Raw genomic sequence first — 72,089 nt, forward strand, 5'->3', positions numbered from 1 at the left:
CTGCACATTTGAGTAAGAATCTCATAGACTTTCTAGGTCCCCTTTGTCAGGGACAGGCCTTCACGAGTCAGTGGGGCTCTGGATCACGGGCAGGGGGCGGGGGGGTGGGAGGTCAGCTAGCAGTGTCCTTGAGTAGGCGGGGCTTGCTATTGGAGACTCTGTTTGTGCAAAGATGCTGCCCATGGTCTTAGGCCAGGGGTGCCACTGGCTGGGCTCTGCATTCAATCAGGGCCACTTGGGAGGCATCCAAACTGAGCGGTTGCTGCTGTGCCTGGCAGTCAGTCAGGGCATTAGCTGGGCTCTGCAGTAGCCTCTGGTTGGGCAAGGTTGCTGATTGCTCCCTGGCAGGTCGTGCCCCTGGGCAGGGCTACTGGCTTGGCTCTGCAATTGCCTGTGGTCAGTGGGAGTCTCAGGTCATGATCCCCGACCAGAGAATGCCAATGGGGCTTCCACAGGGACTCTGTGTCCAGGCAGGGCCAGAGGCAGGGCTCTGAGGTCAACAAGGACTCAGGCTATGCTCTGAGGTCAGCAGGGCTGCAGGCTGGTCTCCACAACAAGGCAGACTCCTGGCTGCTGAGAAGGGTCATTGGCCGGGTTCTCTTGACTGGCAGGGCCTGCAGCTCTATCCTGAGTGGGGCTAGTGACCGGGCTCTGTGGTCAGATGGGGTTGCTCTTTTGGTCAGTGGGGCTACAGGCTATGCCCCACAATTGAACAGGGTCCTGGCCATGCTCTCTGCCTGGGCAAGGCTATAGGGTGTGTTCAGCACTTGGGCAAGGCCCAGGCTGGGTGCTGGGGCTGGGGGAGCTGGGGCCGGGCTCTGGGGTTGCCTAGGGTTACTGTCCAGGCTGCTCTATCATTGTGGGGTCAGAGGCTGGACTTCACAACTGGCAGAACTGCTGGCCTGTGCCGGGCCCCCAAGGGCTCTGGGACAGGCCCTGCAGCTCATCCTGGTGGTGTCTTCTCTAAACATAGTTGCTGGTTTGCTTCTGGTGAGGAAACAGGTTGGGAAGCACCGACGTCACCATCTTGATGGCATCGCTTTCTGAACAAAGCATCTTGATACTGGAGTTCATAAAGGGCATCTTTTGTGCTGAAACCAGTAAATAAGTTACAATTTAAGGGTCCATTGGCTCCAATACACAGAGTTGTTGTAAACAGATTTAACTACATGTGCTTTTGCGGCAACATATCAGAATGATGCTCAGACACTGAAACCCTCCAGGAAAGAAGGGAGGAGACCCAGGAAGATCAGCAGAACTGACCAGGGAAAAGGTCTGTGAAGACATGGATGAGCAAACACAATGTTTATGAGGGAGACAAAAAATAGACAGATACTTCCCTACTGCAAGCCAAACACTTGAGGGTGAATGTTGCAGCATGCACCTCCTCGACTCTCTTCATGTCTTTTGTGTAGGTTTCCTCTTCCTTTCCTTGTTTCTCCTTAGCTCCGCATAAACCTCAGGAAATAGTCTCTGAAGGGCTTATTCCTATGAAAAGACAAGGTTAAATTAGATTCTTCATGTTCTCAAATCAGTCGGTCTGTTTAATATATTGCTAATCCAGAAAAATGATTCAGCCTTCAACAAATTTTTCATGGGTTCCTCATTTCCCTTCTCCCAACCTAACTTGTCTTTCATGGTGAATGCAATCTTGCTTTCAGCAATTTCAAAGTACCTTCACCTTATCCACATGATTTTAGGGATCAGAGAAGAGGCCAGATTAAATATTAACCTTCAGCTCTGTTGTGCATGCTGACACTCAGGCAAATTCGACTTTTCTGGGTTGATGTTTGGCAGGGGGTCCTAGTTCTTATAGCTGTAGGCTAGAAATTGTGGAATTTATGCAGAGGTAAGGTCTGCTTTCCTTGAAATTAAATGATAAAATGAACACTGGGAACTTGGCAAGGTATTCTTTTTTATTAACTAAGTGAGGAAAACCTCCTCTATTATAAGCTTGGAAGCTTTAAGCCTCTCCTCCTCCTCCTCTTCCTCCTCCTCCTCCTCCTCCTCCTCCTCCTCCTCCTCCTTCTCCTTCTTTCTCCTTCCTCCTTCTTCCTCCTTCTTCTTCTCCTTCTTCTTCTACCTTTCTGTCTGTCTGTCTTTTATTTTATTGTTAGTAGTGCAATGATAGGGAGCAGGTGTTCCTCACTGTAGCATCTAACGTTTTCTGGCATCCCTGTGGGTTGTCGCATAGCTGTAGGACATTTTCCTCTGTGATCCATGGGTTGTGGAGTCAGTGGGTCGACTACATTCAATACTTGGGGATTATTGTGGGCTGTAGAAGAGCATTATGGCCAGTGGGTACAATATAGCAATGCCAACTTAGATTCCACTGACAGGTAGAATTGCATATTATATTTAACCAATGTGTAAGTACAGTTAAGATCATAGAAGTTAAAGTATTTTTTAATTCTTCCACTCTAATTCACATATACTCCCCTTTTAAAAAATAATATTTGATTCTTCCTAGCTGGATCTGAAATAACATATTTTTTTAAATAAAACTCAAAGTTCATATTAAAATGTTATTCCATTTATCCTGAGCTACACAATAGAGGACTGGTGCACAAAATTCCAGCACTGGGTGGGGGTCCCTAAGCCCGGCCTGTACCCTCTCACAGTCCAGGAGCCCTAGGGGGGGAGGGGACTATAGGCCTAAGCTGTCAGTCGAACATCCTTACTGCTGCCTTGGAGGCGGGAGAGGCTCCTGCCACTGCTGCTGTGCCAGCTGTGAGCCCAGCTTCTGGCTGAGCAGTGCTCCCCTGTGGGAGCTCATTAACCACCAGGGGGCAGGTCCTGCATTGAGCATCTGCCCCCTGGTGGTCAGTGTGCATCATAGTGACCAGTCATTTCTCTGTTCAGTTGATTTGCATATTAGCTTCTTATTATTATATATATATATATATATATATATATATATATATACACACACACACACACACACACACACACACACACACACATACACAAACACTAGAGGCCGGGTGCACAAAAATTTCTGCACTCAGGGGGAACGGGGGGTCCCTCAGCCCGGCCTGTGCCCTCTCGCAGTCTGGGACCCCTCGGGAGATAACGACCTGCTGGCTTAGGCCTGCTCCTGGGTGGCAGAGGGCAGGCCCAATCCCTAGGTGCAGCCCCTGGTTGGGCTTAGAGCAGGGCCAATTGGGGAGTTGGGGCACCACCCCCTGTCATGCACAGAGCAGGGCGGATCGGGAGGTTGTGATGCCACCCTCAGTCACGCTCATGGTAGGGCCAATTGGGGGGTTGGGGCACCGCTCCCTGTCACACTCAAGGCAGGGTAGATGGGGAGGTTGCAGCACCACCCCCTGTCACGCACAGAGCAGGGCCCATCAGGGGGTTGGGGTGCCGCCCTCTATCACCCACAGAGCAGGGCCAATCAGGGGGTTGGGGCTCTGTACCCTGTCACGCACAGAGCAGGGCCAATGGGGAGGTTATGGCTCTACCCCATCACACACAGAGCAGGGCCCATGGGGGGGGGGTGGTTGGGGCTCCGCACCTTGTCACACATAGAGCAGGGCCGATCAGGGGGTTGGGGCGCCACACCCTGTCACACACAGAGCCACGGGGTGATCAGGGGTTTGGGGAGCTCCCCCCATCAGGCACAGAGCAGGGCTGATCAGGGGGTTGGGGCGCCTTCCCCTGTCACGAACAGAGCAGGGCGGATAGGGAGGTTGTGGCCCCGCCCCGTCACACACAGAGCTGCAGGGCGATCAGGGGGTTTGGGCGCTGCCCCCTGTCACACTGATCCCGGTGCCGGGAGGCCTCTCAGCTCTGCTGATCCCAGTGCTGGGAGGCCTTGTGGCTCCGCTGATCCCGGTGCTGGAGGTGTTATGCCCAGATTTCAAGATCCCCAATAGACCACACCAGGGAGCCAGCCGTGTCCGATGCAAAAGCAAAGAGTCTTTATTTGAACTAGTTCGGCTCCCTGACCACACTCACCGATGCAACGGCAAGCCAAGTGACAGAGAGAGGCTAGCCCGGTGGGAAGAGGAATTTTATAGGGGGTTGGAGTAAGGAGAAGAGAGGGGACTGTGGGCCCTGCCGATTGGCCAGGCGCAAGTCGGTGTCTCGTTACACAGGATGTGGTCATATCTATGGCGACTTCCCTTGATTGTCATTGGTTAGTTTAAAGAAGTCCTGGGTGTGGGTAGCAGAGGCTTGGGCTTCTGGGAAGAAGCCTTGCCGAGCACATGGCCAAGGTAAGATGGAGGGCATAGCCCTTACCCTGGGGCAAGATGGAGGGCGTAGCCCTTACCTTTTCAGGAGGCATATTACCCTTTTACTATATAGGATAGAGGTCTGGTGCACGGGTGGGGGCCGGCTGGTTTGCCCTGAAGGGTGTCCTGGATCAGGGTGGGGGTTCCCACTGGGGTGCCTGGCCAGCCTGGGTGAGGGGATGATGGCTGTTTGCAGCTGGTCACACACCCTTCAGGGTGGGGGTCCCCACTGGGGTGCCTGGCCAGTCTGGGTGAGGGGCTCAGGGCTGTTTTCAGGCTGGCGGGTGACTAAAGCTCCCAACTGCTCCTTTTGTTCTTTTTTTTTATTTTTTATTCTGGGCCAGCTTTAGCTCTGGCTCCAGCTCTGAGGTCTCTGCTGCTGAAAGCAGGTATCTGGTTTGTTTGGGTTCTATAATCGAAACACTGTATCAACTCCAGCTCTGAGATCCCAGCGGGCTGAAAGTAGGTTTCTGGGGTTTTGTTTAGTTTCTATATTTGTAACAATGTTTCAAACTGCAAGCTCAGAGGCCGGCAAGGCAGGCGGGGAACGTTGGTTTCCTCCGTCACCGAAGCAAGCAAGCCTCATGTTAGCTTCAAGCTGCCTGGCTGCTGGCCGCCATCTTGGGTGGAAGTTAATTTGCATATCTCACTGATTAGCCAATGGGAAGGGTAGCAGATGTACGCTAATTACCATGTTTCGCTTTTATTAGATAGGATAATATATATTGATTTCATGGAGAGGAAGGGAGAGGGAGAGATAGAAACATCAATAACGAGAGACAATCATTGATCAGCTGCCTCCTGCACTCCCCCTACTGGGGATGGAGCCTGCAACCAAGGCTTGTGCCCTGACCAGGAATAGAACTGAGAGCTCCTGGTCCATAGGTCAATGTTTACCCACTGAGCCACACCAGCCCGGCACTGAGCTACAAATCATATTATCTTTATTTTAATCACTGGCAGAGTTGGGGAAGAGAACTTTGGCACCATTTCTTGTTTCCACATATCACTAAGCTTTCTGGGTAGGTTTTTATTTCACTTAATTTGTTTCCTTTTTAATTATATATATTTTTAAAATATCTACCTATCTTTTTCATAGAAGAGCAATGAGTTGATAAAAACTATTGAGCTTAATAAATTGGTGGAGTGACAATTTTAAACTTGTATTAGGACCATATAATTCTTTGTGCTGGCACTTTTTTTTTTCATATTGCAAGAGGCATTATTATGTTTCTAATTTCCTAGGACTTGGGCACTGTCACAGTATTCATCAGGCTTTCAAAAGTTTTCTGATGGCTCAATTCAAGTGTTTAATCACCCTAAAATTTGTTAGAATTAAACAAAAGCAATTTTATAATGTTTCACTAGATATATTCCAATTTTATAATAACAGATTCTTAGTTCAGGTTTTGGCTGCTTTTAGGATCAGAGAATTAAAAGACCTGCTGCTAAAAATCAAAGTTAATGAAATGTTTAGCATTTAAAGACTTTTTATACTACTTCCTAGTTGAAGCTTCTTTCCCTATAAAGGACACTATTCTTCTGAAATGTTTTTGTGCTTCTTAGTTAAAGAGTTTCCATTTCCATAGACGCTTCCTGCTGGAGCCTGGTCGTCTACTGCAGATGGTGGTATGATAAGCACAGTCCCTAACTCCTTATGGTGCTCCTGTGTCCTTTCGTGCCTTCCTTTCCACCTTCCCTTTTCTTCATGACCCTGAATTCCTGTCTCATCTGGTGGATCTGCTGGCTTCCCTGCTGGTGAGGCTCAGCTGAGGGCAGGGAAGGGTGCAGCTCCCCGTGATTGATAAGAGGTGCAGAGCTCTGTGGAGCCGTCGCAATAAGCAAATCTCCGTTTCAGCAGAAGAGGTTCTCCAGGCCTTGATCCTGACCAGAGCATTTGCCTCACTCAATGGGTAGCAGGAAGGATGATTTTACTATTGACAAGGTCACGGGTCAAGCGGGGGTCATGCCTACTGTGGCCCGATCCTGCCAAGTCGGAAGGGACCACTGGGTGCTGAGGTTGTGGCACTCAGTAAGATGTATGTTGCCAATAAGTATAGCTATTGCCAGAGTGGCACTGATATTGTGTTTTGTTAGGACTCTTATTGTTAAGAATTGCATTTTCCAATTGATGGAAGTACTTTAGGTACATTATCTACAATACTCTTTTTTAATTATAACAGTGAATATGGAAATTAGACCAGAACATAAAATTAAAAATATTTGAATAATTACAGCGCAATCAAGTCAAAATTAAGGGTGTCTTTTTTGATGTAGGATTATGTGAAACACAGCACACGAACATACATGCTTTGAAAGTTGAAAGTATATCAATTTTGACAACACTACTGCATAAATTATCAAGTAGTTTGAGTTTTTCTTTGTTTGTTGTTTCTAGAGAACTTTTATGAGTTTATTTGAGCCAAACTGACAACACATGCCAGAAAGCAAAATCTCAAATAAATGTCCCTCAGTGATTTTTTCCTCTCCATAAATCTTCAAGTAAAAGTAGTAATTGCAAGGATGAGTTTAGAACTAAATCAGGATGAGTGAACCAATATTGCAAGTAACGTCTTAATGTTTGCTCTTTGAAAGCAAAATTGTGTGGTCTGTGTTTGAAATAGTGCCAACGTAAGAGTGAAATGTGATTCTTTATTTTTAAAGGTGTACTGTCTGACTGATAGAACTGCCTGGAGGAAAATGTAATGAATTAAGTCAATAACTGAGCATGTAAAGTATATTTATTTGTTTGGAGGGGTTTGTAGAAGGTAGTTTTACACATGAGAAATATTTTTATGCCATGTTAGTGTTGGAATGTAATAACAGTGAATTTAGAAGCACATGGCTTGGTCAGTAATATAGATGATGAGATAAATGAAATAGGAGGAGTAGGCTATGCATATTCTACTTTCTTGAGACCACAAACATGAGTGGACCAAGGATGCCATTGGAGTAAGACCAAGTGGGAGAGAGTCTGGATTACCGATGAGCCCACAGGCACACATCCACTTTTGAGGTCAAGTCACCCATCTTCATTATTGGGGTAACCAGTGTTCCAATGATGCCCTCCCCTCCACACTTTAATCCCAATCCTGTGTAATATGACATGACACATGTCATAGAGAACCCTGCAGATGTACATAAGGTATGGGACCGTCAAATAAGGCCATTACCCTGGATTTTCCAGGTAAACCCAATAAAAGCACACGAGCACTTTAAAACAAAATGGGAGGCTGAAGAGTCAGATGTGGTAGAAGAGGAAGACACAGTGGTTGCTCTGGAAGACGATGTCAGAGAGATTCAAGCCTCAGGAAGTTGGATACGCTGTTTCTGGCTCTGAGGTGACCATGGCAGAGATTGGGAACGTCTTGAGCTAAGAGAATGAGGAAGTGGGACATTAGTTCTACAGCAGCAGTAGCTAGATTCTGCCATCAACATGAATGAACTTGAAAGGATTCTTCCCAAAGGCTCTGAGAAGAGCCCAGCTTGCCAGCATCTCGATTTGGGCCCTGTGCAACCTTGAACAAAGCAACTAGTTGAGCCATTTGGACGTCTTACCCAGATAACTGTGAGATAAGAAGCTTGTGTTGTTTTAAGCAGCTACATTTGTGGTTGTTTGCTAGTGACAGGGCAGCATTGGAAACAAATACAGAGACACAGCAACATGCTCAAATTTTAAACATATTATTGATTTTTTACAGAGAGGAAGGGAGAGGGATAGAGAGTTAGAAACATCCATGAGAGAGAAACATCGACACACCTCCTATTGAGGATGTGCCCGCAACCAAGATACATGCCTTTATCGGAATCGAACCTGGGACCTTGCAGTCCGCAGGCCGACGCTCTATCCACTGAGCCAAACTGGTTAGGGCAAAATGCACAAACTTTAAATGCACAGCTTGCTGATCTTTGCTCCTTCTATAGCCCCATGTAACCTTAAGATCAAGACATAGAATATGTTTGGACCCTTGGAAAGCCCCAGTATGCCCGTCCTTCCTTCTTGCCTATTCTGGCAGTCATCCCTCTTCTGACTCCCACAGATTGCTTTTTCCTGGTTTTGAACTTCGTCTAAAGGAAATCATGTATGTGCCTCATCTAAAGGAATTTCACCTAAAGGAATTTCATCATGAACTTCATCTGAAGGAATTCTTAAGGTTCTCCATGCGGTTGTACATAGCACTGCCACAGCCTCTCGGATGCCCCTCTTACTCGAGCCTGATGTGTCCTTGCATAGAGACATGCTAATCACTGAGTGATTCTGCTTGTGCCTTGAGGTGTCTTTTTCTTTCTTTAAGAACACCCTCCCCCTTGCCTGAAGGTGCCACTCCAGAGGAGACTGGAATATAGACTTAAATGATGATTGTTTATCAAAGATTTGAAGGAGCCTCAAATGGGACTGGGATCAGCAGGGGTTAATGGACTGGGAACAAAGAGATTTAGATCCCTGCCGGTGCCCAGATTTCCACTGTGGGCCTTCCATCACTTCCTACCCCCCCCACTCTCACCCCTGACATGAACCAATACTGAGGTCAGGGCCCTCTGATGATGGATTTGAGGGACCGCTAAGGCGCCCCTCTTCTCAGGCTGGCGCCTTCTTGATGAATAAACCTTTCCTCACTCCAAGCTCTGACTTTCTGATTATTGGCCTTTTGAATTGTAGGGCGCATGGCATGGACTTCAACAGGTAAGAGCAATAGTTGCTTTTTTAAATTGCTACACAGTGATAGACAGTGATGCAGCTTTTAAAAATTGCCATTCATTGTATTAATACATCATAGTTTAGTGGTCCATTCTACTGTTGATGGGTATATGGACTTTTCTGTTTTTTGACCATTATGATACAGCTGTGATGGACATTTGTGTGCATATATTTTTGGTAGACATATGTGCTTATTTCTCTTTGGTTCATAATAAGAAGGGTGTGGAACTGCTGGATTGTATGACAGTTTTACCTGTAGTATGTATTGCCAAAAAGACTCTGCTATCTGTACCAATTTTGGACTCTCTCTTGGAACTAGCGGAAGAAAAGAGAGTCCATAAAACAGCTACCATACATATGGTTACCTAATTTATGATGAACAAATCACTGAAATTCAGTGGGGAAAAGAAGGCCTTTCAATAAATTATACTGAACCAATTTGGATATCTATATGGGGGAGCGGGAGGAATGAACATTTTTCTTTAGCTCACACTGTACACACATTATGGTTCAAGTTAGATGATAAAGCTAAAAGGATAAAATGTAACTCTTCTAGAAGAAAACATAGAAGAATATATTCATGACCTTGAGGTAGGTAAACATTTCTTAACCAGGATATAAAAAAGCTAATTCATTAAAGAAGTAGTTGATAAATCTACCTTCATCAATATTGAGAGAAAGAAAAGACAATCTTAGACTGAGAGAAGATATTTGTAATGCATGTATTCAATATAAGACATATCTAGAATGTGTAAATAAATCCTAGAAATCTATGTTTAAAGACAAGCAGTCCAATAAAAAGTGGGTAGAAGGCTTGAATGGGCATTTCACTCAAGTGGATAATATCCCAAAGGCCAGCACACTCATGAAAAGGTGCTGGACACCGTCCGTCACCAGAGAGATGAGATCGCACAGACAATACACCACACAGATGCCAGAATGGTCACAGTTACAAAGACTGACAACATTTTTATAAGGATGTGGAGCAGTTGCAACTCATACATCGGTGAAAGTTAAATTGGTACAACCAATTCAGAAAACTGTCCAACACTATATACCAAATCTAATCGCATTAATATTTTAGTAAGAAAAGCCTTACCAAAGGAAGGAAAATAGCTTCCCAGGAGGCGAGCTAACCTGTGATTTGGTGAACTTTCTTACAGGGAGACTCCTGGGGGAGGATTGGGAGGTGAATAAAAAGCACCTGAGAGGTGAGTGAAGGAGTGTATTGATGCTGTCTGTCTGAGAGAAACGTGGACACTACACAAGCTTGTTTTTCTACTAACAGGGCCCAAACCATTGTTCAATCAAACGCATGTGAAGCTCAGTGGCCTCATCTGCCTGCCCTTTGCTGTAGGGAAGGCCCAGAGCTGGGGGCCGGTGGTGAGTGCTTTGTGAGCTGGCTGGACTGTCAGCATCTGGCAGCCTTGCCCCCGTTATTCTTCTGCCCCCGCTGCCCCTGAAGGCTAGGAAAGAAGGGGTCTGCCTTCTCCTCAAGGTTGCTAATAAGCGATACTTTTCAATACAAAGGTGCAAAAGTTTTACCAGAGCAGTTTCACATTCCTCTGAAATTATCAGTGTATTTTAAATTACTATCCAATAAAAATCTTACTGCTTCTAGAGTTAATGTTTTTCTTGCAACACCAAGCTTTAGTTGTTTTAATTTTTAAGAAACTAAGGTTATTTGCATAACAGGACTACTCTCCTTTTTTGTGTGCCCTCTGATAAGTGGCAATTCTTTTCTTTCAGAATGGAGGCCCGATCTCCATTCTGTGTTCATACAAGGGAAGTTCTCTCTGATGACTAAGGGGCATGATGACAGCATTTTTATTTTTTATTTTATTTAATTAATTAAAGAATATTTTTATTGATTTCAGAGAAGAAGGGAGAAGAAGACATAGAATCCTTAATGATGAGAGAGAACCATTCGTCAGCTGCCCCCTGCACGCCCCACACTGGGGATGGAGCCTGCAACCTGATCATGTGCCCTGACCGGGAATCGAACCCTGACCTCCTGGGTTCATAGGTCCACGCTCAACCACTGAGCCACATCGGCTGGGCAAGGACAGCATTTTTAGCTGCTACCACGTTTTCTGCGCTTTGTCTTGCTGCTGTTGATAGATAGCACCCTTCCCTAATTCCTTCTAGTTCATCATCACTCTGTCTTGTTGTAGAAAACACTCTCTGGCATTTTAACATTGATGACCTTCGTTTTCTCCCATGTCCATTTCTTCTACTTACGGATGGATATAGACTCGCGTACTTTCTTGTGGTTCTTTATTGGCCAGAAGAAAGTAAATAACTTGATTGTGCTCAGAGCCTGTCTCACGCCTCATTGAGTCCTGGGGGTTGGCAGACGGCAGCACTGTCCCTGGCTCTGCAGAAGCATCTGATTTATTTTTATGAGCAAATTATAGTCTTTAAGACATGAGCACCAAGTCACGGGTGGTGCCATATGCAGCATAAAAATGAAAGATGTTTTCCTGTATGCCGTAAAATAACCCATGCATGTAATTCCTTTGAGGGGAAAAAATAATAGTTGCTTAGAACAAATTGATTTTTTAACCATGCTGTACAGTTGTCTTTCCAAAATCAATGATTTAGTTGCTTTGGTAAAAATTAAAGCATAAAAATGTCATCATTTACATCTCACTTAGAATAATGCAAAAGTTCAGATTTTCCTGGCCAAAAGTATAATCTCTTTATCTAATTTTCATAGGAGAGATTCTCCATTTGGAAGAATGCACCTATTCTTCTCTTCTAATACCAAATTTCTTGTGTTTAGAAATATGTATCTTTCAATAAATGATGTCACAATGATGAATTAGCACAAGCAAACATCCTTTGAAAGCAGAAGGGCTAGCTGGATGAAGTTAGCTTTTGTAAACCTGAGACTAATTATAGGATGCCATTTGGACTTATTCGACAATAACGATAACCTTTAATCTTACAACACTTTACCACTTACAGATTGCTTTTCTTAATAAGCCGGCAGGTAGTCTTTAGTTCTATTTTTTCAGGCAAGAATAACACATCAGAAGTTAATTCACATGGCAATTAAGTGGCAGAAACCAGGTCAAAATTCAGTCTTCCGCCGAAACCGGTTTGGCTCAGTGGATAGAGCGTCGGCCTGCGGACTGAAAGGTCCCAGGTTCGATTCCGGTCAAGGGCATGTACCTGGGTTGCGGGCACATCCCCAGTAGGAGGTGTGCAGGAGGCAGCTGATCGATGTTCCTCTCTCATCGATGTTTCTAACTCTCTATCTCTCTCCCTTCCTCTCTGTAAAAATCAATAAAATATATATTTAAAAAAAAAAAATTCAGTCTTCCTCTACTTCCTCTAGGATCCTAGAGACTACATCTTAATTCTAATTTTGATTTCAGTTATTTATAATTGCTTTTCCTAAAGGCTATGATGAAAATTGTTCCTTGATGGCTTAGCACGCTTAGAGCATCAGACCTAGAGCTACGCATTGAAGGCCTTGAGTTCTCAGGTGGGTTCTTTTGATTCAGGAGGCATGCTCCCTCCAACAGGTTTCCTACTTGTCAATCAGCACAGTATTCATCAGGGGCATACAGCATGCCAAGTGTGGTATTAGGCTCTGTGGCACCAGCAAGTAGGAAAAGCTGTTTCTCACTGAGGAATTTGGTAGCATCTGGTGACGATGTTACCTTTCCACTGGCACTTAAGAGTCTCACAGGGTGTCGGGCATCTCTACAGCCAAGATCTCTCACTCTTTCTTCTTTCCCTCCCTCCCCCCCGCCTCTCTCTCTCTCTCTTTCTTTCTTTCTTCCTTCCTTCCTTCCTTCCTTCCTTCCTTCCTTCCTTCCTTCCTTCCTTTCTTTCTTTCTTTCTTTCTTTCTTTCTTTCTTTCTTTCTTTCTTTCTTTTGTTCTTTCTTTCTTTCTTTCGTTCTTTCTTTCTTGTCTTTGTTTTCTTTTTCTTCCTTCCTTTCCTCCTCCCTCCTTCCTTTTCCCCTTCCCTTCCCTCCCCTCCCCTCCCCTGCCCTCCCCTCATTTCTTTATTTCTTTCTTCTTTACTTCTTTCCTCTTTTTCTTTTTCTTTTTTTGTTTACACGTGAGAACCCAAAGCTTGGAGAAGTTAGGTGACTTATGACGGGGCCCTAAGGGAGATTAACAGCAGAGCTGTGCCTCCTTCAGTGTGTCTGTTTTCCATAATAAAAGCCTGTGTTGTTTAAATGTCTCTTCATTAGTTTCCTGGCATTATTTCTACAAATAGGTTTTCAATATCTTGTTATCTTTCTTCTGCTAGCACTCCCATAATGCACATGTTGGTATGCTTGAAGTTGTCTCAGAGGCTCCTTACACTATCTTCATATTTTTGGATTCTTATTTCCTTTTGCTCTTCTGGTTGGGTGTTTTTTGCACAAATGGCTGCCAGTCAGCCCTGCAATCAGGAAAGTCCCAGCATAGGAATAATGACCTCTGCAAGCACCTCCATATGGGAGAAAGCTGCCTCCGATTTCCTGCCCTGATGCCAGACAATCCAGTTCCTCCCTGTATGTGTCCGTGTTCCCCAGAGCCTCGCCCTGATGCTGGAGCTCAGAGGAAGCAGGATCTTTTAAGTTCAGTTCATGGTGCCAGCCTTTTAAGAGGAACAGCTGGGTCTCCAGTAGCCTCTGTGTTACTGAGCCCCAATCTGCACTGGTTTTTACAGCCTGTCATTCTTACTGCCTGTAAGGACATCTTTTCCCAGCTCTGGGATCCTGGGCTTGGCTTCTGGTGTGGGGCTGGGACCCTTTGCTCTCCAGGTGGCCCCCGCAGAGATGATCTCCCTCCTGATTAAAAAAACGGCCCACGTGGGTGTTGGGCCAGCCTGTTCCTTGCTTCTGCACCTCCTACCAGTCTCAGTGTGCTTTCTTCTTTACTCCTCTAGTTGTAGGACTTCCATTCAGCCAGCTTTCCGGCAGCTCTGGATGATGGTTGTGATGTATTTTAGTTGTAATTTTAATGTGGTTGTGAGAGGTGGCGAGTCCAGGTGTTTACCTACTCCGCCATCTTCTATAAAACATTTTCTTACCAACCATGTTAACTTCCCCTGGATAATATTTTGAATAAATGACTAAAAGTACATTATTTTCCTTGTGCAAATTGGAATTTGCACTTTCTACCACAGGTATAAAACTAATGGAAAAAATTAGAAATGTTAACTTCAAGGATAGGACTCTGGGAGTAGAAGACTCCAGATGTAGGCTCTAAGGCAGTGGTTCTCAACCTGTGGGTCGCGACCCCTTTGGCGGTCGAACAACCCTTTCGCTGGGGTCGCCTAAGACCATCCTGCATATTAGATATTTACATTATGATTCATAACAGTAGCAACATTACAGTTATGCAGTAGCAACGAAAATAATTTTATAGTTGGGTCACAACATGAGGAACTATATTTAAAGGGCCAGAAGGTTGAGAACCACTGCTCTAAGGGAATGTGTTGCCCTAGAGCAGGGGTGGGCAACCTTTTTGTGAGTGCGTGCCAAAACCAGCAAAATCTCTGACTCAAAATTCTTCTGCGTGCCAACCCTAATTCTTTGAGAACATGTTACGCCTACTTGATATCTCTTAAGGTGTATGTATGTGAAGAACCTTGAAGAAATAATAAAATTCATTTGAGCGACAAAAACACAGTATATGGCCGAAACCGGTTTGGCTCAGTGGATAGAGCGTCAGCCTGCAGACTGAAAGGTTCCAGGTTCGATTCCGGTCAAGGGCATGTACCTGGGTTGCGGGCACATCCCCAGTGGGAGATGTGCAGGAGGCAGCTGATCGATGTTCCTCTCTCATCGATGTTTCTAGCTCTCTATCTCCCTTCCTCTCTATAAAAAATCAATAAAATATATTAAAAAAACACACAGTATATGATGATGAAAAATACATTTATTTTTAAAGTATACATGTACACTGATAGTCCGACAGAAAACTTTATGGCTCCGTTTGATATTATTAGTGGGACTCTTGCTGCCGAGAGAAACATAGAAATTTATTCCCCTTTCGTTAATACTGGTGGGCAAAGCGAGAGAGAAGGTTTCATTTTTATAGAGTGAAATTTTGAATAAGTAGGTGAGGCGGTTGTCTTGTCAACGAAAACCAGTTGTGTGTGAGGCTGAAACCAAAACACTGGTCGGATCTAGGAAGGCAGGGAGAGTTAAGGCAGAGGCATAGAAATTGCTCTTCCCCTCTCTCATCAATCTATGTCTATGGTCTTTAAGAAAACTTGTTGTGTAAAATTATTTATTTATCTAAGATGCACCTACACTGAATTTATCTGAAAAATAAAAAGTCGATATTAAGAAAAAAATTGTAAATGGAAGATTATAAGAGAGGGTTTCGCGTGCCAGCAAAAGTTATTGGCGTGCCATGTTTGGCATGTGTGCCAGGGGTTGCCCACCCCTGTCATAAAGAATTAAAAAGTAACAAAACTGGCCAAAAGTTGGTGTGCCTTTCATGGTCACCATGCACTGCCAATGCAAATATCATTAATAGAATCCTTCTCTGGAAAAAATGTCCTGTTCATCCAAGTCCTAAACCATTTCTGCCCTTACTATTGAACTTTAATATCATATATTCAAATGAACGTGCCTTCCTCCATACCCTTCAGTAAACATTGTATTACATGGCAGTTAATTTACAGAACTCTCAGTTATACTGTTGGTTCTGACACACCATTGACTGGGCTGAGTGCTTTGAAAGTTATTAATAGTTTGAAATTGTTCAAGTTGCTCAGACTTAGCTCTTAAAAAAACAAACCTTACCCTTTCCTCTTTTTCTTCTTACTTTCTTATTAAAATTTACTTGTAGAAATAATTCTGAGACTCATTTAAATTAAAGATAAAATGATTGATAAAATTTTGCAGTATGCTCCAGGATATTGGTGTTTTATCAAGTTTTACCAAAGACATGAATATGCTTTTTAGATTCCAGATGTCATTTAGCTGCATGAACAGGGTGGGTATTTATAGGAAGGAGTGGGCCTTCCTGAAGCAACCTGGCAATATAATGTATTTCATGCTACTACCTCTGAATTTACTTTTAAGAATTTTTATGATTATATAGATTTTTTTCTAGCCTTTGTGTGTATCAATAGAAATCATTTTACCTTTTGTTTTTAAAGGCCAGTCTGGTCTGAGGTTTAGTACTACTGACATTAGCAAATCTGAGTGCTTCCTTTTATTTTTTTTAAAATATATTTTATTGAATTTTTACATACATAGTTAGAAACATTGATGAGAGAGAAACAAGGATCAGCTGCCTCCTGCACACCCCCTGCTGGGGATGTGCCTGCAACCAAGGTACATGCCCTTGACCGGAATCGAACGTGTGACCCTTCAGTCCGCAGGCTGATGCTCTATCCACTGAGCCAAACCAGTTAGGGCCTGAGTGCTTCCTTTTAAAGAAAAATATTAAAATTCCACTTTATATTTAAATTTCACCTGTCAGCAGGTGTGAGCGGTGGCTGCTGGCCCCAATTGCCCCTCAGGGCTTCTCCACCTCCCACTGCTCCTGAGGGGTGATTGGGGCAGCAGCCGCCACTTGAACCCACTGATGGTGCCGGCCCCACTCGCACCCACTGCTGGCACCGGCCCCAATCGTTCCGTGCCGTCAGTGGGTGTGAGAGGGGCTGGTGCCATCAGCACATGGGAGCAGCAGGAGCGGGGCTGCCGGAAGATGGGACTGGGGACCGTGGCAGGAGGGGCTGGGTAGGGGCGTGGAGAATGGGCCAAGACCCACCCCTGTGCCCACTGCAGCCTCGCGGCCCACAGTTTCTTTCAAGGTGCATGAATTCATGCACTGGGCCCCTAGTCTATGAATAATAATCTAATTAAGGAGGAAAATTAGCCATTAATAAAGAGCAATGAAGTGATTAACTATTCAGTTTTGCTACTGAAGAAATAAATAATTTGTCCAACAGTTAAAGGAAAAATACACTTGGTCTCTGACAAATCGGGAGTACATTGGTATGCTAATCAGAAGATATCAACCAAAAATAAAATATCAAGCTTAGAGAAAAAATTCAAAGATAGCCATTATTAGACTATCTGGAGAGGTATGATTTAAAAATGAAACCCCTTTATTTATGGAGTGAAAGATAATGTAACTTTCCCTTCCAAGCAGCACATAAATTAATAGCACACATCTGCACCCTGTATTAAGACGAAGCTTTCTATTGGTGCAATGGCTTCTCCGGCTTCACTTTATCTCACTCCCATGTGCCGATCATTTACATGGAAAGCACTTTGAGAAACAATCGACAGAAAATGAACCTCTCAGCTGACTGTCTTGTCTCCTGTGAAAAATGTAATAACCCACACAGAGCCTCTTCTGTCTGCAAATCAGCCATCAGAGCTGGGAGGTCGTAAGCCAAGGGCAAGCAGGTTTATGTTTTTTAATATCAGCCTTCTAGCTTATCACTTTTGATTAACTGTGATATGTGCACATGGAAAGGAATCTGTGGGTATATTGAAATAGATAGCAACCCACACCCCATTATGGGTTGACTTTCCTGCAGAAAAGCAGGGGCTGACTTGCAGTGGATGCATTGGCAGCCTGGGTTGTATCGGAAGATCTCCAGTACCAAGAAACTCTTAGCACGGAGCCATCAATCCCTCACAGTCTTTGAAACATCAGCAGCTGTTATTAAACTTTTGTCCTGCCGTTGGACTGTTTAGGTCTCAGACACTAGAAAGGTGCTGGAAAGGAAGCCTACTTTCAGCTTCTTTTAAAAATCTCAAAACTGTCCTCCTTCCTCTCAAAAAAAAAAAAAAAAAAAAAAAGGCTTAACTACTATGAGAAAGTGCTAAAAGCAGACACACAGTAGCTGATCATCTGAATCTTAGAATGTAACTGTTAACACTAACCTAAAAATATGGAGATGATATGAGGGGTGTGTGTATGTGTGGGAGAAACAAGGGTAGAGACAGGCAGAGAGAAAGAGGGAGGGAGGTGCGGCAGGGTTGTGATGAGATGTTGGGATTGTACTCAAAATCCTGACAAATGCACCAATGCCCCCGCCCCCTCCTGCCCAGACGCACTACCATCTGGAGCGTCTTGATAGACTTTCACACTGTGCCTGCCATCTGATTTTGCTATCACTTATTCTTTCTACATCGGATCACTCCCTAAAACACTCTCTGTATTCTCTACTTAACTTCTGATTCCTCGTTTTCAAGTTATCACTTACCAGTTGTATTATTGGGGAAATTGGGGTATTCTCTTTCCCACTGGGTGCTGGGGGTGGGGTCCTTATGATATCTCATGGAGGATAATTTTCTGAGTCTTGCATGGGGTGATAAGTGACTGTTATTTGCATGCAATTACATTCTTGGGTTTCCAGAGTCCCATTTCCCTTAGTCCAGTCATAGAAGAATGTAGTTGTGGTTTCAGCAAAGCTAAATGCAAAGCCAGTGTCCAGAGGTTCCTTTCCATGTTGGAGCCGCGTCTAGCCCAGCTTCAGGCCAGCTGCAGCCCATTAGTCCACTGTGCGTGGGGTCTGCATAGCCGTGGGCCACGCGGGAGGAGGCCAGGAAGCAGGAGCAAGAGAGCCTGTAGGCCAGGAGCCCAGGGCAGCAGCCAAGAGGAACCGAGAGAGTCCAAGAGAGGGGCCTTCCTCATTCAGGGAATTCAGCACCAAATCTTCATGCCCTTGCAGTGGCCACACCCATTCTGGCCAATGACCCAGTGGGGTTCCTCAGCCTGTTCAGCAGGGATCGGGCTGAAACCAGCAATCTGACATTCCCTAAGGGGTCCCAGATTGAGAGAGGGCGCAGGCCAGGCCGAGGGACCCCACCAGTGCACAAATCTGTGCACTGGACCTCTAGTTTAATAGCCACGAACAACTTTCTAAATCACAAATGCTATACTATCCCTGTAGACATTTGCTTTTATTTTTTGCCAGATATTGTTTTATAAGTGCACACCAATGTATGACAATTGTCATATGCTGAGCACAAGGCAGCTGTGTTTTCAGAAAATGGTTTTCATTTCCTAATGGGAAATGTTTACTGCACTTCTCCCCAGAAGCCAATGGTAGGGTGGATGCAGCATAAAGACAATAAAGAATTGAGCTTCTCCCCTGAAACCTCCTTAAATGTCTGGACCAGTATGACTTCTTTAAAGTGAATCTAGAGGTGGTTCCCAGGCGTGAAGATCCGCTCGTGTCTGAAGGGTAAACATTCAGACTTCCCCTCCCTGAGGCTGTGGCAGAGCTGATCATATTGAGTAAGCTCAGCATGACCTTTAGTAAGTTCCATAGTATAATTTCATCCTTTGAAGAAACACTCTATTTTTTACATTTCCCTCTTAATTTTGTGTATGTTTGTCTTTTATGGGGTGAGGAATTTTTGAACCAATATTAACATTTTTGTCATTTAAATATGAGCTTCAGAGAAGCCCAGTAAGCTGTTCCCTTATGCTTGACCTTTCAGCAGCAGGTCAGTGGGCACTCTCACGGCCTTCACAGTGTCCTCACCTAGGAGCGTGGCATCTGGTCCAGGATGTGAATTGTTGGACTTTGTGCTCTCAGCAGATGTACGTGTTCATTATTTCATGGCTCAAAAGGAAGTCTGATTATGAGAAATCCCTGAATTCATACTCATGTTCTCTGTTATGTAAAGGTTTATATACTCTTTCCTTCCTTCTGGAAAGTTTTTTTAAATTAATATATATTTACTAGAGGCCCAGTGCATGGATTCATGAACATTGAAAGGAAATTAATTAGAAGAAATATTTTAGAGGCCGGAAGGGACCACAGGAGGGCTCTAGGGCATGTCTGGCCAGTCCTGATCAGCTGGACCCCAACAGCAAACTAACCTACCGGTCAGAGTGTATGCCCCCTGGTGGTCAGTGAATGTCATAGAAACTTGTCGAATGGTCGAATGAATGGTTGGACACTTAGCATATTAGGCTTTTATTATATATAATTGATTTCAGAGAGGAAGGGATGGGGAAAGAGATGAAACATCAATGATGAGAGAGAATCATGGATCAGCTGCCTCCTACACACGCCCCACACTGGGGATCAAGTCCACAACCCGGGCATGTGCCCTGACTGGGAATCGAACCGTGACCTCCTGGTTCATAGGTTGACACTCAATCACTGAGCCACACTGGCCAGGCACTGAGCTGCATCAGTTGGGCTGGAAAGTGATCCCATCACACTCCACAGAAGGAGCCGGTGATCTCTGTCCATCAATGTGGGAAAGGAGAGGTGAACGTCTATGCTTCCATCTATTTCTGGCCGAACTGATCGCATCCTAGTAAAGTTCAAGTCCTTTGCCACTGCTTTGCCTCTTAGATTTCTCTCACAGCTGTCTGGCCGCTCCCCTTTACTGTGTCCCCGGGGCCTCTGGCCCACTAGGACCCTGGTCAGGCGGAAGGCTGAGAGCACCGTGGAGGGGGATCCTGGCGCGGAGGGTGGGCACACCCTGAGGGTGGCGGTTATGGAGCCAATGCTATTCCTTCCTGAACCTTGGGCTGCTGATAGGGCTCTGGGGATAGTTCAACACAGTGAACTTCGGATTAAAAAATCCACCCTTTAGATGGATTCCAATTGGTCACTCCTTACTGAGTTATATAAGAACCAATCAAATATAAATGACCTTATTTTGGAGTGGCCTGGGTTTATCCATCACTTGCAATGCAAGCAGTGATAAAATACAGTAGCATACAGAGCAAATGAATCTTTGAAAAAAACAAAAACACTTAACCTGAATCTATGTCTAACATTAAAATCAAACAAAAAACTAGTGCTGAAACGCATTGTCAGTGGTTTGGAGTGGTGTCTCTTCCTCTGAGTAGGGGAGACACATTGGGAGATTTTGAAAGTAGCCATCCATAAATAAATAGCCATAATAAAGAGGTACACAACACAAAATCTTTTAAAAAATATTTTAAAAAACAGGAGCAAGTTGTTCTTAACAGCCTTGTGATAATTATATTTTAATCCATATCATTACTCTTTTTATTTTTGAAACATTCAAGTGGAGGATTAAAATAAACATTTAGGGGGAATACATAATTGGGCCATTTTGATGTCATTATGTTCTGACATTATCTGGGGGAGTAATTTAAAGTATTTCATTAGTTAAATGCCTTGATGAGATTACAAATAGCTAGAGAAGGTGAGACATTAGAGGGAAAAAAAAATCACTGCAAGATAATTGAGGCAGAATTAGCATGACAACACAAGTTACTTTCGCTTGGAAAAAAAGTGCTCCTATCAATAAAATATAGTTCTGATTTCATAACTAAATTTGTAACAACTAGAATTATATTTGTAATAACTAGAATCAGCCAAATCTTTCAGCATTACAGTCAAACAGGAAATAGGAATAATTGTCAAGAAATATTTGAGCCATAAAGCAGCCTTTATATGAGTTAATTATTCAGATGAAATAGAGAATATGTCCGTCTTAGTACCTCAGAATCAATGTCTTCAAAGTTCTGTATGAACCTGCACAGAGTAGGTGCTCAGAAAAATGTGTTGAATAGATAAATGAAAGTGTCATCCCAAACCACCTCCTGAATTTCTTATTATGATATTGCTCTTAAAGTCTCAGAGTCTTCATCACCTTCACTTTTTCATCCATTATTAATCCATTTATAGGTCTGCGAGCATTTCTTCTGAGGTATCCCTTAACTCCAATTCAGTCACTCAACAAGTATTGGGTGTCCCCCAAAATGTATACACACTTTAACGGCTGATAGCTCAGCTTTGAAAATGAAACGTATTTTAACAAACACCACCTTTATAATTACTCAGTGTGTGTATACATTTTTGGGGACACCCTGTGTTTATTGAGTGAGAGCAGTGTGGTTTGTGCTACATAGAACTTGGCGCTTGTAGGGGAAACCTGTGTCTCTCATCAGTTCTTGGCAGTAAACTTGACCTGCTGCTGCTCTCATCTGGGCGATTGCAATGCTGTCCCTCGCTTATCTCTTGGCATCCAGCGTCTTTCCATCCATCTTATTTAATTAATCTTCAATGCGTAACACTCATTACTTTCTGTGTAATATCCTGAATCTTTCCGTTGTCACCACAAACCTGACAATCCCTAGTCTGCTGCTCCGTAGCCTGGCCCAACCAGCCGTGTCCACTAACTTTCTTCTGGTGTCCGATCGGCAGACCAGCGAGGCTAACCCCAGTCTCCCCACATTTCTGCTTCCGTTCTGTGCGGAGCCAGCTCAGCCAAGGGTTCCTCAAGCCTGACTGAGGGGTGAAGGATGAGGAAATGAGAGACAAAGAGAATAAGCTGGGTCTGGGTGGATCTGCCTGTGCCTGGCTGAGGCCACAGAGAGAGACCCAGAGGCAAGCTGGGCCTTTATTTTATAGTCAGAGGTAAACAAGGTAGTGGTCACCCTAGCTGCACTGTTCTTGTGAGTTTCACTTGTTTTGGCAGCACTTCCTGCACCCCCCTCAGCCCATTAGCTGCCCAATTAAGATCTAGGGAGCGTCATAAGGTCAAGCCTAATTATGCAAAGAGGACTGTGCCCTCTAAGCTGGGACTTGTTTGTGGCTTTGCCCACAGGTCAGTCCGAGGCTTACCCTATAGCCGTGCCCTACACCGCACCACTTACTTTCCTCTTCCCTTGGAATGATCTTCTGTCCCACATCTAATTTTCAAAAATTCTACCCATCTTTCAAAGCCAATTCTGTGACTCTTTCTCGATTCCTTCAAACAGAACTATTTTCTCTCCTCTCTAAATTTCCATGGAAATGTCTCTGTTGTTGTGCTTGTCAGTTTTGACCCTATTGTAGTCTCGGTGTTTAACTTGCAGAGGACGTCTTGCATATTGCCCCATTCTTCACAGCCGCTAAAATACAATCTTGCACACAATAAACTGAATGGACTGATCTGCTAATTAATTGGCAATATTGCATATGTTGCATGGGGGGAGTGTAGCATCATCTAAATTAGTCTAATCATATCAACTATGAAATCTGAGCCATTTGAACTTGCACAAATGACATCAAATGTATTTCATAAAAATTATATTTAAACAAGGCAGAGATTCTTAGCAAGTGATAAAATTGTAGGCCAATCAATTCCTTTGTGCCGTAAGGTAATGTGTTTTACTTTTTAAGGCATAATAAAAATCAACTAAAGTAAATGTAATTTAATGTCACATCAGAGAATTGAGCTGGGATATTTTCTTCTGATCTGAAATTCCCTAGATATCATATAGCTGACTGTGAATACACCTCCAGACCGACAGAACCCACAGCGTTCGGCTAAAAGTACCTGCCGTTACTTCCGTAATTCAAAAGCTCCTCTAAGCCTGCCCAGCCCCCACTCCGGTTGCACTGATTTTACACCTCAAGCTATTAGCCACTGCCAGTGCTTTGCCAAAACACATCTGAGGGGATCACACTGAGGGGTGGGGAGTCATGATTTCCGGCTTGTCCGGAGTGTGTGTGACTTTAAGGAGACGGGTGTCCTGTGTGTGGCTGGAGAAAGATCTGGGACAAGGAGGGCGCAGCAGAAGGCAAGTGAACTGGAGCCGGCCTGTCCCTGGGAGCAGGCGCAGTGCACGCCATGGGGCACATCCGTATTGGAACTGCTCTCCCCTCACACGGGACCAATCCCGTCATTTGGTGGATTCTTCCCTGTGGAAACACATATGTGGTTTTTATAACAGGCATTTGCAACATGTGATTTCCTTTGCCTTTATGTAGTGAATAGCCTAACATGACTACTCCATAAAGTGAGGGGTACCACATTGTTTGATGAGATATATTTCTTCATTTCATAGGTTTAATAACAACTCATTTCATAGAAAGATCCCTTTGTTCCCTTAGAAACAATGCTGAAATGAATGTGTGTGTCATTGCCAAAATGCTTTCCTGGCCCTGAGGCTGAACAACTTGTTTCTGTGAATTTGCTTCCACATAGGGAGGAGGGGATGAGTAGGGCTCACTCCCCAGGAGTCCTGCGCCCAGGTGCACCGTGCCTGATGCCAAAGCCACATGGCCATCCCTCGAGCAGGCACATGTGTATAAAACCATCACATTGCCCTAATGCTTATTAATGTACTCACTGCTCTGTTTTCTTACCAAGGCAACCAAAGAGATTGAAATCTCAAAGAAGCAGGTCTTTGCACTCATTTTAAACACATTACACTGAGTTGGTTAAATGAATGGCTTTTAAAGGAAGACTTTTCATCTAGAAAAAGGAGTAGAAGAAGGTGCAGCACTGAAGGAATCCTGAAGAATGTGGACATGCTTGGAGCCCAAGTCAGGCTTCTGCAAGGCAGGGCTGTCCCTGAGCCCTGGCCTCTGAGCCACACCCGGTCCCCTGAGAGATGCTGCAGGTGTCCTGACAGCCTAGATGGAGAAGTCCAGACAGTTCTGAGTGCTGCTCCCACTTGCTCCTTACATGGGATTAGGCAGGGACTCAAGGGACATTTCAATCGCTGGTGTCCTAGAAATGTAGACAGATATAATTCCAAGGAAATTAAGTTAGAACGATCCAGGATGGGAAGAAAAACCCATCTGAGATCAATGGTAAAATATAAGGTGCATATTTTATTCTTGTTGGCCGGCTAAATGTACATGTTTACAAGCAAAACTTATGAATAACGTTGTTTTCCGTGCTCCTTTGTTCGAGTGTCTTGCCGAGCGCTATTTTGAGGAAGGCGTGAGGAGTGCATTGGTCAGTTAGTGAAGTCTATCACAGGCCAGGGGTGAGGAATAGGAGGGATTCCCATTTCATGACCTGGTAGAGGTCTTTTATATCTTCTTATTCTTTACTTTCATGCACTCGCCACATGAAGCTCTGAACAGCCACCAGACCAATGAACACCTTTGTTCAGTGTATAGCACAGCAGCAGGGAACTGGGATGAAGTAATGGAAGTCTCATCTTTATCGTTTATGCGGCCAAACGGGGTGGGGGGGGCCTGAGGAGAGTTGAGATGCATGTCTTTTTAAGTAATGTTCGATTCCAAGGCAGCATTAAAAAAAATTTCTACACAGAAAATAGTAAAACATTGGGTAATTTCTAATTTTAAACTCTTAACATCTATAATTATGAGTGAATTATATAGAACATGCAGAATACTCTTCTTGCTTCTCACCTGTCTTAAACTTGAATTTATGGTAAACACATGTTTCCATCAAGTTGGAGCTATCAAAAGGGATAGTGTAAATGGTGGAACAGAATTGGAGAGGAGATGAAAGTATCTTAATGTGCATGGATGAGCACATTAACTAAGATGGTAATTACGCCCTCAGTAATTTCAAATGTTGTCAAATTGCTTTTCTTCAGAGAGAAATGTGAAACATGAATTTATACAAGTTTTTTTATTATCAGGTCCAGAGATTCTATCAAATAAAATTGCTTTATTCTAGAGCAGTGGTCGGCAAACTCATTAGTCAACAGAGCTGAATATCAACAGTACAACGATTGAAATTTCTTTTGGGGACCAAATTTTTTAAACTTAAACTATATAGGTAGGTGCATTGTTATTAACTTAATTAGGGTACTCCTAAAATGGCCTTTGCTAAAAACGTCCTCAATCTGATTGAGGCACGTTCGCTAAGGTCAACCCCTTCCAACTCTCCCATCCACACTCATCTTGTATACTTGTTTCGTCTATCTCCTTTCGTTCACCCTCTCTATATGTCCAAACCATCTCAACATACCTTTCTAAATCCTTGACACTACATCTTCTTTCACTCCACAACATTACCTAAAATTAACTTAATAAACTTTACTTAAAGTTTTAAATCAACTGATTAATAAATGTCTATAATTCTAAAAAAGGTTGTTGTGGAACTCACTGTAAACTTTGACTAATAATTCAGACTCACAGAGATCCTAGCCTTCCATCTTAGCCCAATTAGAGCAAATACCAGCTCCTGGGGAAAAATCCCCTGCACTGTGAGGTTTATCAGTAGCAGTGTGTGATACGACGAGTCACACCTCTGAGAATTGGAATGCTTTCCTGTGGCTTGAAATTAAAGTCCAAGATGATTTTGTTCCATACAAGCTTTGCCTTATTAGGTGACATAGATTGTCATTAAAAGTATTAATTGAATAGCTATTCCTAGGGCCTGTACATAAATTACTGAATTTTTTCTCGATAACTGGTTAGTTGTACATTCTTTCATGATCTTTTTAGTGGTCCTGACATGAGGGATTATAGCATGTATCCTTCACTTGCTATGGTCTAATACCAATGGTTACTTTTACTACTTTCCTGATAAATGACTGGAACTTTATAATGGTACACTTATCCACTCCCTTCTTGTATGTTATTGTTGTTGTAATTGTAATTATACATGAGCTTTCAACTCAAGAATGCATCACTATTGTTGTTATCTTAATATTTATTTGTATTAATAGGATTATTTTCTTATTTATTTCTATTTCACTCTTCATTTCTTTAGCATTTTGGTGATAATTTCCTTTCTGCCTAAAATTATCATTTTAGAATCTCTTTTAGAGTACGTTATGGTCATATATGTTCTCTCAAATTTATTTACTTCAATAATGCCTTTATTTCATCTTCCTTTTTGGAGAATATTTTCACAAAGAATTAAAGATGGGCAATTATTTTCTCTCAGTACTTTAAAAAATTTCTTCTCATTGTCTTTAGCTTCTATTATGTATGTTGAGAAGTTTTCTTTCATCTTATCTGTGTTCCTTTGAATTGATGTTATCACTTGTTTAATGACTTTAGTTCTTGAAAGTCCTGACATTAGGTGATGAGCTATTAAATTTTTAAAAATTCTATTAATTCTAATAAGATGTTATAACAAAATCCTTTTCAACCTAAGATACCTAGATAATTTTAATTGAACAAAGAAAAAGACTTATAAAGTAATAAATCAAAAGTTGAAAGTAAATAAAAGCAATAAATGCAGTTTTACTCTACTCACTAAAAGAGAAAGAAAAGAGATAATAGGAGATAGTGGTTGGTGAAGGAGGGGTGTTAACAGAATAATTCTTTGAAAGATACATTTATTCTACACCATTTTTTCAACTATTTTGAGGCTCTTAGTTGACTGACATTCCAAGTACACTTAGAAATTTATAGCCATGATGATACCTTTAGTGGAAAATGAAGGCTAAACATAAACATAGCACATACAAACAACAGATTGAAGAATGATAGAAGATGTTGCTTTAGAAGAATTGTTGATGTGCCTTTATAAAAAGTATATTTTCTGAATCATCTAAATGTGTGCAATATTAATTTCTCCATGTTATTCTCTGATTAGAAACTGTTGTGTTGGGTAAGGTGGTAAGTTTGTCTATGCATGAAATCATTGAACTTTTTACCATAATATATTTAGCGTGAATGGTGTCCTTCACAAAGCTACGTTGAAAGTCTGGAACTTCAGAATATGACCTTATTTGGAAATATGGTAATTGCAGATGTAATTAATGACACTGAAGTCATCCTGCAGTAAAGTGGGCCCCTAATTCAATATGACTGTTATCCTCATAGGAAGAGGGAGAGACCCAGATAGAAGGTGGTCATGAGAGGAAGTGACCAGGATTGGAGTGTGGCATCTGTGGGCTCAGAAAGGTCAGGGCTACAGAAACACCAGGGGCTGGAGTAGCAGGAAGAGTTCTCCCCACAAGTTTCAGGGGAAGACGGTCCTGCTGATACTTGATTTCACATTTCTAGTCTCCACTGTTTCAATGCCTAGTTTGTGGTAATTTGAGGCAACATTCTTAGGAAACTAATAGTCTGTGCTTTTCAGGGGAAATGTTGCTATATCCAAATGTGTTTGTTTGTTTGTTTCCCCCTGAAGACTGGTGTAATTTTTCTAGAGCTATTTTGTTGAAATTTATTAACTGAAAAGTTATTACATGTTACATAAACTCTTAAAAGCAGTCAGATACATTATAGACTTTACCCTTGGTTTTTTCAGCTGTTTTACTATTATATGCCCAAGTGTGGTTTTATTTGGGTTTACCCTACTTGTAGTTAAATGGAGTTAAATGAATTACTTAAATAGGGATTGATGCCTGGTATTAGTGGACAATTCATGCTCATTATCTTTTAAAATACTCCCCCCTCCACCACCACCATTGTTCCTATCCTTTTCTTCTGGGCTCCAGCTGCACAGAGTGTGAGGTCTTTTCCTTATTTATCACATTTCTTTAAAATTCTTTCCTGGATTTTTCATTCATATTTCTCTCTGTTTTTGTTCACAAATTGCCCTGCCTTTCAGTTTATTAATCATGTTTTCTGCTATTTTTAATGTATTGTTATTTGAGTTCTTAAAATTAGATTTATTTTTTATTCCAGAATTTCCATTATTTTACAGATTAAAATTTTGTGGTGAAAGTCTCAATTTTAATATACTTTCTCCATCTTTTCCTCTCTTCCCATGAACCTAGTGATCATAGCTCCTTTAAAGCCCTTGTCTGCCAAAGCAATATTTGGTTCACTTGTGTATCTATTTTTATGGCCGGTTTTTCTCTTGGTTTTCCTTGTTGTGGTAGTATCTCTAGCCTTGCCTACTGGTTTTGATTCCATGTAGACACTGGTTATAAAAACTGTGGCTTATCCAGATGCCGATGTCTTCCTGCCAGCCTCGAGTTTGACATGCTTCCCCGGAGTTCACCTTTTCTCTGCCAAGCAGGCAGAATAGAGCTGACCACTCAATCTGGTTGGCTAGGGCTGAATTGCAGTTATTTGTTTAATTAGTTTTAAGGCTGAAGTCTACCTTTGCTTTTTCCTATGGGATAGTTCTCAAAGCTTTAAACTAACAGCCTGGTGTATTCCCTGGGAACATTCTCTGGAGACTCCTTAATGGTAATCTCATGTCCAAAGCTTTGATAAACTCTGGAGAACATTCTTCTTTGCAGAGGTTTCTGCCCCCTGCACGATGTGCCTTCACAACGTGGCGGATGTCTGGAGTGGATGTGGCCTTTGGAGACCTCTGATCCTCCAGGTTGGTCACTAACCCCAGAAACTCGGCCTGAACCACACCCAGATTCCAGCCTCGTCTCTGAGCATAGAGTCAGCAAGAAAAGCCGCTTCAGGTCATTAGCTCACCTACCTGAGGTTTTCCTCCTTTACAATTTTAACCTTCCTGTACAAGTCACTTACGAAGATCTCTGATGAGTATAAACATTGTCTTATTTGGCTTTTAATTTTTATTTTCTCTCTCTCTCTCTCTCTCTCTCTCTCTCTCTCTCTCTCTTTCTCTCTTTCTATCTCTTTTTTGGTGTGGCTACTTCAGTTTGCTACAAATTACTCTAGCCTAGCCTAATTTATTTAAGTTTTTAAACAGTCTTTCAAAGCAGCATTATATTTTGATATAAGTGAAACGAATCATATAAGAGATAGTTTTGCTCTTCACATGCATAGTAGACCTTTTATAAATCCTATATAATAAAAGCCTGATATGCTAAATGCCCAATCTTCCATTCAACCAATCAAAGTGTAATATGCTAATGATATGCTAAGGTTGCTCAACCACTTGCTATGATATGCACTGACCACCAGGAGGCAGACAGTTGACTGGTTGACCAGTCGCTATGATGTGCACTGACCACCAGGGGCAGACACTCTGACCAATAGGTTAGCTTGCTGCTGGGGTTGGGCTGATTCGGACTGAGCGACATGGGCCGGACATGCCCTGGAGCCTTCCCATGGTCCCTCCCCAGCTGGCCGACCTCCCATGTGCCTCCCCAGCCCAGATCATGCACTGGTGGGATCCCTCAGCCTGGCCTGCACCCTTTCGCAATCCAGGACCTCTCGGGGGATGTTGGACAGCCGGTTCCAGCCAGATCCCACAGGCCAGGCCGAGGGACCCCACTGGTGCATGAATTTGTACACCAGGCCTCTAGTGAGGTATAATTATGACTTGGTTATACTGGCCAGGCCAGGAAAGAATGGAATCTAGAGACCAATGAAAAAAAGTCTTCATAAAGTTACCAGAAGCATCCAAATAAAGGAATCCCAGATAGGAGAAAAATCTCAGCTTTTTGGTCAGGAAAATAATTCAGGGTTAGCCAAAGACATGGGGTAGAAATTAAAGTGGGCGAACCTGGCTGTAGATATGGGGAGGGGCAGTTACCGGGCTTAGATCCAGAACAGAATCTTATCTTCTAGGAGCTTGAAGAAGAGTGGAGAACCTAAGCTTTGGAGAATAGACGTCCTGGGAAATAAGGCAGAGACTCACACCCTTTGAAAAAGGCAAGGAGTTGGCCAGAGAAGAAAGGCCAAGTCTCATCGTTGGTCCAGACAGATAGCTGACTTGAACAGGTGACTCCCTGAAACACAGGCTTCTCCAGGTTCTGCTGACTGCGGACCTGGCTGGCTGCAGGCTGACATCCCCACGTGGAAGTCTCTTCTCTTTCCTGTCACTGCCTGACAACAGTTATGTTTCAAGTTTTTCCAAGGTTTAGGAGCTTTTATTGACCCACTTCTCGTCAACTTACCCTGATTAAATTGACTCCTCCTTTGTTTCGCCTTCGAATATACTTTTGTATAGACTCCTCCACACTTTTCCTTTTTGCTTGTGCAGGTCCTGGTGATGTATTGATGCTTAAAGAATAAGGAAAAGCGGGAGAGCTAGTTGGATCATCTTCATGACGAGAAGCAGAAAGCTAGGAGAGTTTGATGGATTAGTCTCCGTATCTGATTCAGGCTTGTCAATGAGGCACTTTATCAGCTGGTGAGAAGAGAAGATAAGAAAAGGCAAAGACTAGAAGCCTAGAAGTTTTGGTTTCATGTTGGCCACACCTGAAGTCACCTATCAGCTTTAGTTCTGATCCCTGAGATGCAAAATCAAATGCTTTAAGATAAGCTAATGTTCTGTTATGTAATTTTTCTATTAAAAAAAAAAAAGACTTATTAACCACATTTCAGGTTCTTGGTGTTAAACACGATGGTGTGCTGCTGGGCACAGCTAAAGACACTGAGCCTCTCTAGGCTGGAGGAGATCTGAGCAGACCCAGAGCTGCCTTAGGTATCCTGGCCCCCTCCTTCCGTAGTGGACTCTACAAGAGACAGGATTCGGGCTGTTGGGAAGAATGTACAGAACGAGAGATTCCAACTGACAGAGATAACAGATGAATTATTAAACATTAATTATGCAGAACCCCCTAGAGAGATATGAATTGCATCTTGTTGATGCTGAAGCAAATGAAAAGTATTTTCCCCCTCCCTTCTTCCAAAGACATCACCAGGACTTTCTTTTAAATAAGGTTTTTCTTGCTCTTAAGGAAAAATGAACAAGTCGAGGCTCTGAAAAGGCAACAGAGTCAATTGTGCAAGAGGGGAAGGGATGCAGGCTGTGTGCTCAGGGCTGACAGGGACATTGCTGGCTGCTCATCCACTTCAGCAGGTGGTGTGTTACCTGCTGAACGTGGTGGAGCTTCCCTGAATGCATCAGCTCTGAGCTGTCAGGGCCTCTGATGGTGGCTGGTGAGAGGCAAGGGAGAACCTGTTGCTATGTGTCTGGGTTTCAGGGAGAATCTGTCTGACCAGGGGAGCTGCCAGCCACCGTGAATCCTAGGCACCGGGACCCACTCACAGAGCCATCACACTGGGCAGGGGATGGGGAGGGACGAGGGCAGCCTGGAGGGGGGGGGGGCATGTTTGATTTTCACTTAAAAACAGGTGTGTGTGTGTGTGTGTGTGTGTGTGTGTGAGAGAGAGAGAGAGAGAGAGAGAGAGAGAGAGAGAGAGAGAGAGAGATCTATCTACAGGAGTTTGGGTGAGAGTATGTGTGTTTTTTTCATGGAACGACTAATCGTGACTTAACTGCCAATCTTGGTGGATTTGCTACGGTTTGGTTTTCCTTATTTCAGAAATACGGCATTATTTGTGTCCTCAATATTTTGAAACAGCTCATACTTATCTCATTTGAATTTCTAAGCAATGTTATCAGTCCAAACATGGACCTGGGTGCCTGGGAAATTGCTAAGTTTTTTTGTTGTTGTTTTTTGTTTTTTAATTTCTTTCTCTTTTTTTCTGTCAGACTAGCATCCAGGAACATTATAAAAAATCCTATATTGGTTGGGAGGTCAAAACATTTAAAAAATTTTAGAGTTGTATCTTAGTATTTGGGAAAGTGCCAGGTACATAACAGGAGTGGAACATATATATGATGAGTAAGTGGAGGAATGGATGGATGCATGAAAGTGACCCCTGGTGGGAATGTTAGATGAATAGATGGATGGACTAGAAGTTATTAGGATATAATGTACATGGATGCTGGATTAAGCAAGTTATACATTTCTAGGGAAGATGTAAAGAAATCAATGCTTAAACCTATTTATTTCACTTGCAATAACAGTTCTTATTGAAGCTGCAAAACTTCAGCTAAGGTGTCCACTTACTCAGAGCTCGTTGGGAGCTTGTGGCTCCTCTGGGTCCCTCGTCTCAGCACGGGGTGCTGCCAGCCGCCTTTTCGTTCATTCTGCACAGCAGCATTGTCCTTGGGGTCGATGGCTACAGGTGGGGTTTTCCTTGACAAGGCTGACCCTCTTCCAGAGCGTAAGGTGGAAACATTTCCTCGTTTGTTCTTTTTGTGTCCTTTAGAAAGTAAAACAAAAGCTCAAATGTACTGAAAAGATAATTTTTTTTTCAATCATTGTTCCTTCAGAGACAATATTCAGGGATGGTTGGTCATGCCATTAATGCATGTTCCTTGTCTGACTGAATATTTCCAGCTGTTCTGTCTATGGACAGGAGTGTGGTTCGTCTTTGCAGCGTACCTGCCGTGTTATTTCATTCAAATTGAGCAAAGTGAGTAGAAAAGATTCTGCTTTGGAAGTTCTGGCTGGAAGTAGGTAGCTTGTCCTTCCGTTGAACCAGATGGACCAAAGTTTAATGTCTTTAATGCCTCCTCTTCCCACTTTTCCAAGACTAAATGTCTGCAGCTCCATATCATCTTGGTCATCCTCTGGAAGGACTTCAGTTTGTCCATATCTCTTAAAGAAAGAGAAATAATGAAGAACTGTCTTTTCATCTTGACGCTGTGTAGGCAGTTCCTGAATAAAAATTTAGTTTACATGACATTGTTTTCCACGTGTGGCCTCTTCCTCACGGCTCTCTAGCTGCTGCAACTGCTTGCATCACCCTCCCAGCCCCGGCTAGTTCACGCCTGTGCACTGCCATTCCCTCTGAGGGGACTGCATCTCTCCAGGCATTTGCCTCGCTCCCATCCCCACTCTTAAGTCTCTGCTCAAATGTCATCTCTTTAGGGCAGGGGTGGGGAACCTTTCTTCTGCCGAGGGCCATTTGGACCTTTATAACATCGTTCTTGGACCAGAAAAAATACCAACTTAAAAGTTAGCCTGCTCTGTTTGGTCAAACATTTAATTAACGCTCCCCTAAAGGCTTTGCAGGGACAGACCAAAGGATTTCCTGGGCCTTATACGGCCCGTGGGCCGGACACTCCCCACTCCTGCTTTAGACCTTTTCTAAACTTGCACCCAATTCTTCTTCTCCCTGCTTCTTGCCTTTTATCTTCCATAGCACTTCTCCGTATTTGAAATTATGAAATACATATTTCTTGATGTCTCCCCCCCATTCGTCTGTAAACATGATGAGACCAAGAACCTGGTTCTATCCTTGCATCAGTAGTGCCTAGAATGGTGGCTGGTATATAGCAGCAGGTGATGTGTATTATAGTCACGTGCTGAACAGATAAACATGTTTAGACTTGCAGGCTGATGAGCCTCGTGGAAACTAGTTACAGAAAATGAGACTAATTGTGCCATCTGTGTGGCTGGCACACTTCCTCGTGTGGGTTACTTCATGGTTTACAGGGGCATACGTGTGAGAGAAGTGCCACATTAAACGTATGACATTTCATGGGAAAGTGCATTTTGAGTTCCAAATAACTGGCTTACATGTGACTTTTGGAACATGATGCATTTCAGTCAAGTGTAACTCAGCCTTCCACAAATGCCGCCCAAGCTTTCAATGGTGTATTTTGCCAATGTGACTAAGATTACACTGATTCTGGAGAAATGTATCTTCCCTGGTAACCATGGAGCCACTTGGTGAGCAAGACAGGAGTTTCTTCACAGCAACATTACTGAAAGGTCTTAGCAAATGTGTTTGTGTGGAGTAATAAGCCGTCCCTTAAGGCTGTGAGGAGAAAGCTGACTTCTCTGCTGCCTGGGAGAGTAACTGGCAAGAGGCAGGATGAGCGTCTGTCCCAAGAAAGAAACAGTGCTCCCTTTTCATCTGAGAAAGCATTTCCAGTCAGAACAGAAGCAGAAAGTCCGATGGTTTTAACTGGAATCGGGAAAGCGGCAGCGTGGTGGGTGTGCAGGGCTGGAGTTGACGTAGGCACGTCTGCGGCTGAAACCACGGCAATCTCAGTTACCAACCCCATCTGCTTGTGAGGGTCTGGCTTGGGCTGGTGCTTTTGCTGTGGTCCGCGATAGGGGAGGCCTCGCAGAGGGGTGTGGAGGGAGGAAGGGGCATTCACTAGGCACTGACTGGGCAGACGCCACCGCTATTCATGCGTTCTCCCACGAACCCTTCCAGCAGCCCTGCAAAGCAGGTGCTGCACCATCTCCATCTCATAGACCAGAGCTGAGGCTTGGAGCAGATAGCAGTACAGTGAGAAACGGAGCTGGGATGCTAATCCAGGGCCCTCTGACCCAGCGCCAGCTCTGTCCTCAGTCAGTTCTGTGATTATAGCCACAAAGACCAGGGACTAAAGGATCGATGGCATAGACTCTGAGGGCAGCACTTCAGAAAGGTGCCAATATTCTTGTGTGTTTCTTGAAAGCTTTTAAAGTCATTGCTAGGGATTTAGGGCCAAATTGGAAGGACTTGCAAGACAAGGATAAAGTGCACATTAACTCAGATCTTAGGCTCCCATGGATCATCTTTTTGTCAGTGTTCATCCTAGAAGAGCACACACACAAAAGAGAATGATTGAAATGATCAGCTCTAATGGATATCCATAGACATGAATCCACAGCAGTCACTGTGGCATACTCTCTGCTTGGGTTTGAAAGGTCTTATTCAAATAGTTCTTATTTGATTTCTTGTCTGTTTTATTAAATAACTAGAGGCCTGGTGCACAAAATTCGTGCATAGGTAAGGTCTCTAGGCCTGGCCAGAGATCAGGGCCAATCAGGGCCTTCCAGCTGCCGGCTGGGCCTTCCTTTGTTCCGTGCTGCCTGCTGGTGGTCAGTGTATATCATAGCGAGTGATTGAACTCCTAAGGGGACACTTTGCATATTATCCTTTTATATATATAGATAGGATATTGAATGTGAACTATAAATGAAAAATAAAATTTAAAAAAGAACCAAATAAAATTTTAGATGTAAAAAATTTTTAATTATCATCTGAGCATGTTTTTAAAATTGATTTTTAGAGAGAGAGACATCCATGTGAAATACCAGTAGGCTGCCTCCGCAGCTGCTGACCCACCGGGATCTAACCTAGAATCCAACAGGAAATCCTTTGGTGTACCGGTAGAGACTCCAACCAATTGAGCCACCTGGCCAGGGCAGATCTGAAAAAAAATTTTAATGTACCTCCAGGCCATGGTGTGGGTCAGTAGTTAGAGTGTCCTCCCACACACAAAGGTCATGGGTTCAATTCCAGGTGAGGGCACATACAGAGATTGTAGGTTCCATCCCTGTCAGATTGCTTGGGCAACTGATTGATGTTTCTCCTTCTCTTTCCCTCTCCCTTCTTCTCTCTCTAGAATCAATGAAAAAAAACATATCCTTAAAGGAGGACTTAAAAAGAAAAAAATGTTGGTTTGGTTCAGTGGATAGTGCTTCTGCAGGCGGACTGAAGGGTACCAGGTTGGATTCTGATCAAGGGCATATACCTGGGTTGCAGGCTCAATCTGGGCCCTGGTCGGGGATTCGGCAAGAGGCACCCAATTGATGTCGCTCACATTAGTTTCTTTCTCCCTCCCTTCCACTCTGTAAAAAAAAAAAAAAATGCAAAAATGTCCTCCGGTGAGGATTAACCAAAACAAACAGAAACACCCATCCCTAGTGTGATTATTAAAGGAGCATATGAAGTATTTGTTTTTGTTTGTTTTATATATTTTATTGACTTTTCACAGAGAGTAAGGGAGAGGGATAGAGAGCTAGAAGCATCCACGAGAGAGAAATGTCGATCAGCTGCCTTCTGCACACCCCCCACTGGGGACATGCCCACAACCAAGGTACACACCCTTGACCGGAATCGAACCTGGGACCCCTCAGTCCGCAGGCTGCTGCTCCATCCACTGAGCCAAACCAGCCAGGGCATGAAGTATTTGTTGAATGAACGGGAAGGGATGGAACTTTGCTTTCTAACTGTTTTAGCAATTCTGCAAGCCAGAGGGTTTATTTTCATTGATTGATTATTTTAGAGCGAGAGAGACACCAGTGTGTTGTTCCGCTTGTTGTGCTCCCTGGCTGCTTCTTGGCTGTGCCCTGACCAGGATCCAACCCGCAGCCTGGCTGTATCGGGAGGAGGTCCTAACCCACTGCGCTGCGGGCTGCCTGTCCGGGCCTCTCAACAAAACCCCTCTGGCTGCCCTGGCCCCTGCTGTGGGCCGGAGCACCTCTGCCACAGCAAAGGCTTGGGTTCCATTCCGTCAGGGCACCTACCTAGGTTTCGGGTTTGATCCCTGGTCGGGGCTGACTGCTGCTCAGGAAGCGACTGAGGACCATTGAGGTCCGTGTGCTCTAGTCATTCGTCGGGGAGCCGGGGTTCCATTGCCGACATGGCCGATTCTGATCCCCACGACCCCGTCCTCCATCGAGGACTTCAACTATGGCAGCTGCGTGGCCTCTGCCAGCGGACACATCCGGTGGGTAGGTCACCCTCCCCCGGCTTACCAGGCCTGGCTGCTGTGCAATCGCCCCAGGAGGCAGATTACCGGGTTCCCAGGGAGAGCGGGTCAGAGGGAAGCACTTCGCCCCGCCTCCCCGCAGGGCTCCAGGGCTCGGAGGGGAGAGCCCCCCAGGGAGGCCTCCTGGCTGGGAGCTGAGAAAGGAAACTGGGGCCCTTCCTCCTGGAACCCTGTCGTCTTCGGTGTAGCAAGGGACAGATGAAGCCTCAGCAGCCTTCCTGGGGCATCTTTAAGGGAAGATGTTATTTTCTTTCGGTGAAAATAAGTTTATTGTGTTATCAATATTGTGCAATCATTGTGATGACACAATAACCTGCCGTGAGTTATCTGCTGGGATGTTTGTGCTTTAGGGCCTGGGAATGCATTTTATTTTATTTGACGCAGCCTTAGTCCCCGGCCTAGTGCGGCACGAACCCCGCCCACCTGCTCCTGCCGGTCATGACCGTGAGGGCATCCCGGCTAATTAGCATGTTCCTCAGTTATTACAGAGGATGGGTGCCTACTGCAACTGGCGCAGCCCAGGAAAAGGGAGCAAGAGCCTGAGCGCTCCGTGTGAATACCTCGATCACTAACAAGTCTCCTGCAGGTCTGAGAGGCCCGTGGGCGCCTCAGGAGCTGGGATGTGGGGATTCTGCTTCCGACGTGTGGGCTTATGGGAAACAGCGTCTGCTTCACTCTGGTGTTTCCCTAAGGAGCCTGGCAAGGCCTGTGGTCGAGGGTCTGGTGCTCCGGTGGTGTCCTTTGCTCTGCTCCTGCTCCTGCGTTATGTTCTTTGTCCAAGTCACTTACCTTTAAAAGAGAGATTTGCCTTCCTGCCTGCACAGAAGACCTCCCATGGGTGAATGCTGTGCTCTGCCCAGGCCAGACCGCTAGTCCCTCTAGCAGTGATCTCCATGAGGAACTCCCCCATGTGCCTGCCTCATACACAAGCTCCCAGAGTCTCATGGTGACAGTGACACGCGATGAGGAAGAAGCTTGTAATGGTGAAGTTTGTACGCTGAGGGGGCCGGGAGGTCTTTCTTTGTCTTTCTTCAATGTGCTTTCCTGCATTCCTAAAATCAACAAATCCTACTCTAATTTGCAAGCCATTGATGTTCCAGAAAACATCAATATATTTTCACCATTACTTTTTAAAATATGTTTTTATTAATTTCAGAGAGGAAGGGAGAGGGAGAGAGAGAGATAGAAACATCAATGATGAGAGAGCATCACTGATGGGCTGCCTCCTGCACGTCCCCTACTGGGGATGGAGCCCACAACCAGGGCATGTGCCTTTACCAGGAATCAAAATGTTTCATTCTGGTTTATAGGTTGATGCTCAACCACTGAGCCACACCAACTAGACTCCATTAATTGTTTTTAAAAAAATAAACCATAATTGCTAGCCCTAACATAGATTAACCAGCATTTACCACTGTGTGGTTGGCAGTCTGTCTGGCCTTTTTCATGGTTATTTCCTATAGAAATACAATTGGATTGATCATCATAAAAAGGGAAAGATAAAACCAAGCAGGGCTGATTGCTTTTCCGCCAGTCTTTATATATTTATTTAACTTGTATTTTCAGGTGTGAAATACACATTGATGTCCATGCTATGGATACTTTTGAAAAAAAAAAAGCAAATGCCTGTCAAAATGATGAAAACTGTTTAATAAGCAAAAGCCCAGTTCTAGAGAAAGCCATCTGGCAAGCAGTCAAACAATTTTAGTGTAAAAACAAGGTGACATATTTTAGTACAAATTAATTAGGTTAGTAAAGCGAAATGTCCCGAGTCAGAAAGAATAAAATGAGTTGCATAACATGGGGCACTTTGCAGTAATTCTTAGGCTGTTCATTCTGTTACTTTGCAACTTAAATTCTATTTAGATAATCAAAACTCACATAAAGCCAATGCATGTTTCACTTATTTGGTGCTAATTTTATCTTACTTTATTAATATATTTATATCACAATTTATTCTGCAAATAGTATGTGGTGGTTTATAATGAACATTAAAAATTAAAAAGAAAAATGTAATACATGTGATATAATAGCCACTACTAGAAAAAAATAGGAAGACAGGTGAGAAAATTGGAGCTTGATAAAATGAGCCTAAAAATGCAGGCCACAGGCTTGAGTAATTTTTGTGGATGAATTTCAAATTTGATTCTAAATCCCTGGCAGCGAAAAATGAAATATGGTTACTCAGTTGTCTCAGTTCTGAAAGAGAACCCTGCTAATTTTATGCATCAGAGTATTTCAAGTTATTAGTAATGGAAAACCCAACTCCAACTGGTCCTCAAGGGACTAAAAATAGCCACAGGTGGGTGGCAGCGAGGCCGGGTTTCACCAGAACTTGATCTGATTGGCTGGGACAGTCTTGGCATTTGCATCCTTTTTGTGTTGATGTCATTTCCATCTTGTCACAGACCCTGCAGCAGTGCTGGGCTCACCTCCACACACAACTATAGGCACAGGCTGTCTCCATGCCTTTCTCTTAACACAGGGACTTTCTGCATTGTCCAGTAACCCCTTCACGTCTCACTAACCTGATCAACTGATCAATAACCTCAGTTAAAGCAAAGCTGTGGGATGAGTGGCTCAGGCCTAGTTTTTGAACAAGGAAACTAGATTATGCTGGAACATTTGGGGCCCCCCTGAGACTGTGAGTGAAGTCAGTATCCCCTCAAGGTCATGAGCTGCAGGGATACTTGAAGAGATCGCGGAAATTAGGAAGGAGAGGTAGGTGCAGCCAACATCTTCTGGACAAGTTACCCGAAGGTAGTGAACTCTGCTTATTACATAGGAATTTCACGTTCAGATCTCATTTATTGGTTACAAAAGGCTATTTGGGGTTTGCATTTAGAGACAGTTGGCAGCCTCTAATGTTCATTAAATATAAATCATAAGATGACCTTATAAATGACCTTATAAAATGAACACTATCTTCTTTGTGGAGTCTGCTGAAGATAGTTGAGTTCATACAAATTTTACATGACAGATGGGGTTAAATGTTTTCAATATAAGTTGTGCAGTTTTGCCCAAGTCTTTTCCTACTTTCCACTACATTATCCTAATACTTGTCTAAACAGAGGTAAAAAATGTTGATTTGGAAAACTTTTCTCAATATGGAAGAAACAGATTTGGGGGGTGTGGTGGAGGAACAAATGTGAACAACAGAGTAATTAATCACTGCAGTAGAGGGGCTAAAAGTTTTAGATTTAAAGTTATGTCCCAAGGTCAAAGATGCTGTTACTTTGATGGTTAAGATATTAGACTGTGCCTGATCCTTGTGTGTGTGTGTGTGCGCACACACACACACACACACACACACACACTTTCGAGTAATATGGACCATGATCTTTAGGATACTTATTTCTTTTTATTTTTTTAATATATTTTATTGATTTTTTACAGAGAGGAAGGGAGAGAGATAGAGAGTTAGAAACATTGATGAGAGAGAATCATCGATCAGCTGCCTCCTGCACATCTCCTACTGAAGATGTGCCCGCAACCCAGGTACATGCCCTTGACCGGAATCGAACCTGGGACCTTTCAGTCCGCAGGCCGACGCTCTATCCACTGAGCCAAACCGGTTTTGGCAGGATACTTATTTCTAAATGTTATTTTTTCCTCAGAGAATCTCTAGGATTTTAAATAATTTGAATATTATTGTCTAGATATGAAGGACAGAAGTAAACATTGGAAGAATATTTTAAAATATAAACAAAATTTAAGGATGAATTGGTGATAATGATTATTCAGTCTTGTTTCTCTGAATGTATTGCTCCCTGTCCTGTCCCTCCTGGTCTTTGAGGACAGTGAATACATTCAGACACTGGCTGCTAACTTTCTGGCTCTGCTTTGGTTCAAGGTAACTGTTTTCTTTATAGACAGTGTCTTGGCAGGGAAATCACTTCTGTACGCACAGTCTCCCGAAATGAAGGCAGGCTCAGTGTGCTCTCGGGGGGCAGCACCAGCCTGAATTTTATTATCTCTCCCAAATCATGACACTCAATGAAGTGTGGGGCTGATAAAAGATGGATTTACTTTAAGGTCCAGTAGAGAAAACATAACAGAAAATGAGAAGTTTCATCATAAATGCATCAGTGACGTTGCCCAGGGAGACCTGGTGCTGGTGAAACTATCTCGTCGCCACAGAAATTGCCTCTCACTGTGTTCATGGCTGACGCTGTGATGGAATCTCAGGTGGCCTCGGCCCACTGTCTGCTCTAGCTTCATTTTCTCTTTAAGGAGCAGAGTTTCTGGTTTGACCCATTGTCCCAAGTCAGGGGGAGAGTTTCCTTGGCCTTGGCCCAGAGGACAACAGGGAGGCGATCAGCTAAAATTGCACATTGATCTCCCCTTCAGCCACCACCCTTTTCAGGTAAGCCCCCTGCTTTTCCCTGAGGGAAGCCTGTGAGTTTGCAAAACCTGCTCTACCCATTGAGTGATACTTTGCTCATTTATAGTTCTCTGATTTAGATTCTGATATATTTCATAAAAAAATACCCATTTTAGAGCATTGTAACCATAGACTTTAGGTAAAAACAATTCTAAAAGAAGGACAAATGAAATATTGACTGATAGAAACCTTTAGGAAAAAATTTCACTATGATAAACTTGAATATTCTTTCTGCCTAGCATGTTTTCCCTACATTCAATATTCCATATTTTTGAAAAAATCTCCTTCTATACTAATGTTTACTAATTTTTTAGCCACCTGAGGTAGGAAGCAATGCTCATGCTTGTTTTTGTCTTCCTTCCTTCCTTCCTTCCTTCCTTCCTTCCTTCCTTCCTTCCTTCCTTCCTCTCTTACCTGTCTTACAGTTATCTTACCTGTCTAGACTACAGATAGGTAAAGAACTGTTATGAGCAATGCCCATAATATTATGTCTTATAATAAGTTACTCCAGGGCCATAAAATGGGACTCATGGAGAGGAAATGCGTCCCTGGTGTCTTGCTAATCTCATTACCTGTGGCGCCCAGCAGAGCTCTTGCCATAGAGGTAATGGCATCAGCTTTCTATTGCTGCTGTAACAAACCACCTCACGTTTAGTGGCGCAGAACACCTGCATTTACTATCTTACAGTCCTGTGGATCAGGAGCCAGACGGTCTCAGTGGGCTGAGGTCCCCACCCTGTGAGGTGGGGAAGCTGGTGTTTAGAAATGTGGGCTAACTTTCACAAAATCACAAGACCAGGATTTTGCACGGGTTTCATTTCAGCCCCAAATCCTCTTGTCTTACAAAATGTTTAGGATGCTCCTTGATTGTTCTGATAAACTCTATAAAGAAGGAATGAATGAAGATCTTATAAGTAAACTAATATCATATAATGATCATCTTTCTACAGGACGAAACTCTATGGATAAATGGTAAAGATTCATTAGTGTGGTTTTGGGGGCTCATTTGTTTACCAGATAGAAGAGGAAGACCTGAGCATAATTGTTATTTTCTAAAAATCTAGAAAATCTAGAAATGTATATTTTGAATTTCAATATTTGTAACATATATACACCAGAAAATTGTAGGCTATGGTTTGATTCTCATTGCTTTGTATGTGGTGATACATAACTGTGAGGTAAGAAGGAATAGAAAGAGGAGAAAAGCGCAAGAGGTTTTCTTATCAAACATTTTTCACTACAAGAATTCTCAGCGAAGTTACCATATAGTGGCAGTGTTTACCAGCATTCTCCTAATTAAGAATGCTTTTCTTTGTTAATACCTTTGATCTTGAAATCATCTTTTCCACGCATCCCATGTGTGCTTTCTTCCTGGTGGCCTCCATGGGCCTCCAGGTCAGGGCTAAGTGCTCAGCATGCTTCTGGGGTGCAGAGATAAGGAAGACCCCCAAGTCTCTTCTGGAAAAGTATATCGAGTGCACACATGCATTTGCAAAGTAAGAGGACAAGGGGCACATGGGATGAAAAGAACAAGCCAGTGCTGCTCTCCTCATGGGGAGTGAGAAGGGAGCCAGGCCTGGGGCTCAGGTGGGGTTCCTGCAAGTGGAGGAGGGGCAGGATGTTGGGAGGAAGTGCATCGTCATAGCCGCCTGCCCCATTGATGGGAGAAGAGAGGAAAGTGGGAGATAAACTGCCCGGGTCCCAAAGAGAGATTGAGATCCTGGAGGCGAAGTAGTTTGAACCTTCAGGTATTCAAGCTTCCATGACATGCACTTTTATTGTATTTTTCATAAGATTTCATAACCTTTCTTTCTTTCTTTTTTTAAAAAATATATTTTATTTATTTTTTACAGAGAGGAAGGGAGAGAGAGAGTTAGAAACATCGATGAGAGAGAAACATCGATTAGCTGCCTCCTGCACACCCTCCACTGGGGATGTGCCCGCAACCCAGGTACATGCCCTTGACCGGAATCGAACCTGGGACCCCTCAGTCCGCAGGCCAACGCTCTATCCACTGAGCCAAACCGGTCTCGGCAAAACCTTTATTTCTGTGAAGGAGTTTCACCCTAAAACAGGTATGGATGGAACCAAAAGATGTGCTGTTTAGTGGCTCTGCAGGTAGCTTTACTTCTGTCTCTCCTTTTGCTCCTTCATTGTATGGAGCACACACGGGATGGGGGGAGGGGAAGCTGAGTATGTGAGCAGATTGTTGCTGGCTGTGTGTCCCCAGGCAGGCTGGAGGCTTCAGTGACAGAAGTGAGAGATACCAGCTTGGGGTACACAGCTCTGGGTTCTAGTCTGGGATATTAGCATTCTGCTGGGACATTCCTGGTAGCCCATAGCAGGGGGTGGGAGGTGGAAGGTGGGGGCTGGGAGGGCTGGAAGGTGTCCTCAACATGGCTCATTTTGGGAGAACCTTGTTGGAGGCTTTTATCCATTTAACCAGGTGGAGCCTGGAGGCATCAGTGCCAGCAGACCTGCCCTACCCGTCCCCTTAGGTGGGGGGTTCCAGCCCCCCGTCTTCCCTTCCATCTGCCTCCTCGGTGCCTTAGGTTCCACGGGAAATTTTCTGCTGGACACCCTCTGATGATGTCATTTACCTTTTGACTTCAGAAGACTTTATGCTTGTGTCCTAAGAGGTTCAGACCTGCATTTATATTCATATGAATAGTTGGAGTAGTAACCTGTGCATTCACTCAGTAGATTTTTATGGAGCTTCTACTTAGGCCCATGACTGTTCTAAGTGATGGACTACAGCAGTGAAGGAAAACGGTAGCTTCATGGGCTTAGATTCAAAGGGGAGAAGTGGAAAATGACCCGATAAGCAACAAGTATAACCAATAAACACAGTATGGAGTGTGCTAGAAGCAGAGCAATGCCATAGTGAGGAGAGAAGTTAGGTCAGGGTGTGGGGGCTGGGAGAGCTAAGGACAGGGGACAATTCAGCTGTCATTGGAGTGATCGGGAGGCCTCAGAGGGAAGGTGAAATCTGAGCCAGACTGAAGGAGGTGAGAGAACTGGCCTAGCACTGATCTCCCAAAGGAACATTCATAGAGGGAAGAGCAGCAGCCAGGGTGGGAAGCAGAAACGTGCTTGGTGCATTGGAAAAGCAGCCAGGAGGCCAGGAAGCCGGAGGAGAAGCTGAAAGGGAGAACAGGAGTAGAGAACAGAGGGGTGACTCAGGCCAGTCATGTGGTGCCTCGTGGTTACTGCAGGGACATGGGCTGTTGTTCTGAGTGTGTAGTAGGTATAAGAGCATCATAATGCGGATTATGATTTACAGGATCCATTTTGCTTTGTGTTGAAAATAGACCATGAGTGGGAGGTGGGTGAGTCAGGACAGAAGCAGAAAGACCTGGAAGATCTCCAGGCAAGAGATGGTGGTGGGTTTGATTCAAGTGGTAGCAGAGAAGTCAGATTCTCTGGATATGTTTTGAAGCTGAAGGTTTTCTGATGGATTGGGTGTGGGGTATGAGAGTTAGAGTAGAATCAGGGGTAACACTAAGGTTTTTGGCTTAAGTATTAGGAGTATTGGGGTTTGGAAGGCAGTTCAATACTTTATCATCAGTAAATTGATTGCTTTATAATCTGCAAGTGTCATTATTAATGTTTCTCCAGTAATGCTTCTAAAATGCAGATTGGGTCAGGTACAAAGGGTGTGCAAAGTGAAATAAGTTTCTGGCTTAGTAAATGTTATATGGGTAACGTCTTCCTGCTATATCCCACCTGGAATGTAGGGACCACGAGTGATTGTTCTTGCATTTTTGGTACCTGCCATAGTGCCTGTCATATACCTTACTTCATCAAATCTGTTGTCATTGATTTTAAGATGAAACATTATTTTATGTACTACTAACAAATGCTACCACTTATTCAAATGACATTAATTGGAGTTATAATTTTTCTTGATTGACATATTTATTGAAAGTGTTATTTTGGACTATCCTATATAATAAAAGGCTAATATGCAAATAGACCGAATGGCAGAACAACCAAACAACTGGCCACTATGACGTGCACTGACCACCAGGGGGCACATGTGGAACATGGCGGGCGTCGGCAGGAGGTGGCAGAGCACAGAACCTGGAGGGTGTCGGCTGTGGCGGGATGGTGGAGCAGGTGAGCGGGGACACCAGACCAAGGTGGGGTGCCCATTGCTGTCATCAGGGTGAGCTTCTGGTGGTTACTGAAAATTCTTTGCTCCCGCATGCTGTGGTCCTGCCCTGTGCTCACACCTGCTGCTGGCACCGGCCCTGCTCACACCCACTGCTGGTGCCAGAGCCACTGCTCACACCCACTGCCAGCGCCTGGCACTGGCCCCAATCACTCCGCCCCGTCAGCGGGTGCAAGTGGGGCTGGCGCCATCAGCACGTGAGAGCAGTGGCGGCAGGTGTGGGGCTGACAGCAGACAGGGCACGAGGGGCTGTGGCAGGAGGGGCCTGGCTGGGGCCTGGAGGTTGGGCTGAGACCCGCCCCTGTGCCCACTGCAGCCTTGCCCTTTCAAGGTGCACGAATTCATGCACTGGACCCCTAGTTAGATGTATTGTCTTTAGGGGCATTGATTGGCATGTGAAAGGCACTGCTTTTCATATATATTTATCTCAGTGAAAAATGTAACGGAGCTCATCTACTTGTGAGTGTCGTCCTTTCTTCGGTGTTAGAAAGCGCTTGGTGATACTTTGCAATCGCTCTCCCAACCAGGGTATGTGCTTCATTAATATTAAACACGTGCCCTGTCACCAGATTTCATTTCTGCATATAAATAACATGAATTTTAATGGTGGATCATAGTTTAATCTTTTTGAAGCTATTTTAAACAACCATTGAACTCTACAAACATAGTATTAACAATGCACATAACTCAATTGAGGAGATGAAAATAGGAAGAATGACGGCTGAGTCTGTGCAGACTTTGTAAACCATATCACAGCTGCCCCTGAACACTCGTGACTACAGGATGTCTGTCATTCATTGTAAGAAACAGTCTGGTATCTGAGTTGTTAAAATGTGAAAAATGGGCACCTTAGAATCAATGAAATATGGCAGCAAATATTCCACAATGTTGAACAACAGCCTGGAGTTTGATGCCCACCCCTGACGCCCCACACGTGTCCCTGGCTCCAGGCGGCACCGAGTTTTAACATTAGGAGAATTAATGTATGTGCCCTGGAGGTCCTGCTGTAGTCTTTGATGCAATATTTCTCTTCTTTTTTCCCCTTCCCTCCCCTCCCCTCCCTCTTCCCTTTACTCCTTCCTGTGCTCCTTCCCCTTCCCCTTCCCCCAAAACCTTAGCCATATCCCTGGAAGATCTCCAGGCAAGAGATGGTGGTGGGTTTGATTCAAGTGGTAGCAGAGAAGTCAGATTCTCTGGATATGTTTTGAAGCTGAAGGTTTTCTGATGGATTGGGTGTGGGGTATGAGAGTCAGAGAAGACACAATTCTCCAGCAATTCTCTCTCTCTCTAGCTGTTTTGAAGCTAGATGTATTCTTGGGCTTTTCAGTTATATGGCCAGTATATATATATTTCCCCTAAGGAGACTGAGTTCATTCAGTGTCTGGTTTAAAACTGGAAATGTCCCTGCTGACCCACAGCATTTTCCTATCTGCCGCTCCCCACCCTTCCCAGTAAATCCAGTTACCACCTTCACTCCTATGACTCTAGGAGTTGGAATTCTTGCTCTCACTCTTAACCCATTTATCTTTGAATCATTCTTTTCATCTAAATTGAGCTTATAGTTCATTGTCCAGACCAGAGGTGTAGGTGAGGATCTTCCCTTCTTCCCAGCAGGGTCCCGGCTCAGTCTTGCTCTCAGATGCTTTTGACAGACTGGGACTCCTGTTTCTGACAGAAGCCAATGTTTAGTCTGTTTTCTAAGCCTAAGTGTGTCCTTGTGCCTCCCACAAAGCTCCGGCCTCTTTGGTGATGAATCCCTCAAACTCCAAGTTCACATGCACAACACAGAGCCCTGTGATCTAAACTTAATTGAAGGTTGAAACTGCTCCAGGTCAGATGGTCAACCTCAGCTGGTTTCCAACATGGTCTTTGGTGGTTCAGATCCTCTCAGTGCAGAGACGCAAATCCTCTCAACATTTCCTATTTAGACGGTTATGTCGTATGCACGGCGGAATCGTGTTGTGTGGTGAGGATACAGATAAATGTGACACTAGAGAAACCTGGTTCAAGTCTTTGTTCTGGCGTTTTTAGTTCTATAGCCCTGGGTAAATTACTTTAACTCTCCAAACCTTATTTGTAAAATGGGGAGGGAAAAACTGTTCCTAGCTCAAATAATTATAGTGACCTTACATGTATCTATCATCTATCATCTATCATCTATCATCTATCATCATCTATCATCTCTCTATCATCTATCTGAATCTGTTATATCTGGCACTTAGTAAGTTCTCACAAATGGTATCTATCATTAGAAAATTGCGTAGCATATTATTCCCAAGTGGTTTAATGTCTGACTTCTGTTTTAGATTGAATTTTATATCACACATTTTTAATTGTTCTAATCATTTTTCTTATTCTTTCACATATGCACAATGCCAACATATTCATACCTAATCTAAGGCATCAACTTTGGATCCTTGTAAAATAAAAATCCTTTTAATACTGCAGATAAATCCACATACCCTGCCCTAAAATAAAAATAGATAAAAGTCTGGAAGCCGAGTCAGAATGGTAGTAGAATTTATTATCTAAAAGACAGAACTTTGCTAGATTCTGCCATCTCTTACAGGTTCAACATGTCTCTGCAGAATTCTTCTCTGCAGATGAAGTAATCCTGTGTGATTTATTCGGCCTCAGCTTCTGAAATCTCCAGGAGGGTAGGTCTTTACCAATTCCTTACCCGAGGCCCTCCATTGGCCTTGGCTCTCTGTCCAAAAATATGTGAAGTGCGGAAAAAAGGACTTTTCTCTCGATGCAGTTTCCACCTGCTCAGCTACCTCCTCGATATGTTGTGGTTATTTGCTGAGCCACACTCATTAGGCACTAAAAGGAACAGCCTTCTTGGGACTTGGGGAAAGTGCAGGTGGATGCCAGGAAGCTTGTGGCCTCTCAGTGCGTCACAATGAACTAACTGTAGTCTCCGCTTTGCCCACTTCTCACACCTCTCAGGGCACACGGCTCAGGGAGAACTGCTGCCAAACTTGCCAAGTCAGTCCTCGCATTGCTTAATACTATGGGACAGAAAATAAAGGAGATTGCAGGGTTAGGCCTGTGGTGACATTATTAAGAATTATTTATCATCGAGTTCGGTTCTTAAACTTTATGGGTCTCAGACCCCTTAGAGAAATTTATGAAAGCTGTGGACACTCTCCATGAAAGTATAGACATAGGCACAAAATTCTGTACCTGATTTCCAAGATATTTGGAATCCATTGATGCTCAATTCAGGTTAAGAACCATTCTTAAAATCATAGAGTCTCAGACTCCGCAGGATGTTAGAGTCCAGTCAGATCAATCTTCAGTTGAATCTGTTTCACACTCAGCGCTGTGGACATTTGACCTGGACAAGTCTTTGTTGTGTGGGGCTGTTCTGTGGATTGTGGGATGTTTAATAGCATCACTTACCTCTACTCAATAGATACTGGGGGCGGGGACGGGGGTGGGGACAGCCTCACTGAGCCACTTCCACAGACTCTGCACCACAAGGGAATGGGCAGCCCATCGGCGTGGCTCAGTGGTTGAGCATCAACCTATGACCCAGGAGGTGACGCTTTGATTCCGGGTCAGGGCATGTGCCTGGGTTGCAGGCTTGATCCCCAGTAGGGGGTGGGCAGGAGGCAGTCAGTCAATGATTCTCTCTCATCGATTTTTTTCTATCTCTCTCTTTTCCTTCCTCTCTGAAATCAATAAAAAAATATATTTTTAAAAAGGGAATGGGCTTTCTTCCCTTCTTTCTTTCCCTAACACTTTCCATGTGAGAACAAAGAGCTCCTTTGAATAAAGTCTACAAATCTCAACGTCTCATGAAAGGGAATTGATTGTGTGTGTCTTACCCCCCCCCCCAACCCCAAAGAGCATGAAATTGCTGTCACCCATATAATTATTTTGAGTCAGTTGTGTACAAATTTGAAACTCAGGTTGGTCAAAGTGTGTCTGCAAATATTGAAACCATCTAAAATGACTGTTCTTGAAAGAAAGGTGAGATTTAAAATTTTAAGTCTGAGGGACCTAGCTCACTACTACCAGAAAACAGTTAGAAAAATATTTCAGTCTTCCAGGCCAGAGATGAAAACAGCATTAAGTAAAGACATGAAGTGGAACTAGAGAAAAGAAGACAAAAGAGTAATATTTTACAACCACCATCTGCAGAAGGGGGTGGCAGTGGGAGGTGCATGTGGGAAGGCATGCAGCTCTGGGCAGCCTGGCTGGGTTCGCCCTGAGGAGGCGGTGGTAGGTGTCCGGAAAGGTGGGCAGGGGAGGGATGGGCGCTTCATCGAGACCCTTTCACATTCCATAAATGTGCATCACCCCTTTTCTTTGTTTTCATGTGGCTTTGGGACATCCACAAGAGCTCACACAGTGTCGGCCAGGACGGTGTTTACTTGGGAAATGAGCACTAAACATAAGTTGTACTTAAGCCTTGTCATCTTACCAGGGCTTTTCTTTCCTTGGGGAAGAATATTTACTCAGACACATAGCCAGTATCTCTGGCTTTGATTTTCTCTGACTGTAAGTTCTCTGAGAATAAATAAATTATGGAAAATAACCAAGATGTGAGGTATTGTGCTAAGTTGCATGAAAAGCTGAGATGAGAGTCAGGCTAGGATGGATGGGAATGATGTGTTTTTGATTGTGGCCCATGTATTTGTATGAGAACATTATGTGATGCTAAGGCTGAGAAACCTGGTGGACGATTTATTGTGTTTTAAATATCAGATGAGACCTAAAAGAGTGCTGACTCTTCGAATGCCTGACTCTTGTATCCCTGTCCCTGGAAGACTTGAATATCACAAGTCCAATCTGAAATAACAGGTGCAGCAAATTGAGTCAATTTGTCGACCTGAGGTCTGGGCGAACCCGAATCCCAGCAAATGTGAACGTTAAGCAAGTCCTAGTCTGACAGGAGCACGGCAGTTTCTCCCTGAGCTGCAAGCTCAGTGTGTCCTTTCTAATAGCCTCCCTTCATCTCAATCCCAATCCTTTACGTGGATAGAAAAGCATTAATAGGCTTTTAAAGGAGTACCCCCCAAACAAGCTCTCTAATGCGGGAGCTCATTGCTCCCAAAAAGCTGAGTTCCTTGAGACCTGAGTTATTTCCTCGCTCTCTGGGGACTAGGCTGTGTCTCTCTGGGCTCTGTTGCTATTGCTGATGTAAAATCTGGGTACCCGCCCCACATCCTTGTGGGAAGGTTGCACAGACAGATGCTATCATATCTGAAAAATGCTGTGCAAGAAACTCCCTTTGTGATTATACAGGGGCAATGCTGCTGTCTTGTGCCTTGTGGCTAAAGCTCTAATTGCATGCTGTTGGGTGCAGTGTGATTTCAGCACATTCTTTCCTAATGCTTAAAAGTTTCCAGCCAAAGGTCTCAACCCAGGGGACTCCTGCCGGGGATGGCTGTCTGAGGGCGGGCGGCTCTGCTGCCTTTGACGAGGGGGAGCACAGGGATGCTAGAGGCAGCCGTGCGGCTCAGCGGAAGAAGGCCGGGCTGCTGCCTCTTTCCCAAGCATCTGGTCCAGAGAAGCAGGAATACATCTCGCTCTTGTCTGAGCCAGTTCTTTTTGCTTTTTAATTTTTATTGTTGCAAGTATTACATATCTCCTCCCCGCCCCCATTGACCCCTTCCGGGCTTTCCCTGCCCCCCACCCCAGGGCCTCACCACCCCATTGTCTGTGGCCATGAGCCATGCATATATGCATACAAGGTCCTTGGTTGGTTACCTCCCACCCTCTCACCCTCCCCACCTTCCCTCTGAGGTTCCTCAGTCTGTTTTATGTTTCCATGTCTCTGGATCCACTCCTTTCATCAGTTTATGTTGTTCATTAGATTCCACGTATGAGTGAGGTCATGTGATGCTTGTCTTTCTCTGACTGGATTATTTGACTCAGGGTGATGCTCTCCAGGTCCCTCCCTGCTGTCTCAAAGGGTCAGAGATCCTTCTTCTTCACTGTGTCAGAGCAGATTCTGAGTGATGATGCATAACCATCCCTCCATATCAGCCGTGCTCAGCTCTGAGCTATGCCATCTGACCATTCCAAGCAGTCCTATCTTGTATTTATATCCGAGGAAGAGCAAACCTTTAGGACAGTGACAAATCGACAGACCTTCTTAGGAGTAACAGGTGCTGGCTGTCAGGTGTCTGTAGCCCCCGTGGCAAAGGCCTGCAACCATCAGTCCTCGTAACGGTGAGTGAAGGCATTTAGTTGGATGCTGAGGTGTGATTGGGATAAAACGTTACGGGGAAAGTGAGACTTTCAAGACTGTTGGTCTTCTCAGTCTTGTTTTAAAAGGGGCATGCTGGCAAGATTTGCAGTTCAAGATTCTGGATGTGGCATTAGAGAGAAGTTCCAGGGCCTAATAGTTTTAGCTACAACCCCCAAACTATAGCAAATTTAATTACTTACTTTTCTTGGCTGGACTAAGAGAAAAACTTTAACAAATAAAAACTTGCCCTGGGGAACATTAAATTATACCTGTCTATGTCTATTGGAATGAGTCATCCAATGAAGTTGAGAAAGAAAAAAATTAGCATGTTAGCCATTATATTAAAAAGCAAATACAAGTGGTTATTATGATGATGACTAGAGGCCTGGTGCACAAATTCGTGCACCAATGGGGTCCCTCGGAGTGGTCTGCAGGGATTGGGCCCCAGCGTGCGCCCCTAGCCTCGCCACCCCAGCTTGTGCCCCCCGCTTTGCAGGCCCACAGCTCTGCCTGGCACCCCGCCTTGGCCTGGTGCTGCCCCTTTACCTGCTCCACCATCCTGCCTGTGGGGTGATCAATCGGGGCCAGCCCCTGCCCAGCTCCCTCAGTGCCTGGAAGCCAGGTGGCCGCCCTGCCCCTCGCCACCACTGCTGGCTATCTTATGCAGGATGATTGGCAGGGCGATAGGGCCCCCATTCACACCATCTTGGCCTGGCGCCGCCTGCTCATCTGCTCCACCATCCCCCTGCGGTCCCACTCTGGTAGGTGCCCATCAGGGCCAGCAGCACCACATAGCTGACACCCGCCATGGTCTGCGCCTCCCCCTGGTGGTCAGTGCATGTCATAGCGAGCAGTCAAACTCCAGGTCAAGGGGGCAATTTGCATATTAGGCTTTTATTATGTAGGATTATTATCATATTTAACCAAATGTATAAGAAGTTTAAAATGGCACTTCCATCCTTAGAATTGAGAGTTCTAGCATTTTGGGCAGGTTGTTAATTACACTGACGTTGCTGGTTAGTCTCACAACACTTGTCCTTAAGGTCATTTCAAACTACAGGGCTCATTTCTCACTTAGAGTCCTCTCTGTGAGGACGCTGGTGCAATATGAAAGTAGAGCTGTTTCTGTTGTTGTTTTACTTTAACAGCAATTGCTGAGAGGTTTTATTCTCATGCCTATAGTACAGCTTATGTTGGTTATGATGAGAGAAAAAGCCTTTCCACCTGTACTTTATTTTTTTAATCTTTATTTTTGAATATTACATATGCCCCATTTCCCCCCTCAATTTGTACTTGATTTTAAAGTACCATCAGTATTATGTGACCTCTAGGTGTAGAAATGTGATCTTGGGTGCCATAGGGGAGATAAATTTCTAATCAAGAGTTCAACAGTAGTATCAGAGATTACTACATAACTAAAAAGCAAGCTATTAAGTTTTCTTTCTAGAAATTCAAGGTTCAGGGGAACCACCAAGTAGATAAAGAGCTCGTGACAATAAGTCACCCACTGAGTTTCGTTTCTGAAAAAAGGGGCACGAACAGAACTGCTTTCCCTGTAAGTTCTGATGGTGTCAGCTGTTCAGTTTTGATTAAAATTTATAACAAGATTATTTTAGAATATTTTTACTGTGAATAAATTTAAATGGAAATTAATTTATAATATTATTTTAATGTAGAAGATACAAAAGCGGTTGAGATCAAAGCTAGTCTAAGTAGAATTGGAAAAATATATTTAAAAATATATTTTATTGATTTTACAGAGAGGAAGGGAGAGGGATAGAGAGTTAGAAACATCAGTGAGAGAGAAACATCAATCAGCTGCCTCCTGCACACCCCCTACTGGGGACCCAGCCCACAACCAAGGTACATGCCCTCGACCAGAATGGAACCCAGGAACCTTCAGTCTGCAGGCCGACACTCTATCCACTGAGCCAAACCGGTTAGGGTGGAAAGAATATTTTTTAAAAGAAAGCTGAATGCTGAATTCTGATATAATTTCTAATTGAGTATTTTGGGTGCACATGAGTTTGGAATAGTTTCTGGAGAGTTAAAATTAACTTTCAGAGGTTAAGCTAGAGATCAATGTTCTTGAAGTTCCATGAAAAGAACTTTATATCAACAAATAAAATGTTTTGACTGCAGCTACCTGTGTGCGTACTGGTAGCTAGCAATTCTAAAATAGCACATTTTCGCATACATTAGCAATTACTTTGGCAATATATACCTTCCTCAGTGTCTGTAGCTTATTTATTGAAAGGACAGTAAGTGGCGTTTTAGGAGGGAGCGTTTTCAGGATGCTATGGCATAGACTCCTATGACCACACAGTAATAAAAAGGGAAGGAGCAATGCTTCCTTCCTTACTTCGAGAGGGAGGAGTCATGGGTCCCCAGCATAAATGGATTCCGGTTCATCAAGGATATTATTAAACTGTCACTCTCTGTCAGTGCGGAGTGACAGCAACATGCACAGTCCCATTAAAGGGTCCTTAATGAGGTCTTTGAGCTCATGTGTACTGTTTTTTGGGGGGTTTCTAATGGAATTTTTCTCAAAACAGGATTTAAGTCAGATGTCTCCTAACCTTTAAAGCTGTTAAAAGTTTGCTATTGGAAGAAAGTATGAGTCTTTTCTGTGTTTTTTAGTTCCTATGTCAGCCAAAATGAAACAGCAGTTAAGTACAACCACAGTAATTTTCACTTGACACTTACACCCATTATTTTTTTTTAAATCTACTAAGCTCTGAAGATGAGCTGCAGCTGATGACATATTAGCTTGTATGTAGAGACTTAAACACTTTCTGCCACTAACAGAACCATTATTGAATTTTGCCATTACTTTGATAGACTTTTTTTGTTCCTGTAGAAGAAAAGGAAGTACAATTTATGATGAAAACTTATTTTTCTTTCATTGTACTGTCAGTTGCAAAGATTGGTGGTATTTGCAAATGGCAGAGTCCAACAAGAAAGTTTGTGTAATATGTTTTCTTCTATAGAAATATCTGACAACCTCAGAAAAATGAAGTGCGTCATTACCGTTTTTTTTTTTCTGCCTTAAATATAACGCAAACGCCAAGTTGATCGAGTCTGAGCGGTGTAGGCGATGGCAGCTCTGATTCAAACAACTTAGTTCTTCATTTAAATGGCAGACAGGCAGAGATTAGAGCTATTCTGTCATTTTAACGAACACAAGAAAACATTACATAGAAAAACAAGTTGCATTCTTTGGAAACAATAATAAAAATTGGAGCTGTCAAGAAACTTTATGAAACTTTGAATAACTAAACAAACTTTTTTATTCTTGTTCCTAGTATTTTTAGAAAGATAATTCAGATGGAGGTTGGAGAAAGATAAACACTTGATGGGAATTCAGCCTGGAAATTGGATGTAGGATGACCTAGAGCAGCGGTTCTCAACCTGTGGGTCGCAACCCCTTTGGCGGTCGAACGACCCTTTCACAGGGGTCGCCTAAATACATCCTGCATATCAGATATTTACATTATGATTCATAAAAATAGCAACATTGCAGTTATGAAGTAGCAACGAAAATAATGTTATGGTTGGGGGTCACCACAACATGAGGAGCTGCATTAAAGGATTGCCGCACTAGGAAGGTTGAGAACCACTGACCCAGAGGAACAGGCCTGGATGCTGTCCTCATCATCTCCACACACTAAGCAGGGGTGTAGGTAAATGACTTCTCTATTTTCAATTAAATTATTTTGTCAATTGAATTTTTTGCCAAAATCTTGAACGTGCAGCAAGTCAAACCAAGTAAAAATGACTTTCTACCATGAATGTGTACCTTCCTGCTCCTGAGCTAGTGATCTTGAGAGGGTATCGCTCTTAATTTTTATCAGTAAGGGGAAGGATATTTATAAATACAGTTGACTTGAATTCATAACACTTCAAAAATAAAGTCTAAGAAATTATTTGAAATAATATTTTGAGGACTGGGCATAGTGAACTAGAGAGCAGGAATTCTTCCTGGGCCCTGTCTTGCGGGATCTAAGAAGAAACCCAGCACCTCTCCCAGCACCAGAGGTGCTGGGACAAGGCAGGAGTTTATGGCAACAAACACAGGCTCCCTGCGGGGGAGGGAGATTCAAATAAGTTACCCCTTGTATCTGCTGAGGTCCGCTGTCTATCTGTGCTGCTCTCTGATTGGCTCCTGGCCTTTTTGCAACATGGTTTTCTTTCACTTGCAAAAAAACATTCCTCCTTTCAAAACACCCTGTTGCTCTGCTACCCATCTTGCTTTTCTGCAAGCATTTTTTTGTTGTTGTTTCAGCTGCTCCATGATTCCTCCTCCTCCTCCTCCTCCTCCTCCTCCTCCTCCTCCTCCTCCTCCTCCCCCCCTCCCCCATCCACCTAATTCTGCTTTAACTCCTTTCCATAGGAAGCAGTTTCTCAGGGAGAGGAGAAGAGAAAGATAAAAATAATACAGCCCTGGCTGGTGGGGCTCAGTTGGTTGGGCATCGTCGTGAGCACCAGAAAGTTGCCAGTTCCATCCCTGGTCAGGGCCCAGGCCCAGGTTGCTGCATGGATCCCCAGTGAGGGGCGTGCAGGCGGCAGCCGATGGATGTTCCACTTTCACATCCGTGTTTCTCTCTTCCTCCCTCTCTCTGTTTCTCTAAAAACAAACAAACATACTAAATAACAATAGAAAACATCAATGAAACTAATGGATTTCAAATGTTATTATGGAGAAGGAGTTTGAGTTCTCAAAAGTCAGAGTTTTAGGAAAACAATTTCTGCAAAGCTTTTGGGATTTCTTCTTTTGAATCCATGATTTCATTGGTCAAATCCTCTCTTTGTCTTGAAGGGCACGGAGATCTCAGGATGCTCGTACAGGTTACTCCGTGGCCTTTTTGGAGAGCTTATCTCCTTGGAATTTCTTTCACTTGACTTCCAAAACAGTGGGCACTTTTAAAACTCACTGCCCACGTGTGTGCATGACCTATTGCCCTGGCACAGCTGCCCTTCGGCTGCCTCTGCTCCTGTTCATCTGGGGACCCTGAGGGATCAGGAGGGTCTTTTAAAAAAAATTGTTAAAGACTATAACCTAAGTAATTCTTGTTTATTCTCAAGTATACAGATATATGTGATAGTTATGTTCCGGATTTTGTTTAATTTTTTAAAATAAAATGTGTTATTGATTTTAAAGAGAGAGGAAGGGAGAGGGAGAGAGAGAGAAATGATGTGAGAGAAACGTCTACTGGCTGCCTCCTGCACGCCCCACACTGGGGATGGAGCCCACAACCCAGGCATGTGCCCCGACCAGGAATCCAACTGGTGATCTCTCAGTGCAGGGGATGGCACTCCACCAACTGAGCCACATAGGCCAGGGCTGTTCTAGGCTTGTTGGAAATTTTAATTACTTAAAATTAAATTCATATGAAAAATATATAATCACGAACAGAAATACTGCAAGTGACAGGAGGATAGCATTGCACTGAGTTATTGAGAAGGATGAGGTATTTTTGTAGATTGAGATGCACATTGTGTTTGTCAGCTGCGTTTAGCAAGGTCAGCGAGGGAGCTGACAGCTGGTGAAAGGTCAGAGGAAAGGTGTAGCTGTTGCGTTTAAATTCAAGGTATTGTCACGGCAGCGTTCAGTAAACGTATGGTAACAGGAAGCACTGCCATTGGGTATTCAGTGGGATGCACACCGGCAGGTCCGTTCCAGGGCGGATCAGATCTATGCCTTGCTCTGCACAGGAAATGGGCTGGGGAACGAATAACTGACAGTTCACTTTGGAGATGGAGGAGAGCAAACCTTGACTGTTGATGCAAAGGGATGCCCCTCAGACACAGGGGTCTTTGGGAGGATGCTGGGGGCAGTGAGTGCTGGGTCAGCTTCGCGGCCGCATCTCTGGCTCCTGGTGGACAAAATGTGAGCCATGAATGCAGAGCCCTCTTTCCCGCCTTCATGGAGAATCGTCATGGAGAATCGCTGAGACAGGATGGTGCCCCCTCTTCACAGGGAGTTGCTACCTGTCAGCACAGGTTGTGAGCTAATTCAGGATCCCTGAGCAAACCTGGAATTCTCATCCCTAAGCCCTCATTACTGTGTCTGAGACGTTTTATTTTGTGAGATAGAGTTAGCAGGGAGAATAAAAACATTGCTCAGGTGAGATTTCTACTCAGAAGCTTGTTCAAAGAAGACTATAAATTATAACACAGTATAGTCAGCTAGTTATTAACAACAGGAAAGGAGCAAAGGGAAAACCAGGCATTATAGAGACGTTCCCTGCAAAACATTGGGGGAGGAATCCAATGAAGGGAAGATAGACATGCCCAGGAAAGGTGGATGGGGGGTGGGGGTGGGGGTGGGGGGTGGAGGCGGGCGGCATAGGGAAGGTGCTTGCCTGTCAATCACACCTGGGGACAGAGATGATTAGCCAGAATGTCCCAGCGAGGGCAGGAACATGTGGGAATACACAGCCCCCTGAGCGTAGGGATTTATTCTCTTGTGCTCAGCTTTATGCTCTTGGGTCTCTCGTTGCTCTGGGCACACTCTCTTGGTTCTCTTGGGCCCACTGCCATGGGGACCCCACACACAATGGACTGATGGGCTGCAGTGGGGAAATACAAGGTGAGCTAGCCTGACGCTGGGCTGGACCCGGAACTCGACGCCCTGTGATTTTGACTCCACTAAACCCGCTGCATTCTTCTGTGACTGGGGTGCGTTCCTGCGACTCGTCTGAAGCAGGGGCAGTCTGAGACTCTTTAAACCTGAGCAGCTGGACACTAACCCAGTGTTAATTGGGTTGTAGGACACCCCACTGATGTCCAGAGAGTTGGAGAAGGGATTTCTGCAGGGAAACCCCCATTTGGTGTCAGAAGTGTTGTGAGTAGAGAAGCAGTTCTCCTTTCCCAGGGACTGTTTGTAATGCACCGATGGTTCTGGGTGCATAGCAGACAGGCCAAAAATGAATAATAAATGAAGTGGCAATTATATGATGAGCATCTTTTATTAAATTTAGGAGCTTTATTCAACATGTGGGCTTCATTTTTCTTACTTAGGACAATCCCATTTTGGGTGTGTTGTGGAGGAAATGGGATTCTTTCAATCTCACCGGGAAAGCACCTCAGGTACCCTCGCCCAGGAGGGTCTGAGGGTCAGTGGCCAGATTGACTGTGGCAGAAACAAACAACTGCCCCGAGGTTCATCCTGCCTGGCTCTGATCCACAGCCAGGGCTCAGCTCCTTCTCGCTGTGGGAGAAGTTCGGCCTCTGGGGCCCTGGGCCCCTACCAAGCCCAGCATGAGGGCAGGACCCTGAGCTGCCCTGCCGTGAGCCCCACGCAGTCTCTGCTGCCCCCGGGCCCATGGTCAGCGTGTGCCCAGGCCTGTGCAGCTGCTGAAAGGAGAGAGCAGGGGCCTTTGGGAAGCTTTGGTTGTATTTTCCCAGAGTTTGGGAAGAGGGAGCTTTCCTTCAAACTCTCCCATCCCTTTCCTGGGTCCTCCCAGGCTGTGCTGGCGCCTACCCCGTTCAGTCCCTTTCCTGGGTCTCCAGGGTCCCTGCCTTCCCTCTCCAGTCTCTTCCCACATCTCCAGGCTGGACTCCCCCCTCATGGTCCCTGTTGGGGCTCCAACTGCTGTGCCTTGTAGTTATGCTTCCTCATCTGACTTCTGCACTCGCCCTCCCTCAGCAGAGAGACTTTCCCCTTACTGCTCCCTCCCCACCCCCCAATCCAGAAAGAAGGAACCAGTTGTTCCCAGAGATTGGAAAGCCATCCTTCCTGCCCTGTGGCTGTCCCCTGGGTGTCTGTGAAGCTGTGGCATCCCCACTTACCCAGGCTTAGTTGGGTTTGCTCCCTCTCCTGCGTTCGCACCGCACTCGCTGCCTATCTAACAGGTGTACCTGGCAAATATGTACAGGGATATAAATAACGCCCTTAAGTAGACACTGACTTTATCTCACTTAATTCTCTAGGAATAGTGCCGGGTAAGAATTCTAACCCATAGTTTGTGATGAAGAAATTGAGGCTTAGACCCCTTAATGGACATTGTCCAAGGTCTGCTACAAGGCATATTTGAAATCACATCTGATTTATCCCAAAGCCCATAATCTTTCCAATTTGCCATAAAGATATTGGAATACAAATGACATATCCTGGCATTAGTTTGAAGTGCCTTTAAAACTTCCATTTAGTTTCTTTCTCTCTCTCTCTCTTTTTGTAAAATTGAGAATAAACTTAACTCATTTTTACCCACATTTTATTCCTTTAAAACATTTTTTAAAAAATCACCCCACACTTGGATGCATTGTCCTGAATAGCAGCAGCTGCTGAGGGAATCACGTATTGTCCCCAGTCAGGGGTGGGGAGGATTTCCTATTGCCTTGGCTCAAAGCAGTTGCATGTTTACCTATTGATCTCAGCAATTAATCAGAGACCCGGTTAGCAGCCGAATTCCCATGTTGGACTCTCATGTTACATTTACCAGTTCTCAGCACTTTAATTGATTTCTTACCCCAGTGGCATAAAACCACATGAATCATATGACCAAGTGTTCGCTACACTAAGGATGATTTATCCATCCCGGAGAATGCATTTCAGATGAATTTGCAGGAAATAGAGAAAAATGATTACAGTAATGATATTTTAAACTGAAAAGCACTCACTAGTCTATACCTCCAGGAGGACACACGAGGCCTTTCATTTATCGTCTAAAAATTGTTTTACAGAAGCAATGGTACAGTCTTCTATTACTGTAATAAGAGAGCATCTTTGCTTAAAAATGTACATTTTTACCTGACTTGGAGTCAGGATAATGGCCATTGTCCTCAGCTGCATTGTCCTCAGCTGCAATAACAGGCCCATGGCATCTACTAACCCAAATGCAAAGCACAGAGCTACCTTGGACCAGAATGTTAAATGGCAGGTTTACCTTGAATGGGAAACCGCTTTTGAAGATCCAAATGAACTACAACATTGACCAGTAATTAAAACTTCAGTGAAATGGAGTTGCCTACAGCATCTCGGGAACAGTCTGACTGGGGCCTGCAGGAACCTGGAGTCGGGGGGCCAGTGCTTGGTGGCCATGGCGAGGCCTCCTCCTGCTGGTTGTCATGCTAGGTCTGTGCAATGTTTCCAATTAAAAGTTGACGGGGGATTTCACACAAACATCAGAATTTTTGGCTTCTCTGGAAAAACAGATCAGATGTGGCAACACAGAGCCTGTTGTTTCCTCCACTCGAAGTGTCTGCCTTCCAGTTCTTACTGCCGTGCACCTGCTGTGCACACACATTTCCTCTGCAACTGACTGAACTCACTGAAAGTTACCCGACTGGCTGTCAGGCATTTGAGATTCTATCTCTAGTCTCCCATCCAAGTACTAGCCAGGCCTGACCCTGCGTAGCTTCTGAGCTTAGGCGATTTGGGGTGTGTTCAGGGTGGTGGTGTGTCCCTTGATGCTCAGTCTCTATTCTAAGGTCCATGTGCTGCCAGTTCCCAGACCGTATGGTCAGATGTGACTTTTGTCTTTTGAGATGATGATGATGATGATAATTACTCCTGTAATTTGGATCTACTATTTAGATCTCAGAGATTGAAAATAATGACATTAAAATGATGAAGGTTGGGCCATTCCCAGGGATAGTAAGTGTACGTTTCATTAATCAGGAGAGAAAAAGGATGTGACAGGACCCAAGAAGATTTAGCTCCACAGCACACATGACCGTGGTTAGGATTAGAGAGAACGTATGCGAAGTTCCAGTGCTGTGAATGGTCCCTGTTTATGCTCCATAGGAAAGAACTTTGACTATTAATAAGCAGGAGACAGGTATGTGTCCCAACAGGTGGGTTGCGGAGAACATAGGGCCAGGGGGGCACTAAGTAGGGGCAAGGTGGGAGACGGGTTTCAGTTGACATAGTAGAAGCACTGAGTCACGGTGGGGCTGGGCTGGGGACGAGCAAGGCAGACACCTAGAGAGGACGTGACAGACACATTCAGTCTAGACTGGATTTCACCTTGAACGATTTTTTGGGAAACAATGGAACATACCCCTGTAATTCCATTGGTATTTTTCAAGTGTTTGTTTACTATAATGGGAATGGTTAAATGTAAACATTTATATTTGCAAATAAAATAATCCAGTGATTTTTTAAACCACAAGCATGAGAACAAACAGAGGTCCCTTTTGTTTTTCCTCAGGGTCTGGGTTTGGCATTGCAGCGATGTTTAATTTGTCATGTTACACGCAATCAGGGTGAGGATGTTGTCTAGTTTTTCACACAGGGCAATCCGGGCTGACATGGAAGCATGATGACTGTGACAGCAGCAAGAGCACTTTTGCCTGTGACTGTATAGCCTGTCACAGAGTTCCCTCAGCCTTCCTGAAGGGCTGTCATCGTTCCTGATCCGGCCCACATGCCCCGCACTGTCCCGCACAGAGGCTCCGCCGGTCAGCACCAAGCCCGCTCCTGTGAGGTCGGCTGGGACAGTGCCGATGCGCGTCCAGTTCCTGTTAGATTCTCTGTGGGTCAGCTGCCTCCGTGTCCCTTCTAAATGACCCAATCATAAGCACAAGGCCCCGAAATACCTAGAGAATTGTGGCAACCAGCACTTTTTATGATAGATGGGTCAGGGGATTGATGAGTAGGGGTAGGAGCTGAGTTTAACACAAGTAAAAATAAAGAGGAACTCATGAAATTTTCTTAGAATTTTGTTTTGTATTTTTGTATATTATTCCACAGACATTTGGTTTGGTTACTAGCTTTCTTCTGGATAAAATGGATGGCTTTAGGGTCTTATTGAAAGGATTCAAATTATCATTCATGCATTCATTCATCAAAGCTTCCTTGAGCGAGGTGCTGTGCTGAGACTGAAGATACAAAGAGAAGTGAGACTCGGCCTCTATCCTCTTGGGCCTCAGAGACTCTTAGTAAGAGCGATTTCACTGGATTAACAAAAATTAGCATGATTTTGTTTTTGAAATTTCCCTTTTTCTTCTTTAAAAAAACATTCCTGGTCTCTCTCAAATGGTATATATGATGGATTAAATGTGGATTTCTTGGGAGGCATAGGAAAGCAGGGAAGCGAGAATAATGCTTATTCTCTTCTATTTCGAGTCTGTGTCACGCTGCGTCCCTCATCTCTAAGTTCCCCTAGACCAGTGGTCGCCAACTGGTGGTCTGTGAGGTCCGAAAGTTTGGCGACCGCTGCCCTAGATAGTTGTCCCTTGTGTCTGAGGGGCTTTGCTCCCAGGACCCTTGTGGGTAATTAAGTCTGAGTGCTCAAGTCCCTTACATACAATGGCATAGTGTCTGCGGATAACCTACGCACATCCACCATGTACTTTACGTCATCTCTGGGTTACTTACAATACCTGACACAGTGTGAATGCTACGCAAATAGTTGCTGTGCTGTATTGTTCAGGGAATCATAACATGAAGGAAAGTCCGTACATGTTCAGTACAGACAACCATCACAGGCCCGACTCCATCGAACACGTCAGTGCCAACATGACACGATTCTCTGCATGGTTTCCAGCTGGTGTTGGTGAAGGGCACCAACCACCTATCTTGTGAGTCAGAGACCGGAGGCCCGTTTGTGCCGGATGAGGGTTGTTGGCTGTAGAATTTCTCTCTCCAGTGGAAATTGCTGTCCCTCAGCCTCTGCACTCGCAGCTTGGATTAGATGTCTCACTTTATCAGTCTCTAACTGGAGGGTCTAAAGCAGCAATTTTCAACCTTTTTCAGCCCATTGCACATGAACAATTTACTAAAATTCTGCAGCACACCAAAAAATATATTTTTTGATGATCTGATAAAAAAAACAACAGGTATAATTTTGATTCACTTACATCTGAAGACTATTGTTGTCTTGGCTGTTGCCACTTTTTTACTTGACAATCTAAGGCCGCGGTTCTCAACCTGTGGGTCGCGACCCCTTTGGTGGTCAAACAACCCTTTCACACGGGTCGCCTAAGACCATCCTGCGTATCAGTTATTTACATTACGATTCATAACAGTAGCAACATTACAATTATGAAGTAACAACGAAAATAATTTTATGGTTGGGTCACAACATGAGGAACTGTATTTAAAGGGCCAGAAGGTTGAGAATCACCGATCTAAGGGAAAAGAGGTCAGTGCCCCTGACTAAATAGTTGGAATTGCGTGTTTCAACGTTCTTGTGGCAACGCCAGCTGAAAACTGCGGGTCTGAAACCACGCATCTGAGATTAACTCTTGCTCCTGGGACCACAGAATTATTAAGAAAAGACATAAAACTATGATCATGTCTTCCTGACACTGTGTGTTTTCACTCTGTTGCCTTTTCAGCTGTTACATAAGTCTGTTTTATCTTGTGTTTTATAGAAAGTTTTAAAAGAAAATAGAGAAGAAAAAAACAAAAACTTACCTGCTCCCTCAAACCCAGACAGAATTACAGTTAATATTTGGTAGCTCATTCTCCCAGGAGTCATTAAGGCATTAATGCACAAACACACACTTTTCTTTAAACAATATTTGGATTTTGGTAGAAAAAAATGTTAGAAGTAGCAATGTATGATAAAAAGAACCTGAGCATTTTTAAACATTTAAAACATTTAGCCAACGTGCTCTCTGAATTAGCATAGCAATTTGTATTCCCATCAGCAATGTGTTTAAGTTAGTGGTTCTCAACCTGTGGATCGCAACCCCTTTGGGGGTCAAACGACCCTTTCACAGGGGTCGCCTAAGACCATCGGAAAACACATCTATCATTACATATTGTTTTTGTGATTAATCACTATGCTTTAATTATGTTCAATTTGTAACAATGAAATTGGGGGTCACCACAACATGAGGAACTGTATTAAAGGGTCGCAGCATTAGGAAGGTTGAGAACCACTGGTTTAAGTGGTTGCATTTGCCAAAACCAGATATTATCATTAAAAAATTATATCAATTGAATAGGTGAGCTCTTTCAGTTTTTACAGATTCTCGGTGTAATCCCTGGCCTCTGATTGGCCACGGGTCCTCTCTTAGCCCCAAATATTCTTCATCTGTGAAGCTTCTCTCCCTTTGAGAGACCCCTTTCCTTGCACGAACGTGGCCCAGCTGGAGATCTGTGTGTTTTTGCTGGTGGCCGTCTGCTGGTTTTGTGTCATGTGTGCAGTGGCTTTATCTGTCCCTGGCTCAGAAAGAGTTCTCTCACAGGAGGCCGCCATAGCTAGGACAGACTTCTCCTCCACCTTTCCACTAATCTATTGAAAAGCCAGCATTTAATGCTCATGAACTTGTGCAACTTCTAGAAAAGGAAAATCCTGTCCCTACAATCATTCAGTCCATGGCCCTCTGAATAGGAAAAAGAAAATACAATATGATTATTTTGATCAGGAAAACAAAAATCATTCTAAGTATTTCAGGAGGATGGGATTTGACTCAGAGGCATACAGCCTCGGGGCACTGTGACAGGTTAGGAGCAAAGGGCAGTGCCACAGGGAATACGTAGGAGCCTGTTTTCTGCGGAGGGTATCTGTGTTTGATGATGCACTTGGCTAGACGAAGGTCGTTTCCATACCGACCTTTCTTCCATGTATCTGGTTGCATCTTAGGTAATGCTCAAACCTTGTTATGAGTTACCACTTTCCCTTAGAGGTTGTCAGCATGTCTGTAAACAAAACAAAACAAAACAAAACAAAACCCAACTCCTCCAGCTCCCGGCTGTTGTTTCTGGCTCCTGCCAGGCAGCGGTAATCTTGTTCCTGGCGCTGCCTCATGTGCCTACACCCCACTGCCCAGCCCCTCTGGTTCACTGTCCCTGCTTCGAGGTGCAGAGCCCATGCTTCTGGAACCTGGAGTGAGCCCGCCCCGCCTGCCTGCACCCTGGGGTGGGGAGCTGATGGGAGGCCTCGGCTGCTAGGGAACTGGGTCGGCATTTGGTGCTGAGTGTAGCTCTCGGTTTGACGCCTGCAGTTGTTTTGTTTGTTTGTTTGTTTGTTTGTTTGTTTGTTTGTTTGAAGCCGTGTGCAGCATTTCTATAGGCTGTGGTTATAAACCAGCTCCTGAGACCGGATGCAGAGATGGGAAGGAATTTTCTGTACACAGAACCCCAGTGGCAGTGGCTGCACCGATGAATGTGGAGTCTACAGATTTCTAACAGAGTGTGACCACAAATCATAAAAGACGGGTGAGGGCACGGTCACCCTCAGGGGACTTAGGCTTGAGGGCCTTCGCAGGCAGCCTGTGACCCCGGAGGCCCTGAGATGTGGGTGGCTGTGTATTCTGTGCGTCCTCTGAGAAACAGGGCTGGACACGGACATGCAGCAAACAGATGTGCCCACTGACCAGCAGGGAACAACACCCCTCACTTTATTCACTTTAGGTCACTGATTCCCAAAGTGCTTCCATACCTTAAACATTGTGGACGAATACTAGTAATGGCTACACTTTAACTTGGAGATGAGCATAAATAAAACGTTTATTTTGGGATTTTGCAACAACTATAATGCGATATGGAAATATCTATGATGGCTATTGGTGACAGTCATAGGACGTTAGTACTCCTGGGATTTGTTGTCTACACTCATAATTGCAGGAAATGCTACATTTTAGTTGGAGGTCAGTGAAAGGGAAAGATCTTACTTTTTCCAGTCTGCGTTCACTGATTCCTGAATGCTACCCACCGTCATTCGGGGTCTGCACACCCAGGTGAAGATCGCACATAAGATTCAAGACCACAGCAGACTCTGGAGGCCACAGAGCCACCCAGGAGTCCCATGGCCTGGGAGCTGCGCTGACTCCTCTTTTCAATGCAAATGAAACGACCCACAGGGACTGTGAAGGCCTCTGAGTCTGGGATGAACTTTTCCTTGAAAGTCATGACCTCTCTCTGCCACCATCCTCGTCATGTCTCTGAAGTGACCCTGGAAACTATGGCAGAAACACGAGCAGGGAGTTTTAATAAAAGGTATATGGTTCCCATTGTGGGAACCACAAGTTGTCTGTGGTCTTAGAAAAACATGACTGAGTCTGGAATGTGCGTATCTGGGAGCATTAACCTGTAAATATCAAGTAACACAAACTCCAAGACACGCAAATTTAAGAAAAAGCATTGAAATAATTGCCTCCTAAAAGGTTAGTTTCTATAAAAACGTGTTTGTGAAAACGCAAGACTCCTTTTAGAAGCGATAATTCACTTCCATAATCCCTTCAAAAAGGAAAAGTGCCCCAGTCTTACAGGATGAAGAGAAAAGTATTCTTTAGTCACTTCTCCGTTTTACTTACATTAATCTGTTTTACTTCTAACAATAAGTACAAATGTTTCTGAGATTCAGAGGCGCCTTTGGGACGACCCCTCCCAGGGTTTACGTAACATCGTGTTGTAGAAGCTGAGTTCATGCTGCCTGTTTATATAACCCTAACCCAGGCTCTGGTGTTTTTAAGAGTCAGTATTACATAGATGGAACTATACAGCTACATAAATTGTGAATTACATAAGTTATACATATGCAGTTTTACATCTTCCATCATAGTCATCACATATGTCATTAAATATTAGTATGTGTTACTAGATAAAACAAAATTCTTGTTATTGCCCATTTTGCCCTAAGACATTTAGGTTCGCTATAAAGAAGGTTGGTTTGTTTGTTGCTGTTTGAAACCACAGCATTGTTAAATATTAGAAGAAGGGTGTTTCTGCCGGTAAAGGTCATTGGAACAGAGCCCTCCCATGGCTGAGGAACGGGGCAGCTGAGGACTCCTCGTGCATTGCCGGCCCTTTGATTTATGGGCCCGTGTTCTGATATGCAAGGCAGTTTGGTATGTTGATGTGCAATTGATCTGGCTTGAATAAATCACATCAAAGCATTCTCATTTCTGTATTTTTCTCTTATAAAAAAGGATTCTATTATCAGAGAGAGAATGAGGGAGAGTTATTAGTATTTGCAAACTACTTCTCGACATGAAAAGAAATAGAGTAATTTTCATACTATTGAAGCTCTGTGGCGTATTGGCATATTGCTTTGTCTTCCCCTCGCTCCTAGAGCTTTATGCTTCAGCAGGACTCAGCAAAGGTCACCAAAGACTGATCTCGGTGCCTGGACTGAAGGCACAGACCTGTTGTTCTGGGACCAGCCCCCTCAGGTGGTTAGTGCCCAGGGATGTATGAGACTGACGCAATGGCTTGTCTTTGCGGGAGACATCACTACCTTCTTCAAAACCCCAAATTCACGCCCCTCCACCCCCACCTCTCCACCCCCACCTCTCCACCCCCACCCCTCACCTGGAGAGGATTGTCATGCTGAGAAGGAGGGATAATTGTGAAGCCAGCCAGTGTTAGAAGACAGACTGCCTGTTTGGAAAGAGAGACATTAAACAGGAATGCAGTGAGAGTACGATCACAGTATCTCTGGATAAACTGGAGAGTAAAATAATAATGGTCTAACTGCTCAAGATTCAACTGACTCAAAATTCAGGGGTTATCCATCCTACCCCTAGCACCCTGGGGTTCGCTCCCAGGCTGCCCCCACAGGGCATCCTTCCCATTGGGTGGGCGCTGCCGCTGAGCAAGTGAGAAGGGGGAGCGAAGGAGCAGAGAAAGAGCTGCATTCCCCTTGTGGGGCCTCCCTCTTCATTGGGGAGTCAGGAGAAGCCCATCAGTGCCTTACTGACAGCTTCCTTTATTCTTGCCCCCCCCTCATTCACATTTGAAATTATAGGGACGTCTAGATATACATTATTTTACTGAAGTCTATTCCCTTGGATAATTTGGAATAGAAACCTGACCTCACACAAGGCTGCTGGACAAGAAGATAGACTTTATCTCCGGACCCTCCAGGCCAAACCTGGGTCATTTCCTAACCTTAGTTCTTGACCTAATGGAGCCCTCCTCCAGCTGAGGGTCAGGGTCTCACCAGGTGGCCACTTTGGACATGAAGGCAACTCCTGGTAGGCACAGTGATGTCTTTATTCCTTTTCCCCTCAAATTCTAAAAATTCAGCTCCCAACTGGTACCATAGAACAACCTGGAAATGCATGTGGACTTGAGGTAGGGACACCCATGGATCCTGGTTTCTTTATTCTCACCTGCACAGAAAAGATTGGGAAAAATCACGGAGTAAGTGGCATTGGAACAGCCACAGTGAACATTCCCTCGGTTTTACCTACAGCTTCCGTGCCTCTCGGCGTTTCCCCATATTCATGGGGGATTGCTCAGATTCCAGCTCTGTTCTCTTTGGGCCAGGTTAATTTTTCTTGCTTTCACTTTTAAGTGTATTTGTTTATAATGGAAAATACTATTTAAGATCACACACACTCTTTGGAACGGGCTCTGAAGCGAAAACAGCAGAGGTGTTTCTGGTATATTTAGATGACGAGCCGCTTGTTTCACCCAAACTTCGATTTTCATCCTATTCCTGACCCTAATCCTGCACACACCCGCCAGGGCCTTGCTGTATCCATTTCATTTTCCCACATACCATCTTTCAACCTTTTCTTGAATCTTAAAAACATTTGTATTGAGTGTTTTCTGTGTGTTAGGCAATGAGTGGGTTAGCTGACGGGAAAACAGTGTAGAAAAGACGCAGCATCTGCACTTAACTAACATACAGTCCAGTGGGGGAATGAGAAGTGAACAGGCATCAGAATCAAAGACTCACGACGTTGAGAGCCTGTGACATCAGCAGTGAGAGGAGAGCCCTAATTCTTGCTGATACTTAAAAGAATGTTCAGGGTTCTCCTATCCTCAACTGTAGATCCTTTTAAAAAATATATTTTATTGCTTTCAGAGAGGAAAGAAGAGGAAGAGAGAGATAGAAACATCAATGGTGAGAGAGAAGCATTGATGGGCTGCCTCCTGCACGCCCCACACTGGGGATGGAGCCCATAACCCAGGCATGTGCCCTGACCAGGAATCAAACCATAACCTCCTGGTTCATAGGTCAACGCTCAACCACTGAACCACACTGGCCAGACCCAACATACATCTTTTGCTAACAGACTTTTCCACAGAACATTGGCTTTCTCCTGTTTTACAGTTTAATTTATTATCTTTACCATTCAGGCTTCTGCCCTCACCATCCCGCCACTGATGGTAGTTATTATTGAGGACACCTTCTAAAGGCCAAATCCAGAGTCTTTTTTTTTTTAACATTACTTCTTCTAGACTTAATGAAGCTGACCCCCCTGCCCCACCCCAAGCTCACTGACCGAATCCTTGACCAGCTGCCGAATGCTTTCCATTTGTCTTTGTCCTCTTCCTGCCCAAGATATTAATCATTCTCTCTGGCTCCAGTTCCTCTCCTGAGTGCCACCTTTCATTTTCACTGTGCATTTCCCCTGGATATTCTGCCAGGTTTTAAATTCATGGATATAAATACCAGCTCATCATATTCAAACTTCAAAAAGAGTATCTTTGACATAGTAGTTTCTCTTTACAAATCTTTTATAGTTTCTTGTTGCCTACTAAATTATAGACAAGGTCTCTCATAGGACATTCAATCCCCTACATGATATAACCTCAAGCTATATTTACAGCCTTTTCATTTTCATTACTTTTCAACACACACCCTATCCTGAAGACCCAGTTACAAGATTGCTGCATTTTAAATATTCTCATGTTTTTCTGCTTTCATTTGCTCATTCTCGCTTTGTGGGATGGAATTCAGTTACTCCCATATCCTTCTGTCATCAGGGTCACCTGCTCCCTGAAGCTTCCCAGGCCCCCAAAGAGATGCCATCTTTCCTGTTAGACTGTGGCAGCATATTATTTTTCCCATCATCATCCTCTGTCGTTTCTATATATGTGTAATGTGCTTTTCTAATACACTACATATATCTTTGAGGGCAGTAAATCGCATATTGCTTTGCACATATACTTTACAAAATTTGTTGAGTTGCATTTACCTCCTCAAATCATCATCTTTTCTTGATTTTCCCATTTCTGATGGCATTCATCCATATTTGTCCCAGTAAATTAAATACAGATACAAAGATACAATAAATTTGAAGATTATGTAAATTTGTGATTGATAACAACATGTCCAATGACAAAGTAAGGAGCCAAAAAAGTAGGCTGGGCAAAAAAAAAAAAAAAAAAAGGAAGATTAATTATAACATTGATCTTAAAGAAACCATTGGCTAAGAAATGGATGGAGAGAAAATGGTTGGGCAGTAACCTATGTAAAAAGAGTCCTTCAGGACTTGACTTTGTTGAAATCTAAATAAATCAATGGTCAGTAAAGTTGTTCAGCTCTACTATTATTAGCTGTCCAGTGTGGGAAAGTAGCTTAACTTCTTAGAGTCTTTATTCTTTCATCTATTAAACATTATTGAGCACTGGAACTATGTACGTGCCACACATTTCTAGGTGCTGAAATTACAACTGTGAAAGAGTACCTGGTCTCTGTCCTTAGGGACTAAAACATCAGTGAAATAATAGTATTCATTCCACATTGTAGTGAAATAATAATATTCATCTGGAAAAGTTACAGTGCAGAAGGGTACATCAGAGAAGAAGAGAATAAAGAGGAAAGAAAGACGGGATTAGAAGAGATTGAAACATATAACCATCCTGGTAAAAATTTCTAATGCATTCCCTGGAGATGCTTTTCACTCGATGTTATTTCATTTTCACTGTGATGCATCAAGATGGGAATTCATTTATTACGCTTGGTACTAGGAGTGCATTTTTTTTATCTGAGTTTACATGCACTTCTTCCCATTTGAAAATGCCTTAGCTCTTGCTTCTGCAAATATTTATGCTCCTGGAGTCTACATTTTTTTCTTCTGAAACTCCTCTTATGTGATTGTTACAGATTTTCAGTCTATTGTCCACATTTCTTGACTGTTCCTTCTTTTTAAAAATGCCTGTGTCTCTGAGCAGGATTCTGGGCAACTTCCTCATGATTTGAGTCTAAAATGTAAAGTCTCTGTTCAGTGGTGTCCAGTCTAAATGATCTAATCTAGTGGATTATAAAAATTTGACAGCTCTGTTTTTTGGGGTTTTTTTACTTATAAGGTTTCTAATTTATATTCTTATATATCTGGCCACTATCGTTCCTTTGGCCTATTTTGTTTCATAATGTCTCCATTTTTTCTTAGAAGTTTTACTATAATATATCTCTTTGGGCAATTATAACATATTTGAAAGTCTTTGCTATAGTATTCCTTAGATATATACAATTAGAAAAAAAAGTTTTTGCCATACACTCTCATAAAATCAATTTTATTTGAGTGAATATATCACCTGATTTTTTACTATTTTTGGCATTAGATCTCTTTATGGAATTCTGCTTGATAAAGGCAGTTTTTGTGAGGGATGTTGCATTCATTTTATTTTTTTCTGTCCCTCTGTTTCTGGATCATCCTCACAGTCTGTTGGTTTGCAGTTGTTTCCCACCAGCCCAGACCTAAGCTTCATGATGGGACTGAGGGTCCCTGTCTGGACACGGTGATCCTAGGGAGGCTTGGCTTTACTTTGATGAGGCTGTGCTGTTCTCACCTCCCTCCCTGGGTGCAGAGCATAAAGCTAGACCTGCTTCAGGAACAAGTTATGGGGCTTACAACACTCCCTCCCCTGACGTCAGCCACAATGCGGACTTGTTGCATCATCTCACCAGGGACACTTAGCTTCCAGTACCCTGCAG

This window comes from Myotis nattereri, assembly GCF_964212035.1.
Source record: "Myotis nattereri genome assembly, chromosome: 7".
In the NCBI taxonomy this organism is placed as follows: Eukaryota; Metazoa; Chordata; class Mammalia; order Chiroptera; family Vespertilionidae; genus Myotis; species Myotis nattereri.